Source organism: Pinus tabuliformis, chromosome X, assembly GCF_031772625.1.
Source record: "Pinus tabuliformis cultivar Carrire ecotype Pingquan chromosome X, CPIR1, whole genome shotgun sequence".
NCBI lineage: Eukaryota > Viridiplantae > Streptophyta > Pinopsida > Pinales > Pinaceae > Pinus > Pinus tabuliformis.
This window is the reverse complement of record NC_142308.1, coordinates 1,036,454,072-1,036,526,160: the sequence shown is the minus strand read 5'-3', so window position 1 is coordinate 1,036,526,160 and position 72,089 is coordinate 1,036,454,072. Positions and strand designations below refer to the sequence as shown.

Sequence of the window (72,089 nt, the reverse complement as noted above, 5' to 3'; positions counted from 1 at the left end):
TCGACCGTTGCCTCTAATTTGATCCTTGGAATGATAAAGCACTTCAATCTTTTAAATTTATTTTTCAGACTTCGCACTTTAGGGGACAATCCGTTACACGTCAATTTGTCGCTATGACACTTTATTAGTTTATGGATATTATTACCATCCATGAACATGTTGAAACCATCTCCCTTAGAAGTCCAACAACTCAAAATATGTTAAATTCCATGAGAAATTTGGGTCAAATAGCTCTCACACCTTGTTAAGTTCCACCTGCGCCGATTTCTCTAGTGTTTCCCACACATGCGCTAAAATCTACTATGAGAATAGCGTAGAGTTGCGCTTTGTCTGTAACTATAAACCCACGCAGGTGAATTCTAGAAAGTAAAAATAAAAAGTACATTCTAGAAACATAGTTGGTCGAATATTTCCCAATTGAAAGCTTCCAGGTGATGACTATTCAAACTATAACCCTCATAAGATGCATGTCCATCCCTTTTCTCATGGTAACCTAATCCTTCACTAAAGGAGGTTCATCCTCTTCTTAAGGATTTGAAACTTCCCCCTTTTTGATTTATAAAAGGACTATAGGGTTGAGGGATGAAAGAGGTCAAAATTTAGAGAATATAAACATATGTTGTTAGTTTGATATTGGAGAACTTATTATCTAAGGAGGAGATTGAAGGCATTTGGGAGGGACCTCACAACATCAAGGCAAAGGTTGTAAGGCTACTCTTATCTTCTGATTACAAATGATCACTTTCTCCCATTGATTTTGTATTTTGTGAATGATGAATAGTTTGCAATTGTTTATTATGTTCATTAAGGCAAGTTCAATCCCTAATTTCCTTGATCATTAGGCCACGTTTTTTGAATTACTGTATTATATTTGCTTTTGATTCTTTTTATGGTTTATGTTTGCAGGTTCTACCAAGCATTGAAGAGTTGCATCAAGTCACAACTAGGGATCTTCATCAGGCATTTCAGGAAACCAGTAAGAGGTCTATCCATTAGTTAGATTGCTTGTAATTCGAATAAGTTCAACTTAGGGAAATAGTCAATTCATTTGTCACAATTGTTTATAGTTTCCATGTAGGATCTAAGGAGATCGCTCTTTTCCGCAAGAGGGATTGTCCAATGTAACAAGTATACTCCAAAGAAAAGAGGAACCTATGCTACATCTATGTGTTCATATCAATGAACCAAACAAGAAGAAATATAGATACTATTGCACACATAATCCTTTCTAGTCAGCAAAAGATACACTATTTTGTGGGCAGATGTAGGTATTCTTTTCTTTGATTCATCAAGAGGAAGAATCCATAGGTAGACCTATAATGCATAATCATTACTATCATAATGGTATGTAAGGCTTGTTAAAAAAATATATGTGGCAACTCAGGGAAATACAAACTTGAAAATAATTTTGGTTAAAAGGTGCTTTATTATATTTTTAAGACAATATCAAACAATGTTACAACCTAAAGGCATGCAAAATTTAACATTGCCCAATTCTATATGTTTCTCTAACACAGGAAAAGGATGATGCTTCCTTGAGAGCTTGAGGTGGATACATAATCTAACACATGAAAATGATGTTGATTCCTTGAGAGCTTGATGTGGCTACACTGGATCATAGATTTCATTTTAGAAATAGTGGTAATGATGCGATTTTGGGGTTCTCAAGTTCTCCCAAGAAGAACACTTGTCTCCAAGTTGGAGGAAGATATTACCTACAATATTGTGGGGTAACATTGAGTGGTCCTATAACTACTTCTTGAAGACAATGATTTTCTCTCTATTTTTGGAGCTAGATTTGGAATTGAATCTTATTGAAAGTGTGAGGATATTGAACCACGTGCATGACACAATAAATTCATAAATGAGAAGTTACAAATAACAAAGGGAGCTTGTGTCTCCCATTATCTGAATGGAAAATGGATAAGAAGGTTTCCTACCATAGGCCAAAGTACTACGGTAATTAGGGTATGTTGGATGCAAAATGACCATAAATTTTCAAGAATTTCTTTTAAGAAAAGGGATGGTGTCAGACAGTTTACTCCAAGTTAATCACATGTCTTGGGGTGAAGTTGTGCTTCTAGTTCTACTTGAATCAATTGTTTCAATGAAAATGGTATAAGGTAATGTCAAACCATGCAATGATCGGGTTTTAGAATAGTACACCTCTCCTCAATCCTTAAAATTCTCCATATATAGTCAAAATTATGAGGTATACCATTATTGATCATCAATGAGTAGGTAATATCCTTTTCCAAGGACTCACATGAGGGCTTCTGGTATATTTGCATAAAAATTACTTGCAATTATGTGTAGTCCATGAATGCAAGAATGCATAACACCGATGATGATGCCCAAACTTGGTAATAATTAGATCCTTAGACATGGACACCATGATTACCCCTATATAGTACCCAATGAAATGGTAGGTAATAGGACCAAACCTAGACAAATTTGAATTATTCCTTGAGGTTCATCAACTTTCAACTTCAAGTTTTAGTTTTGATGAACCCTGTGACTTTGGTCTAACCTAATTAGTCAAACAAAGATTTGGCTTCACATCAAGCTAGATTTAGCCTTTTATAATACCAAATAATATTCTTAATGTATTCCATGACACCACAAACAAATTAAGGAAGTGTGGGGACACAAATATGGGATAAACAACTAAGTCCGAACCAATAAACTAAAGATAATGTAAACAAATTTTTTTTTAATTCAATGGGGGACTCCCAAAAACCTTAAGTTTGTAGTTCCAAGTTGAGAGCATAGGTTTAAGGTTATAGGTTGTGTAAGCTTGACATAAATCTATAAAGTTCCCATTAACCATTGGTAAACATAGAAATCTTATATTTCTAGAAGGGTTTGGAATGATTCCACTCCTAATCCTTCCATCAAAATAATTTTATCCACATTGCTTGCTCGAATTAGCCTTTAAGTTCTTTCCAAGACACCGCTATCCTATTTACTTTATTGCAAGGAGTATATAACTCCTTGACTATATTAATCCTTATTTGATTAGGTGAGTGGTGAGAACCAAAGGATGCATGCAAAAAATTTCAACATTTCCTCCAATCATCAATGACCTCCAAAGAGTGTGCATATTGAAACAAAGTCATGTAATGAATTAATAACCTTCCTAGCTTAAGTATGGCTTGACAACTCCTCATATTTCTAATTTTTTTGCATTAAAATGATTCCATTGTCCACACTTCAATCGATGTTGATGCAAGCATTTATTGCTAAAAACTAAGGCCTCTCTAACACTTTTTCTATTTTGCTATATGGTTTTGTTGTGATTACACAATTGCATAGGAGGATCTTTACAACCACTTTTCTCTCTATATATATGAAGATTTATTTAGCATGAAGAGCTAAAATATTCCTCTATAACTCCACCTATCTTCCCTCTATGAGCTTTAGGATAGATAATTCCTAAAATGACCTCTCTTGACAAGAAACGTTTGTTCCAAACAACTCTATGAACAAATTTCTCCCCATCAAGCTTCACCCATAAGAAGGATGGGAGTAGTTTTAGAAGAATTTTATAAGAATTTGTTAGTGGGGAGGCAACATTAACAACAACATGTGTGTTATTTATAGCACTATGGTGCAAGTCTGGTCAGACTTCTAGTTGCATTTGATTGATCAATCACCTGAATTTGTTTTTTCTAGCTCTTTAAAATATCTATTGCTAAAGAACAATGATGGAAGATTGAAAGAGTAAAGATAAAACCTGAGAGAACCCCTTGACCACAAATCTTGCCTTGTGTTTCTCTATTCTTCTGTCTGTTGCATGATTTACCTTGTAAAGCCATCTCGAACCAACCATTAATTTGTTCGTTGGTTTTGGGACCACTTCCCAAACACTATTTCTGACAATGCAATCATATTCCTCTACCATAGCATCAACCCATATTGGTTTCTCTACAACTTCCTTGAATGAGGATGCCCCAATATCTACAAGCTAACTTACTGATCCATGTAGTCAGTGCACCAATCCGGTGACCTCCTTTACATGTGTTGTGATGTGGTTTCTCCCAAATTCTCTCTAGAGTCCTACAATAATATGTCAGCTTCCCTGGTTCACTTCCTTCCTTCTTTGGATGTCTCCACTCTCTACTCCTCTGCTTGTGACTTCTCCACAATTTCCTAAGGTTCTTCCTTTGGAGCCAAAAGCTCCTGATCAGGCTGCAATTGAAGCTCCCTCTTAAGATAACACCTCATTTCCTTCTCCACATCAAATTTCACATCCCTTCTGACCACTGTCATCCCGAGAGATGGCAAGTACACATGATAGTTGTGAGGTGTGCCTGTGTACCACACAAATATGCCCAACTCTGTTGTCATCTCTAGCTTTTTCCTTTCTACCTTGGAAACACGACAATATATTGATTATCTAAAGATATTGAAGTGTGACACATCTGGTTTCTTCCCTAGAAAAAGCTTCCTCTGGTGTACTAATTCCAAGAATTTTGTGAGGACTCTTGTTCTGCAAATAGACTATTGTGTTGCATGCTTCAGCCCACAACTGCAGATGTAGGCTTTGATAATTCAACATTACTCTTGCCTCTCCCACAATAATTTTGTTCTTCCTCTTAGCCACCCCATTTTGTAGTGGGTTATGGGGTGTTGTCAACTCCCATCAAATACCTTCCTTTGCACATTTTTTTTTAAACTCATTCAACACATACTCACTATCGTTATCACTCCTAAGAGCCTTCACTTTAATTCCAATTTATTTCTCAACAAGTGCTTTAAACTCAAAAAAATTGGAAAATGTTTGGTCTTTCTTCTGCATGAAGTAGATCCAGCACTTTCGTGAGAAATCATTTATGAATATAACATAATACCTGTGTTTCTAAATGGAGGTTGTCGATAAAGGTCCATAAACATCATAGTGGATCCTTTCAAGGACTACGTTGACTCTGTTGTCCTGATCATTGAAGGTGGATTTTGTGTACTTCCCCAACGTACACCCTTTTCATGCATCTCATTTCTCTAGTGCTCCTTTGCAGAGGCCTATAGAAATATGCTACATGATCTTCAAAGTGCCATGAAAAAAATGACCTAGTCTTCTATGCCATAATTCATTGACATCTCGGCATTGCACCTTCTGTGCTTTTATGCTCAATGTTGCACAGTCTTCCACATCTAATTTGTAGAGGTTCTTCACTTGAACCCTGATCTGTTTCACTTGTCCCGTGGTGATGTCTCTCAGGAAAGCCTTCCCTTTGCTTAATATCGCATCATAGCCACGGTCTTCCAACACAGCTACAAAAATTAGATTCTTCTTCAGACCCAGTACAAACATCACATCCTTGAGCCTGAGAGGGGATCCAAACTCCATTTGAAAATTAATTGTACCAATATTGGTTGTGTTATACCTTTCATCACTTCCCATCTTAATGTGCATCTGAAGATCCTTCTCCTCTAAGTCACTAAAAAATTTCTTTGTCCCCCGTAATGTGGAATGAGGCACCGTTGTCTAGATGCCACACACTACCCATCATTGTGCTTGCCATGAATGTAATGAGCGTAAAATTAAGTTCTAACTATGAATTCAAAGCTTCACCCACTGCTCCTCCTATAATCTTCTTTCTTGCCTTCTTGTGTGGACACTTAGTTGCATAGTGCCTGAAAACATGACAGTGAAAGAAATTGATTTTGGACAAGTCTTTCTTCTTTCCCCCTTGACTCGAATCTGCTTTGGATTGGGATTTCTTCCCTTTCCTTTTCTTTGCCTTTCCAGCCAAGGCACATTTCTCCTCATCCTCTCCCTTGGATGAGGTCTCATCTCTGGTGTTCCACCTTATTTCTTCCTGGACTAGATCAGACCATAGCCACTCCCAACTTGGTAGTTTCTCTCTACCATTTACCGAATCTTAATAGCTATGCCAGCTCTTGGGAAGGCCCAAAAGGGATAGAGATACCAATAATTCTTCAGGGAAATAAACACTGACCCCAGTAAGTTCATCATGACTTTGTGTAAACCTTCTCAGGCACTGCAGAATTGTTTCATTCTTTTGCATCTTGATACTTCGAAGCTTGTACTTGAGTTCCAACTTCCTGTGGTCACTATTGTTCTTGAACAATTCGGTCAGTTCTTTCCACATCACGAACGAAGTATCTTTTCCATGGATATTTGAGACAATATGATCCCGAACTCCCTCCAATATGATTCGCCTCACTTTGGCCACATCCTTCTTCCATTGAGCTAGATTTTGGGCATCAGATTCTTGGGGTTTTGCTACATTTTTCTTGATGTATTCAAGCAGCCCATTATCATCCAATATATCCTCCAAGTAGCCCTTCCATGCAACAAATTTTGAGGTGCCTTCCAAGGCATACTCGAGCCTGAGTCTATTGAAAGCCATCTCCTCAGTCCTGAAGAAAACTTGATGATGAGTCCTAGTATTGCAACAATAATGTTGCAACTCCCAAGGCTACCAACTTTAATTATCAACCTGGGGTTCGTACAAACTTAAGAGGTATCGAAACTATAGGTGAAGCATACAATGTGTCCTTCTTTTGTTTATCTGATGTTATGGAGCGAATGTCATGAAATCAAAGCCTAAACTAATTGAAAAAATGGAATTGTTACTCTATTTGCAAGAAATGGAAATGCTACTTGCTCGACTTGTAAATGCTAACTAACCAATTCATGAAAGGAAAAAGGTTAATATATTTGCAGAAAGAAAGCTATTTATCTTTCATAATTCATCAAACTACCAATCATAATTGCATGTACAATCTACCTAGTTCACACTTGCTTGTAAATCAATAACCTACTTGAATCATACTTGTGATAAAGAAACTAAGTTTACTATGTTTTTGCAGTGAATAAAAGAAGGTTGGAGTGGCTTAGAGCTTCCCCTGATCATAAAATCATAGTTGGGTGTTATTATTCATCTAGACTAAGTCATAGTTGCAGTGGGTATCAAAACTGATGAATAAAAGTAGTGTTACAAGTTTGCTACAGGAAGGGACAGATTTGCTACACGAGAAGACAAAATTGCTATAGGAGGAGATAACTCACCGAATGACCAAGTAAATCAAATGAAATTAGGTTGGGACAAATTTTTTTATTGAGTAGGATGACTTAGGTCTCCATTCCAAGTGGAATCACTCCAAAATACCTTTGTTCACATGTGCTAAAAAATAACAGAAAATTACTAGTCTAAATTCTAGAAATTTGAGAACTAGTGAGCTAGTTAACCTATCAAATGCCTAACCTAATCAAGTGAAAATGAAATGGGGTAAATTTTGGTATTAACTTGATTTTTTTTGTGACCTAATAAAAGTGGAATAAAGTCAAATGAAGCTCATTAACACGTTCTAAAAAATAGCAAAAATATTACTACTATTTGCTACAAGGGACTTCCAGAAATTTTAGATTTATGAATAAGTAAACTAATCCAAATAGTTCAATGATGAATATGACCTTCCAAATCTATTCCAAGGATAAAATCATGCTTTTGAATATGTAAATAACCTACAAAATAAATCACTTCAACCATTTAACCCAAAAAAATCATCAATACTAAATGCAGAAATAGGAAAACAAGAACAAGAGATGCGTGTGAATAAGAAGTGAAAAGAAGAAAAATAAATTATACAAAAGGGCTCTGAGGCTCTTAGAATCTCCAAGCCCAAGGATACTCAGAGTCCTATGAAGGTTAAAAATATTTAGAAGCTAAAAATGGCACCAAACTTCATTATTTGAATCAATCCAAGTACATCCCTGCTAGAAATGAAAGTGGATCTGCAAAAATACAAGTTTTATCCACAAGAAGACTAAAAGATACATCCCTCTAGAGGAAAATTCGAATTGGGGCTTATACAAAATGATGAGGAAGAATTCTCCTTGAAGGAGGAAGTTTTCCCCTCCAAAATCCCTCAAATAGTGGATCTAGTTCCCAACACTAGGAATCTGCATTAAATGACAAGGAACACCTTCCTATATTTTCTCAATCACTGGAGCTCCAGAATTTTTCAATGATTGCATGATATTTTGTTTATTTATTATCCAATATTGATCCTCATGTAGTAGGGAGAAAGTCTCTATATTATCTCCTCCTCCAAACTTCATAATCTGCCCAATATTCTCACAGTATTCTACAAAAATAAATAATATTAGGCACAAATATGCAATTATCCATAAACCTTTCTAATGAACATATTAAAGTTAAAAATATGTCATCTAATGAAAAAAGAGAGGTGTAATGTGTTGAAGGATGGTCAGATGGGCCTTAATTTATGTCTAATTTGGAGGCCCATCATACCCCCTGTTGAAAGTGTTGCTCACCCTCTTAGCAACTTAGTGACCTAATTGTGCCTCATTCATCGCCCTGGTGGCCTCCCTGATCTGTCATGTAGTTTTGCAACACTTTTGATCCGAATTTAAATAGGAACGCAAAAAATTAAAGATATAACCATAAACACAAATATGCAACATAAATAACACTTCATTTCATTAATATCAAACACTGAAATATGCTTACAAACTGAATGGAAATAAGACTAGCTCAGGCTATGGTAGCTTATCTCTGAGAAGAGATGTGGCGGCTACATACCTCTAAACCATGTTACAATGAAGCTCAAGGGCCTATTTATTATTGGAAAACATGAGAAAACCCCAAACAACCAAAACCATAACCCAGGATATGTAACACCAAGAGTTTGTGGGCCCCGTTGGGGTTAGTTGGGCAGCCAACTTCCGAGGGTCATAACTTGGTCATATAATCTTTGTTTCACGTGTACAATACCTTGTTGGAAATGTCTCTCCAAGTACTACTGGTTTTGCCATAGGCCCCTTCCTATGGCTATGGGCCTACTGCAGACCTCAAAAAAGTGCCATTTAGGGGGGTCAAAACTGCTTAGGAAGTTCAGGACCAGAAAAACTGCTAAAAATAGTAAATGCTAAAATAAACAAGGAAACAAATGAAAATGACTGGAGGTCTAGGTGGGATAAGTGCATGGCCACCAATATCCACCTGGATCATTCCTCCCCCCTTAGTATGTAATGGTCCCCATTGCGTGCAAAGCCTCCATGAGGTGAGGAAATTTCTGTTGAACCCGGTCCCTGGTGAGCCACTTGCCTTAGTGCAGGAGATGGACAGCTTTGACAACCCGATATATCTGGATCTTCTATTGGCGAATTTTCTTGACCTGTGTGTCCATTATCTGATCAATTGTGTCCTGTTCCATGCAATCTGGATTTAACTATGTTGGTGTGAGTTGTTATGCAATCCCTGATGTGTCCAGTAATGGTGGGAAGTATGGTCAAAGGCAGTCCACATTGAACACTGGGTGCAGAACAAGGAATGGGGGAATGTTGAGCTCAAAAGCATTGTCTCCCACAACCTTGGTAATGGTGTAAGTACCATATCAGAGTGGTCTAAGCTTCTGATGGGCTCCAGTAAGGCGTTCTTTTTGTAAATGCAACCAGACTTTTTCGCCCACCTGAAACTTGTGTGGAACCTGATGTTGATCATGTCACTGCTTGTACTTAGCATTTGACTTCTCCAAGATGTTGTGAACCTACTGGCGGATGTGTTGGATGTGTTCAATAAATCTGGTCGCTTTATCTGCCTCGGACGATACATGTGTGGATTCTGTCTGTGTAGTCGCCTGAGGCATGGCAACATCAATCAGACATAATGGTTGAAATCCTAGACCCACTTGAAAGGGACTATAACCAGTCGAGCTATGGAGAGATCTATTATAAATGTGCTCCACATATGGAAGACTCTCATCCCAGGTTCAAGGATGCTTGGAGTTGTACATGCCGAATATGTGCACTATCATCTTGTTGACGACCTCCATCTGGCCATCAGTCTAGGGATGGAATGCGGTCGAATTGGTGAGCTTGGTGTCCAATAGCGTCCAAAGGCTTGACTAGAATGTGCTCAGGAGCCTGTTATCCTGATTTGATATAATGGTCTGTTGGATCCCAAAATGTACCCATACTTGTTCAAAGAAGAGTTTGGCAATGTCCTCTGTTGTGATACTCTTCTTGCAGGTTGCCAATATAGCTTAGAAAATCTATCCATGACCACAAATACATAGTCATTACCATGATTGGTAGAAGGGAGGCCAGATATATAGTCCATGGAGATGGATTCCCACAGTTGGTTGGGAGTAGGCAGAGGAGTGTACATGCCTTGCTTCTTGATGGATGGCTTGGCGATGGTGTAGGCAGTGCAGGATCTGATATATTTCTCAACATCTAATCAGAGTTTGGGCCAATAGAAGTACTTTTGTAGTATAACCACAATTTTCTCCACCCCAAAGTGTCATGTGATCCGACTGTAGTGCGCCTCCCAAATTAGTTTGGCACGCTCGCTTGAAGGAACACAAATGTGGCCCAAGTAGCATAATAATGCATCCTGGAGGTGGAAATCATGAACTTTCTTCCCATATACTAGCATCCAGTATGTGGAGGTGAACTCTGGATCATTTTTGTATAGTTGCGGCCTTCCAGAGGTCTCGTGACCACAAGAGTTGAGAACAATAGTCAGTGTTGAAACTGGGGGCTGACTAAGGTAGTTTACAACATGATTGGTGCTACCCTTTTTGTATTTAATGTTCAAGTGGAATTGTTGTAGATATGTATACCACTTCTGATGACGATTGTTCTACAACTTCCCCTGTGTCTGTATAAACTGAAGAGGTCGGTGATTGGTGTGGATGATCGTCTCCTTCCCCAGAATGTAGTGCTTCCACTGTCGGCAAGCCTGCATAATGGAATGCATTTCTTTGTCATAGATGGGGTACTACCGAACTATATCAGAAAGTGTCTCACTGTGATAGGCCATTGGATGCTCGTGTTGGGTGAGGACTACCCCAATATCATATTCTGAGGCGTCTGTATCGATTTCAAATGGTTGTTGCAGGTTTGGTAGTGTGAGTACCGGTGCAGAGCAGAGGCATCACTTCAACTCAATGAACACCTTCTGTTGGGACTTGGACCCAGAAAACTTTGCTTTCTCCCTGCCCTTAGTAATATAACTCAAAGGCCAAGTGATATTGGAGAATCCCAACACGAAACTCCGATAAAAATTTGCAAGGCCTAAAAGGTTGTGAAGCTCCGTTAGAATGGTTAAGGCTAGCCAATCCTAAATGAATTGGATCTTGGTCGAGTCCACATGCATTCCACACTCATCTATGATTTACCCCAAGTATTGGACCCGGATCATGCCAAAGGTGTATTTCTCCAAGTTGGCACACATTTTGTGCTGTTGAAGGGTTTGAAGGACCTGCCAAATGTGTTGCAAGTGTTCTTCCCAACTCTTGTTGAAGATGAGGATGGCGTCTAGATAAAACACCACGAACAAGTTGGTGAAGGGATGCAAGTTGTCATCCATTAGTCTCATAAAAGTAGTGGGGGCATTTGTCAACCCGAAGGGCATAACCAACCATTCAAAAAGACCTTCCTTGGATTTAAAGGCAGTCTTCCATACATCTATGGGCTTTATTAGAACTTGGTGATAACCATACTTCATATCGATCTTGGTGAAATAATTGGCCACCTTGAGTTGGTCCAGCAGGACATCAATCTGTGGGATTGGATAGCTGTTCTTGATAGTGATTTTGTTTAATGCTTGATAATCAATGCAGAGCCTCCACGTTCTGTCCTTCTTCTGTACCAGTACAATGGGCTCCCACAAGGTGAGGAACTTGGTCGGATGTGCCCTTTTTCCAGCAACTCCTGTATTTGCCACTTGATATCTTCATTTTCCAGAATGGAGTGATGATATATTATCCCTTTAGGCAGAGGTGCTTCGGGAGTCAAATCGATTGAATGTTTGACCTGACAATGCAAGGGCACCCCTGTAGGTGAGGAGAAGATGTCCCTGTAATCTTCCACGACTGCATCCACCTGCTTTCACTGCTTGCAAGAACCCTTCCCGAGGGCCATGGATGTGGCTACGACCTTCCCCTTACTTTGAGAGTGAATTAAAAAGAAAACAAATTTCAAAGTCTAGGAGATGACCTTATTGCATTGCTTCGCAGAGATCAAAGAGATGGTGTTAGGTGGGGCTACCTACAGTATCTTGTATAACTTAGTACCCAAAGAAATAATAACAGAGCAAGGTCTAGACTCATATATAGCTTGTCGCTTCCATAAGTATGGTTGTCCTAATAATACATCACAAACTTCAAGAGGAGCAACATCACACAATACCTCATCTGTGAAGGGCTTGATGTTGTAGGGAAGGGGGCACTGCTGGCTTATGTGGAGTTCTCATCCTTGGTGGAGCCATCCGATGGTGTACAACTATAGATGTATTGTAGTCAGAAGGCCCAACCACTTCATGACCTCTGCTGAAATGGGGTTCTTTTGGCTCCCACTATCAACAATGAACTGTAGCGAAGAACCCTTCACCCACATCTGTGAGTGGAATAGGCACTCCCCCTCTTCTGGATCTTTAGGCTCAATGTTATGGATCTTGGTGGTGGCCATAGTGGAACTGGGCTCCTGGTTAATGATCTGCTTCCCTTTATCATTCCCCTTGTCGGGTTTCGACTCAGAGTTAGAACATGTGTCAGACTTAGAAGCATTTAGCTCGGCCACTAGTGACTGCTTGGCTTGACACTCGCTTGTGTTGTGAGTGTAGCTCTTATGGAACTCACATCACTTTCCCATGTCCTTCTTTGTCTTCGTGGTGTTTTTTTTGGCTTGCACCTTCGACGGGTTATCCTAGGTTGCCCTGCCTTGGATTTTCCCTTTGCTTAGTGGTTTGGGGATGCCTTTCCCTTGCTTCGAATTCACAGATCCAAAGTCTCTCTTTTTATGTTTAAGCTTCTACTCAATCTTGACAGTGTATCGGTACTTCGTGCCAAGCGAGGAGATGTCCAGGAACTCCATCTCATCCTGGATATACCTATGTAGGTAGTCACAGTACTTGATTATAAAATGTTTCTCAAAATCCTTGATACCCAACTTCTTGCGAAGGGTATGAAAAACATTGGTAAACTCTAGCACGTCTTGATCCCTTCCTTGTCGCAGTGTGGTCCACTTTATGTATTTATCCTCATAGCTCCTTACAGGGTAGTACTGCTCCTTGATGGCATCCCAGAATGAATCCCAAGTGGGTGCAGCTAAAAATAGTGAGGGTATACTTACATCCTTCTTCTCGTAGTAGGTTTCGCACCAATCCTTGACGTGCGGGGCAGCTTTGAGAAGTGAAAAGGTAATCTTTTCCTGGCTGGAAAAATCATGAGCAAAAAAATATCCTTCTAGCATATTAAACCATTTATCTACGACGTCTGCATCTATCTTACTCCCAAATATGGGAATGTCAAAGTTAACTTGTACCTTAAAGGGTGTGGCGCTTCCAGAGTAGCTGTTGGAAGTAGATGTGTTGCCCCTGGGTAGCCGCTGAAGGATTTGGGCAAAGTTTTCCATCATCATGTTCCTTTGTCACTCGAGAGCTTCTTTGAGCGAGATTTTTATAGGATCTCTTTCCCCCTAATCTTTCTTTTCTTCCGCCATGGGAGGCCGTCGAGATTTGTGACGCTGGGCTTGCAAAGGTTTGACCAGTTCAAGTCCTAACTCCTTATATCCTGACCTAGTTGGGGACATACAAAGAAAAACAGAGAACGAGTAGACTTCTCTGATACCACTGATCCGAATTTAAACAAGAACACAACAAATTATAGATATAACCATAAACACACAGATGCAACATAAATAACACTTCATTTCATTAATATCACCTATTTAAATATGCTTACAAACAAAATGGAAATAAGACTAGCTCGGGCGATGGTACCTTATCTCTGAGAAGAGATGTGGTAGCTACATGCCTCTGAACTATGTTACAATGAGGCTTAAGGGCCTATTTATTATTGGAAAATATGAGAAAACCATAAACAACCAAAACCCTAACCCCAAGAGATGTAATTCCAAGGGTTTGTGGGCCATGTTGGGGTTAGTTGGGCAGCCAACTTCCCGGGGTCATAACTTGGTCATATTATCTCTGTTTGGCGCATATGATACCTTGCTGAAAAATTCTCTCCGAGTACTACAATTTTTTCCACAAGCCCTTGCCCATGGCTATGGGCCTATTGGGGACCTCAAAAAAATGTCGTTTAGGGGGTCAAAACTGCTCTGAAAGTTTAGGACCTGAAAAAATACTAAAAATAGTAAATGTTGAAATAAACAAGTAAACAAATGAAACTGACTGGAGGACTAGGTGGGATAGGTGGGTGGCCGCCAATATCCACATGGATCAACTTTCCTGTAGCAACTTTCTGCTTTCCTGTAGAAAATTTATGCCTTCCTGTAACAACTTTCCGTTTTCCTATAACAAATTTCTGCCTTCTTGTGGCAGCTTTCTAGCTTCCTGTAGTAGGGCGTATTCTTCTTTTAGTTGTTTATTCATGGCTCCCCCGATGCTTGGCTTCTTATGAGAGGCTTGGGGCTCCTTTCTTTTGGATTGGAGCGATTTTATCTCTTCAGTTTGCTTCTTATTCTCCCTTTATCCTTTGTTTTGATTTTCCAGGCACTTTTTATTATGTTTCAACCTTTTATTTTTATTTTCCACCCTCTTCTTCTTCAGCAAAGCTATTCTTGATTGTCTCTTCAAGTCCATAAAATATTCTCTATCCATGTCAAAAAAAATTGTCCATGTGTTCTCAAGGTTTGTGTAAGGGAGCCCTGTTGTCGATTATCAATTTCAGGACATTTAGGATTTTAACTTATGGCAAGAGGAGGAGGAGTGCTTCTTGTTGATGAGTGAGGTATTCCAATTTCAAAATAAGTGTATTCTCTTATCATAATTCTCATACTCACAAGAAAACTCCATGATAAATATGTATATATATATATATATATATATATATATATATATATATATAGATATATATATATATATATATATATATATATATATATATATATATATATATATATATATATAGATATATATATATGGTTCTGCTGCAAGATGTTTAGTGGAGGAATTTTGCAAAAATTCAAAAAAAAATTGTTTGCAAGAGGTGATAGATCAAGTACTTACCCCTTCCTTGAAGACTCCTTCAAAGTTATAGGGTTTTGTGGCCAATAATTCTCAAGATAGGGCCCATTTTTTCCTCTTGGGACAATATTGTAGCAGGCAAACTGTCTCTTGTAGCACCTACTCTATCTCCTATAGCAGCCCTGTTTTCTCCTATAGCATGGCAGTTTGTGCTTTGAGATGCTTAGCTGGGGCTGCTCTAGTGGTTGGCCTTCTCATGGATGTCAAAAGTTACTTCCCCTTTGGCTAAAATGTACCCCTATTTCTCCTAATTCTTCTTCTCGGGGTTACTTGGGCATATTTTTAAGTTTTTTATTAGAGCAGTCTTAGTGGTAGAAACATTATTAACTTCCTTTTTATCAGCAAGGGAGAAGGATGCTAGAATTTATATCAAACAAATATTTTTCTTTGCTCCTATATTTCCTTTACACATAGTAATTTCCAAAAAGACCTATTTCTCAATTGTCTATTACAGGCTACCAACTTCAGGCAGAATTTCTCATGCAATTGTATGGAAATCAAGGAGGGAGGAAGCCATTTACTCTTTTTCAAAATAACTATGTATGTGCATGAGGGTTTGAAGACAATTTCGGGTCACTGTGGCCCTCTTTCACCCTTCAATTCCTCTTGTAGCTTCTTCTCGGCCCTCCTGTAGCAATTCAGACCTTCTTGTAGCTTCCTCCTGTAGCACCTGCAAACAAAGTTTGAAACACCTCGGTGGCACCCTAAGTAGTCTATCATCCTTCCTCCAACTATTTTTTAGAAATGAGCGATGGTGAAAATGAAGTCGAGCCTAGTACATAATATTCCCTTTATGGTAAGGGCTCGGAGCACTTTGAACCGTTGTCCCCACTTCTTGCAATCATTACCCTTCTTAATTTGGCTTTTCCATGTTGCATGAGTGAGGGAGTTAGTTGCACTTAACTAGTTGAGGGTGGTCGAGACTGTTGACTCATCCTTAGATTATAAAACCTTATCTCTTATGCATTGACAACAAATTTCTAACCATAACACACTCAAGAGAAGAGGTAAATAATATTTCATACCTGTACCTACCTATGGATCAGATTGTTGGAGGTGATTACATGTTGTTGTTGGGCCATATACATCATGATATCTTGGTGCATGTCTTCAAAACTTGATTATACCTTGACTGATAGCTTTGTTGTGTGTGTGTAGGTACCTCTCTAATGTCTAGGAAGATGTTGGTGGTGGAATTCCTTCCCAAGGATAATTTGTTCATTCTTGATTTCACACATGGCTTCATCATGCTTCTATTGGTGGAAAAAAAAATATCTGTGAGATTTCTATTGTGACTGCACAGGTTGCTACAAGAGGAGTTTTCTTCCTGTAGTGACCTTTTAATCCTCCCTTGAAGTATTTATATTGCATGATGGTGTTGAGTGTAATGATGAAAATCCATGAGGATAGGGTTGGATTCATGAGAGAGTAGAGTAGAAATTGGAAAAATAGAAAACAATGGCTTTTGTGGTTTTTCTTTGTTTTTTTTTAGGTAGGACAAAGTGGAAATTTTGAGAAAGTTTTGGTGAAATGGAATGGATAGGTGATGGATGGGTGATGAGTGAATCATTGGAGGACCTCTTTCAACCTTCCTTAAAGAACACATGACCTTTTGACCTCTTTCTTCAATCAGATCTGCCTCCTGTAGCAATTATGGTCCCTCCTGTAGCATTTCAGGACAACCTCCTGTAGCAGAATTGTTTTATCCATATCTATCAAATGGTATAACAGATTGACTTGAAAGTTTTTGAGCATGTATCCATCATCCTTATGCACTTCCCCATAAAAAATCTCGGCAAATGGATGCACGAATATTGAGAAAATTTAAAAATGGTTGTACGTGATGGACGTCAATTTCTCGAAAAGTGTGCACTAGAATTTGTTAAAATTTCTTGAGAATGTTACCATCATCCATATGCATATCCTCATGAAATAAATCATAAAATGGATGTATGGTTTTCAAGATATGATAAAAACAAATTTCTTCTATGTGTAATTTGGTCTCCTGTAGAAAAACAGAGCCCTTCTGTAGCATTTTAGGACATCGAGGAAAATGAATGGGAAAAGCTTGGAAATGATGGGTGGATGTTGGAAATGGATGAGGGTGATGGATTGGCATGGCCTTGGTCCTATTGTAGCATCTGAGCAAAGGAGGAGAAAGTCCAAGTTTGACTTCCTTTGACTAGATTTTTGACCAACTTTTTTTTTTGGTGCTAACTTGTTTTTGTTGCTTGCAAAGGTTGGAGAGCATTTGCATTCATTAAATAAAGATACATGGAGCAAATAATTTTTTTCATTTTTTTCATGTCTTTTCTTTTAGACCTACTAGCTGCCTCAATGAGTTTTTCAACTAGTAGGTCTGCTTAAGCGCCTCAAAGGAGGTTTTCACCTAGGATCTTCTTCTTCTTCTTTTCTTTTTTTTCTCTTTTTCCAACCCATTGACCGCCTTATGGAGGTTTTTAATCAATGAGCCAATCTCAGGCGCCTCAAAGGAGGTTTTCACCTGATATTTTATTTTTCCTCTTATTTTTTATTTTTTTTAATTTTTTTATCCTACTCTACTTGAAAAAACAAAACCATTTTCAAGTGTAGAAATACTTCCAATGGAACCACTTGCATAACGAGATGACAAATAAAATCATGTGTAGGCTCAAAACATATGCCTTGACATGTACCTGAATGTGAGATACCAACTTCTTTGACTGAGATGAGATCAAAAATTGTTGAAGAAGAGTGCGTTGTTGCAACTTAACAATTTTCTGGAACCATATTTCAATATAGTTGTGATGTCCCTGGTCCACTTATTGATTTGGATAATCTTGGATGTCTTCTTCTTCCATGAAATTCAGATCTTCTTCTTTTTGTTGATTATTCTCTTGAACACATAGAGGATCTAATGGTGAATATGATGTAACTTCCTCAATCTTTGACTCTGATATTTGTTCTTCATCAAGTGCATCCCATGATTATTTGGTATTCTCATTTGAATCTTCTTTTTATGAATGTTGTCCTTCAATGACATCAAGAGAATCACTTTTTTGCAATAGTCTTCCTAAGCTAAGATGAATACCATTTAGATCAAGAGAATATATTTGGAAGTGTTGTACCTCAACATTGTAAGTGGGCTAAGCTACTTCCTTGTGTGGGTTTGAGAATGGTGGTACAAGTAGTTGAGTGGGAGTGGATCTTTGAGATGGATGTGGTTGGGGTTATGGTTGTGGTGGAGGTGGATGGTAGGGATAACATGGAGTTGGGTATGGAGGATATTGAGGAAAATATTCAGGATATTGTGTATTTCTCTGATAAGGTCCTTGACAACCTTGTTTCCAAGATTAGTTTTGGGCTTAAAATGGCCAAGGTTGCCAAGGGAAGGGTGTAGTCAAACTACTTTGAGATGGATGTGCATAACCTTGAAATTATGAATTAGGTTCTTGCATCATACTAGGTTGACAATGCTGCCATGGTCCTCTTGGAGCTACATAACATAGTTGCTTTGGTGATTGACTTGCTCCATTATCCTCTTGGTAAACTTCCTTCAACCTTCGTAATGATGGGTAATATTTAACATCATGTGATTTTGCATGGACGACAATAATATCATCATATTCTTTTTCCTCATCTTGCATTCTTAACATTTCTACTTGGTTGGTTAGAATGCTAATAACTTTTTTTTTAAAGTCATCAAACAAATTTCCAAGTTTAGTTTGACATATCGATCTTGATGATGATTTACTTACTCTTTCCCTTACTCTTGATATGTGTTTGCATGTTTTAAATTTTTTTACAAATGATAATTGGCATACATCACCTCTACTCATGAGATCAAGGAGATCAATCCACTCATCCCTAATTGTTCTAAGTAAGAGGGTTTTTAGTGTGTCAGATCCTAAATGATGTATTTTAACCCTCTTAACATTATACATGAACCTCTCTATTAAATCCTCAAGGCTCTAATCTTCTTTTTTATTCATTCTAAATAATTCTTATTTAATATCATGATTTTTATATTTTTTTCTAGAAATATCTTTTGCATATCATTCCATGATCTTATTGAATTAGTCCCTAAACTTGTGAACCATTTAAGACCTCCATCCTTCAATGTTGTCGAAAGCAATTTCAATTTTTGAGTGTTTAATAAGTAACCATAAGATCTACAAACAATTTCAAATTCAAAGAGAAAGGTTTGTGGATCCTTTGACCTCATACCATTGATCCGGATTTAAACAGGAATGCAACAAATTACAGAGATAACCATATACACAAAGATGCAGCGGAAATAATACTTCATTTCATTAATGGAAAATACTGAAATATGCTTACAAACAGAAATGGAAATAAACTAGCTAGGGCGATGGTAGCTTATCTCTGAGAAGAGATGTGATGGCTACATGCCTCTGAACTGTGTTACAATGAGGCTCGAAGGCCTATTTATTGTTGAGAAACAATGGAAAAACCCTTAACATTCCAAAACCTAACCCTAGGAGATGAAACGCCAAACTGTGGGCCCCGTTTGGGGGTAAGTTGGTACATCAACTTCCCGGGGTCGTAACTTTGGCATATGATCTCCGTTTGACACGTACAATAGCTCATTAGAAAGATCTATCCGAGCACTATCATTGTTGGAATGGACTGGTGTTGCCCCCAGATTCCCCAAAAAACGTCGTTTAGGGCCTCAAAACGGCTCCGGAAGTTCAGGACCCGAAAAACTGCTAAAAATAGTAAGTTGTGCTACAATTAAGGAAACTAAAAATGCTGAGAAAGACAATGGTGGGGGTCCAGGTGGACTTGGTAGGTGGCCACCAATATCCACCTGGATCATTCCTCCCCGCTTGGGAAGCAATGGTCCCCATTGCGTTGAGCTCCTCCATGAGATGAGGAAACTTCTGCTGAACTTGTTCCCTGGTGAGCCACTTGCCCTGCTAAAGGAGTTGGCCCGCTTTGACAACTCGATACAGTTGGATATTCTGTTGGTGAGTGTTCTTGATCTGTGTGTCCATGATCCGATCAGTTGCAGCTTGTTCCATGCAATCTGGATTTAATTCTGTGGGTTTGAGCCGTTCTGCAATGTCGGATGTGTCTAGCAATGGTGGAAAGTATGGCCGAAGGCGGTCCACATTAAATACTGGGTGCAGGCCAAGGAATGGGGGAATGCTGAGCTCAAATGCATTGTCTCCCATAGCCTTAGTAATGGTGTAAGGACCATATCGGAGTGGTCTCAATTTCCGATAGGCTCCAGTAAGGCGTTCCTTTTGCAAATGCAACCAGACTTTGTCGCCCACCTGAAACTTGTGTGGCACTCGATGTTGATCATGTCGCTGCTTGTACTTGGCATTTGATTTCTCAAGAATGTCATGAACCTGCTGGCAAATATGTTGGATGCGCTCAATGAAGCTGGTGGCCTTATCTGTTTCGGACTGGACATGAGCTGAATTCATGTGAGTAGTTGTAAGTGGCATGGCCACATCAATGGGGCATAGTGGCTGGAATCCCAAACCCACCTGAAAAGGGCTATGGCCAGTGGAGCTGTGAAGAGCTCGGTTGTAGCTGTGCTGAACGTAGGGGAGGCTCTCGTCCCATGTGCGTGGATGCTTTGAGTTATACATGCGCAGAATGTGCACAATCATCCTATTGACAACCTCTGTCTGGCCATCAGTTTGAGGATGGAAGGCTGTGGACTTCGTGAGTTTGGTGTCCAGCATTGACCAGAGACTGGACCAAAAGGTGCTGAGAAACCGACTGTCCCGATCTGAGATGATAGACTGTGGGATCCCAAAGTGCACCCACACTCGTTCAAAGAAGAGTTTAGCAGTGGCTTCTGCTGTGATATTCTTCTTGCAGGCCATCATAATGGCCATCTTTGAGAACCTGTCGACGACCACAAAAACACAGTCATTTCCATGCTTAGTGGAAGGAAGGCCTGACATGTAATCCATGGAGATGGATTCCCAAGGTCGACTAGGGGTAGGCAACGGGGTATAGAAGCCTTGCTTCTTAATGGTCGGTTTGGCAATGGCACAGGCAGTACATGATCGGATGTACTTCCCAACATCCTGTCGAAGATTCGGCCAATAGAAATAGTTTTGCAGTACTGCCACTGTTTTCTCGACCCCGAAATGCCCAGCAGCCCGACTGTAGTGTGTTTCCCAAATCATCTTGGCACGCTCGCTTGAAGGAACACAGAGGTGACCGAGGTGGCATAATAGGGCATCCTGGAGGTGAAAATCTGCAACCTGCCGACCCTCCAAGAGTGTCTGGTATGTGTGGCCGAATTCTGGGTCGCTTTTGTAGAGAAGTGGCCAATCAGAAGTCTCGTGCCCGCAAGAGTTGAGCACGGTGGTTATCGCCATGATCGGTGGTCGACTGAGGCAATCTGCAACATTATTGGTGCTGCCCTTTTTATACTTGATATTCAAGTGAAACTGTTGCAGGTATGTAGACCACTTCTGATGGCGATCATTCTGCAATTTCCCTTGGGTCTGTATGAACTGCAGAGGTCGGTGGTCTGTGTGGATGACCGTTTCCTTCCCCAAAATGTAATGCTTCCATTGTCGGCAGGCTTGTACAATGGAATACATCTCTTTATCATAAGTGGGGTACTTCCGGACTGTGTCTGAAAGTGTTTCACTGTGATATGCCACTGGATGTCCATGTTGAGTAAGGACTGCCCCAATAGCATAGTCAGAGGCATCTGTCTCAACCTCAAATGGTTGTTGTAAATCTGGTAACGCGAGCACTGGTGTCGTGCAGAGGCGATCCTTCAACTCCCTGAATGCCTTCTGTTGAGATTCAGACCAAAAGAATTTTGCTTTCGCCCCGCCCTTGGTGACTTGACTCAAGGGCCAAGAAATATGAGAAAATCCCAACACAAACCTGCGGTAGAAGTTGGCAAGACCTAGAAAGTTGTGGAGCTCTGTTAGAGTGGTTGGAGAGGGCCAATCCCGAATGACTTAGACCTTGGCTGGATCGACATGCACCCCCTGTTCATCAATGATATATCCCAGATACTGAACCTCGGTCATGCCAAAAGTGCATTTCTCCAAATTGGCACATAGCTTGTGTTGCCGCAGTGTTTGGAGAACTTGTCGGATGTGGTGGAGGTGCTCTTCCCAACTCTAGCTGAAGATCAGAATGTCACCCAAGTATACTACTACAAAGGAGTTGGTGAATCGCCACAAGATGTCATCCATTAGCCTCATAAAGGTTGCAGGAGCATTCGTCAATCCGAAAGGCATGACCAACCATTCGAAGAGGCCCTCCTTGGATTTGAAGGCGGTCTTCCACACATCTGAGGGTTCAATTGGTACCTGGTGATATCCTGACTTCAGATCGATCTTGCTGAAATATTTCGCCCCCTTTAGTTGGTCTAGGAGGTCATCAATCCGCGGGATTGGGTACCTATTACGGACAGTGATCTTGTTCAGCGCCCGATAGTCAATACAAAGTCTCCACGTCCCATCCTTCTTCTGTACCAACACTATCGGGCTCCCACAGGGCGAAGAACTCGGACGGATGTGACCTTTCTGCAGGAGCTCCTGAATCTGACTCTTGATTTCATTGTTCTCCAGAACAGAGCGCCGATAAATTGGTCCATTGGGTAGCGGCGCACCTGGGGTCAGATCGATGGAGTGCTTGACTTGACAGTGCAGAGGAACCCCTACTGGGGAGGTGAAGATGTCTTCGTACTCCTCCACAATCTTGTCCATCTGTAGCTGCCGTGCAGAGGGACCCCGTTTGGAGGCTGCGGCCACTCTCTTCTTCTTCCCTTGAGGGCATATCATCAGGAAAACAAATTTCCTGGTTTTGGAAATGATCTTACTGCATTGTTTTGCAGTAATCAAAGAGATGGCGGCAGGTGGTGCTACCTCTGGTATCCTGAACAACTTATTTCCCAATGTAATAATAACAACACGGGGCCTTGATTCATACACAGCATGTCGCTTCCACAAGTATGGTTGTCCTAGTAATACATCACAAACTTCAAGGGGAGCAATGTCACACAATACCTCATCCGTGAAGGGCTTGATGTTGTATGGAAGGCTACACTACTGGCTCACGCGAAGATCTCGGCCTTGGTGAAGCCACCCAATGGTGTATGGTTGTGGATGTGCTGTGGTCGATAAGCCCAACCGCTTCATGACCTCTGCCGAAATGAGGTTCTTTTGACTCCCGCTATCAACAATGAACTGTATCGGGGAGCCCTTTACCCACCTCTGGGAGTGGAAGAGACGCTCCTCCTCCTCTGGATCTTCGGGTTCATTTTTCTGGATCTTTGCGGTAGCAACAGTGGCGCTGGGATCCGCATCAATGATCTGCTTCCCTTTTTCATACCCCTTATCGGGTTCTGACTCAGAGTCAGAACATGCATCTGATTCTGAAACCTTTAGCTCAGCCACTAGTGACTGCTTGGCCCGACACTCACTTGTGTTGTGAGTGGAGCTCTTATGGAACTCACACCATTTTCCAGTGTCCTTTCTCGGCTTCGCGGCGTTGCTCTTTGCTTGCAGCTTCGGCTGGTTGTCTTGGGTTGTCCCGCCTTGGTTTTGTCCTTTGTTCTGTGGTTTAGGGGCACCTTTCCCCTGCTTTGGATTCGCAGATCCAAAGTCTCGCTTCTTTTGTTTAAACTTCTGCTCGACCTTAACGGCATACCGGTATGCTGCGCCAAGCGAGGGGATGTTTAGGAACTGTATTTCTTCCTGGATGTACTTGTGCAGGCAGCCACGGTATTTGAGTATCAAATGTTGCTCCGAATCCTTGATACCCAACTTTGTGCGAAGGGTATGGAAAAGATTGGTGAACTCCGGCACGTCTTGGTCCCTTCCCTGCCGCAGCGTGGTCCACTTTATGTATTCATCCTCATAGCTTCCGACAGGGTAGTACTGCTCCTTGATGGCATCCCGGAACGAATCCCAGGTGGGTGCGGCTGAAAATAGTGAGCCAGTACTTTCATCCTTCTGCTCGCAGTAGGTTTCCCACCAATCCTTGACGTGGGGGGCTGCTTTGAGAAGAGCAAAAACAATCTTTTCCCGACTCGAAAATTCATGAACAGAAAAATAACCCTCTAGCAGATTTAACCATTTACCTATGGCATCGGCGTCTATCTGACCCTCGAATATGGGGATTTCAAAATTAACTTGTACCTTAAAGGGTGTGGCATTTCCAGAGGAGCTGCTGGAAGCCGATGCGCCGCTTCTGGGTAGCCGCTGAAGGATCTGCGCAAAGCTGTCCATCATCGCGTTCCGTTGTCGCTCGAGCGCTTCTTCGAGCAAGATAGTGATGGGATCTCCTGCCCCCTCATCTTTCTTCTCGTCCGCCATGGGAGGCCGTTGGGATTTGCGAGGCTGGTCTTGCAAAGGTTCAACCAGTTCAAGCCCTAACTCCTTATATCCCGACCTTGTTGGGGACATGCAAAGAAAAACAGAGAAAAAGCAGACCGCTCTGATACCACTGATCCGGATTTAAACAGGAACGCAACAAATTACAGAGATAACCATATACACAAAGATGCAGCGGAAATAATACTTCATTTCATTAATGGAAAATACTGAAATATGCTTACAAACAGAAATGGCAATAAACTAGCTAGGGCGATGGTAGCTTATCTCTGAGAAGAGATGTGATGGCTACATGCCTCTGAACTGTGTTACAATGAGGCTCGAAGGCCTATTTATTGTTGAGAAACAAAGGAAAAACCCTTAACATTCCAAAACCTAACCCTAGGAGATGAAACGCCAAACTGTGGGCCCCGTTTGGGGGTAAGTTGGTACATCAACTTCCCGGGGTCGTAACTTTGGCATATGATCTCCGTTTGACGCGTACAATAGCTCATTAGAAAGATCTATCCGAGCACTATCATTGTTGGAACAGGCAACACCAGTCCATTCCATGGACTCGTGTTGCCCCCGGATTCCCCAAAAAACGTCGTTTAGGGCCTCATAACGGCTCCGGAAGTTCAGGACCCGAAAAACTGCTAAAAATAGTAAGTTGTGCTACAATTAAGGAAACTGAAAATGCTGAGAAAGACAATGGTGGGGGTCCAGGTGGACTTGGCAGGTGGCCACCAATATCCACCTGGATCAACCATGGAATTCGGGAAGGAAATATGAAGGGATGTTCTTCATATGCACACTGACATCAGTGTCTTGAATGGGAAATCCAATAAGATCTTCTTCATTGTCATCATATCCATCTATTTCTTCTACCTTCTCTATCACCTCCTCTTCTTCTACCTACAAAAGTGGATGGTGATGTGGCTCTTACTGCACCATGTGATCAAATGGGGGGAGTTGGTGTTGGAGAATTTTTTTTTTGAATAAGAATGCTAATGCAATGCAATTTTCTGTTTTTGAAATGAAATATGCCTAATGCAATTTTTTTTTTGCAGAAAGTAAAATAAATGAATCAACTAGGGAAGAAAAAACTGCATACTTTGACACCTCCTCGGCAATGGTGCCAAAAAGTGATGAGCCCCAGTATTGCAACAAGAATGTTGCAACTCCCAAGGCTACCAACTTTAGTTATCAATCTGGGGTTCGTAAAAACTTAAGAGGTATCAAAACTATATGTGCAACATGCAATGTGTCTTTCTTTTGTTGATATGATGTAATGGAGTGAATGTCATGAAATCAAAGCCTAAACGGATATGCATAAATGGAATTGTTACTCTATTTGAAAGAAATGGAAATGTTATTTTCTCAACTTGTAACTGCTAACTAACCAATTCATGAAAGGACAAGGTTAATCTACTTGCAGAAAGAAAGTTATTTATCTTTCATAATTCATCAAACTACCAATCATAATTGCATGTACAATCTACCTAGTCCACACTTACTTGTATATGAATAACCTACTTGCATCATACTTGTGATAAAGAAACTAATCCTACTATGTTTTTGCAGTGAATAAAAGGAAGGTTTGGAGTGGCTTAGGAGCTTCCCCTAATCATAAAAGCATAGTTGAAGGTAATTATTCATCTATACTAATTTATAGTTGCATTGGGGATCAAAACTAATGAATGGAACTAGTGTTACAGGTTTTCTACATGAAGGGACAAATTTGCTATAGGAGAAGACAAAATTTCTATAGGAGGAGATAACTCACCGAATGACCAAGTAAATCAAATGAAAATGGGAAATTCGAGAACTAGTGAGCTAGTTAACCTATCAAATGCATAACCTAATCAAGTGAAAATACAATGGGGTAGTTTTTTTATTATCTTGAATGTTTTTATGACCTAATCCAAGTTGAATCAATTCAAATGAATCTCATTAACACATTCTAAAAAATAGCAGAAAATTAATACTATTTGCTACAAGGGACTTCCAGAAATTTTAGATTTGTGAATAAGTAAACTAATCCAAGTAGCTCAATGATGACTATGACCTTAAAAAGATGTTCCAATGATTAAATCATGCTTGTGAATTTGTAATTAATCTACAAAAGAACTCACTTCAACCATTTAACCTAAAATAAATCATCAATACTAAATGCAGAAATAGGAAAAACAAGAACAAGAGATGCATGTGAATAAGAAGTGAAAAGAAGAAAAGTAAATTATACAAAAGGGCTCTGAGGCTCTTGGGATGGCCAAGCCCAAGGATACTCAGAGTCCTATGAAGGATACAAATCTTTAGAAGCTAAAAATGGCACCAAACTTCATTATTTGAATCAATCCAAGTACATCCCTGCTAGAAATGAAAGTGGAGCTGCAAAAATACAAGTTTTCTCCACAAGAAGACTAAAAAATACATCCCTTTAGAGGAAAATTCGAATTGGTACTTATACAAAATTATGAGGAAGAATTCTCCTTGAAAGGAGGAAGTTTTCCCCTCCAAAATCCCTCAAATAGTGGATCTGGTTCCTAACACTAGGAATCTGCATTAAATGATAGGGAACACCTTCCTAGATTTTCTCAGTCATTGGAGCTCCAAAATTTGTCAATGATTTCATGATATTTTGTTTATTTACTATCCAATCTTGATCCTCCTGTAGTAGGGAGCATGTCCCTAGATTATCTCCTCCAAATCTTCATAATCTACCCAATATTCTCACAATATTCTACAAAAATAAATCATATTAGGCACAAATATGCATATATCCATAAACCTTCCTAATGAACATATTAAAGTAAAAAATATTTCATCTAATGTAAACAAAGAGGCTTAATGCGCTGAAGTATGGTCAGATGGGCCTTAATTTATCTCTAATTTTGAGACCCATCACTTGGAACACCGATATTCAAATTTGAAGCTCCCACAATGACAACTTCAAAATCACTTCTCTAGAATGATTCCAGCTCTTATGCCATGTAGAAATTAATGTGTAGATTCCATACTGCTCATGAAATTTGCTAAATCACAAGATATGAAGCTACTCTATTGATTTGTGGAAGTTAATTCACCATCTAAAATAAGAATCATAGACATGCAAAAGGAAACATCACACATACACATAGATTTATCTAGGGGAAATCAACTGCTCAAAACCCCTTACTATCTATATTGCAATAATCAGAGAATAGAGAATAAATATCATTGTCACTCCTAGAGACAGCTTCTCGGTTGATAGGAAACCAATTCCTAGGACATCTTAATTAGTGTTGTCAAATTTATCTTAAAGACTTAAAGCACCATAGTTTTTACATGTAATTCAAATAAAGTTGATTCATAATCATTCATAAAGATACAATGTATGAACCAACGTACACGCAAGAATACACAGGGAATTATCCTCGATCAGTGGTGGCCAAATGAGATTGAGATCTTGCAGCAAATTATTTGTTAAGACGAGTGTAATGGTAGAAGATAGTAGAGGATAAATCCATCATACAAATCTTAAACTTTAAGAATTCTATATATTTGGATTTAGAGAGAAACGAGAGAAAGGGAATGTTTATGGAATGCTAAGATACATGGAGCACTTTTTAAAGACTTAATTTCCACATCAATACACGCATTATCCATCAATAACTTGATTGAAATGAATCATATACATGCATTTTCCATCAATAACTTGTTGGTTCAAAATGCGTCGGCCAAAAATTTCTCTTATGTGATTTCTACCAAAAGACTTTGCTTAAATCAATAACTTGATCGAAATGAATCTGTATCTAATGAGAAATATGTCTACCAGCTATGTGACATGAAATTTGAGAAGAATATTTAACATATATGAAAACACAAAGGGAAATGAACATACTGCAATTCAATAAGTTAGAACGACCAGAAATCTCGTATTAATCTTTTGAGAAACATATATAAATCGAGATTCATAACATTGTCTTCATGAAAATAGGAAAAGGCCCTTTCTAAGATTTCTTTCCAAAAATTATGAATCGGGTTTAAGTGTTTCTTCCCTCTATTTATAAGGAGAGGGGAGATTTGAACAATAGTTACAAAATATCTCAGATGAGCTCCAGCTATTTGATCGACTAACGGTCTCAGCGTGTGATGGCTCTGCTTCCCAAAATGTTTACAACAAATTTGATTGCTTCTTTAAAATGCAACAAAGTAAAAAATAACAAAACATGGGAAAACTGAATGACGGCCATAGAAAAATATATCCATGCCAATTCGTGTGATTGCCTCTGATAAGGCCATATTATTTCCATGATGTTCCTCCTCTGTTACTCAACAAGTTCACCTATCATTTTCGCCTTAACTACTTGAATTACCCACTTTCTAGAGTTGGGAGTGATCAACTGTCAGTTTCTTGTCATAGTGCAAAAATAGAGATCGACCTGACAATCTTTCATTGCATAACTACGTATAGCTCCATGAAGAAAAATTAATTCTTAGGTGACTTGCACACCACTTCCTAAGTCCCATACCTCCATTTATCTCACTGAAGACATGTGTTGGAGCACAGAGATGGCTTGTATCACTTCAAGGCAGACCCAACACTCTTTCCTGCAGATCATGGTCCTTGCTTCCTTGACCCAACGATCTTTGATAGTCACCATTACTCTTGAGACCAACTCCTATGTTCCCGCATTCAATCTTGCAGTTGTCGACCCATACACCTTTAACTCTTTGTACCATGCTTATCGGAGAAATTCCATATTGCAATCTTCACAGTGGTGTAGTATTTTAATCTTCCGATTGTCGACCTCCGATATGACGAGCTCCTTCCACTTAGCCCTTCTCGCATTTCTCACCATAGGACTAAGGGTTGTGACCTTCCACTTATCCTTGAGGTGCTAGAGCGTTTTTTATCCTATCAAGGGCTATTTTTCATTTTTTAAGTGCTTAATGCCTTGGTTCTTTCAGTCTTTGTGACCCTGGTGCCAACCCAATATCAGAGCCCCCTTATCGGAACTTTTTCAAGTAGCAAGTGCTACAAAGTGCCGACATCCTCAACCTCTGATACATCGACCTCTGATATGACATCATCGTTCCACGTGGCACCTCATGAGTGGTGACACATGTCACCCATATTTGTCCCCTTAGGCCCCCTCAAAACGCCAAAAATTCCTGCCATGTGTCCTTCCGTCCGTACTGTAGTTTATAGGGACCAATCATATGCCACCACGTGTCTTGCTAGAGGAGAGAGAAAAGGGCCTGTCCACCTTTGGTTTTACGATGAAATCCCTTGTTAATCCTTTATCGGCGTTCCCCACAGTTTTTAACACTACCGACGGTTCACCCATATTGCAACTTTTTAAAAGGTTCTCATGTTCAGAAGTTCTGATTCTCTGATCGGCGATTGCCTGACTGCGATGTTGCAATGCACCAATATCTCTGAACCTTCAATATGTCATCGTCAATATCTTTGGAATTTCGAGCGCTGATATGTCTGATACTTTGATGTTGCAACCGTTGATATTCTAGACCTCTGATATTCTTTCCTTCTTGAGGCTTTAATCCTTGAAACTTCAACATACCATATCTTTTGATCCATGAGTCCATTTTTGGACTTCCACATGTCGTTGGAAAGCTTGTTCAGAGAAATTTCTAATAGAGAGAGTCTGATGTAGGTGTTGAGCCCTTATGTGGCTTGGAATATGACTGCAATCTTCTCTGCTATTTTGCATTCTTTTGACATCATTTGGCACCATTCAAACAATTTTGCAGTAAGCGATAACATTGGCTCCAATTGGGGACAATGCCTTTCTGGCAAGATGTTGAGAACCTGCAGACTAGTAGCCTTCACCATTGGGCATGGAGTCAAAAATATATTGAACCTATAAAACTAGAAAATCTCCATGGAACTTTATTTGTTGGGAGTCCTTTCCTCATAAAACTGAAATGCATAACTACAAACTCTAAAAACTGGAAATTAAACACTCACATAGTGAGCTTATTTATATACAATTGCAGCTTATGCATAGGGCTCAATTCACCCATGTGAGGTCAAACTTCCAATGATACCATCCCAACATCTGATTACTAGACCTTATGCCATTATTCTCTTGAAAGTCAACAACTAAAACATGCATGCACCATTTTAAATCTTGAGGTAAAACATTTAATACTGATGCAGGAGCATACAGCTCAGCAATTTCATTTTATTCTAGTTAACTTAGGGGGTCTTGTGTTTTCAAGGAAGTTGGATTCCTATGTATGTAATTATTAATGTTTTGAGTGGTTGGAATAGGAATTAATTAGATATTGTGAGGATATTTGTAAATGCTCTTGAATGTAGGAGAACATGAGTGATTAGTGGGGATTGAGAGAGTTGGAAATCAATTGTAAGTCTTAGACTAGAAAGTGGTTTCATGATTCGTGGAACTAGAGAGGATTCTTAGGGATCAGTGGAGTCAAAGTGGACATAGAGGATATTCGGGATTTAGTTCTGTAGATTAAGTATCTGAACCTGAATTGGTTAATAGAACCTTTTGTATAAATGTAAGCCAAAAAGGCTTAGAGTCAGGCAGTCAGGAGCCAGGGTCAGTCAATCAATCAATTAGTTAGAGTTAGAATTAGACTGTAAACCTACGAGCAGAAAAGAAAGGCCACTGATATTGAAAATCAGGCTGAGGAAGAAATTCCTGTGTAAATGTTTGTTTATTAATACAGATAACTCGATTTTTGAGTTCATGTGATGTGAATTATAGTTTGTGTGTAAATTAGAGTAATTTTGTGTAACATAGGTTGTAGGTGTGCAGAACTAGAGAAGAAATGCAGAGAAGGGTGTCACAGTTTTACACACAGATAGAGAAGCGATAAGACTATTTCATGGTGATCACAGAAGAATGTAATAGCAAAGCACAACTGTTGGATCAATTAGATCAATGAACGAGGGTGAGGGAGATAAATGGCCACGATTAAGTCACGCAAAATAAAGTCAAGAAGATGAATTGCGGAGATTAAAGTCACGTGTCGACAGAAAAATAGAAAACGTGCAGAATGATGGAGCAGCCTTGAAAGGGTGGTAAGCATTTTCTCATGCGCCCTAAAGGTGGTAAGCAGTCTTTCAAAATTTCACGCGATTACCTTTAGTAGTTGACACATAGCATACGATGGAGAGAGAAAACCACTTTTCTCGTATGCTCTCGATCAGATAACGGTCGTGCAAGATTTCACGCGAGATTGCGTGATCACCATTGGATCGAGTGGGATCAATCAACGGTGGAGATTGTTTGGGCTAGTTGGCAAGCAGATGACGCGATAGCCATTGGATCGGATGAGACAGATCAACAGTGGAGATTGACTAAGCTAGTTAGCGATCATGTGACGCGATAACTATCGGATTAAAGAACGATATCGACGGAGGGATTTAACACGCTAAGGAGAGCCTCCATATATGTACAAAGGTTTGAATAATGGTGGAAAGGTAAGGTTTTAAGTTTGGATTATGAAATATTTCTATTATATAGAAATTATAATAGAAATAAGTGGGATTAATGTATTATGGGTTAAGTTTGAGTTTTAACCAAAGTCTAAAGACCAGGGTATGGTTGATAAGCGCCAGAGGTGAGAATAACCCAAAATTGAAACCTGTGGATAGTTAAATGAATGTTTCCACATAAAGTTTATTTAAGGAGACTTAAACCTTGACTTATGGAAGGTTTCCTAAGTATGGAATTTTGGAATTCCTGGGACACATGTATGTGATATGCAATTTTATATGCATATTGTGGGTATATGCGGCTTAGGCTGCATCATTGGGGTATATGTGGCTTAGGCTGGCATCATTTGGTATCAAAGCAGAACAAGGAAATTCTGTGAGGTAAGTGGTAGCAGGGAGGACTTGCTGTTGCAGAGGCTTTAATGCAGCTCATAGTAAGTGAGTGAGGAACTCATGAAGATAGAGAATAATATGACTATTGATAGTCATAACAGAGATAACAGAGGTTCCAAGGAAGACCACAACAGAAGAAAAGTGAAGAAGAAGGATGCCAAGGAAAATGGCAAGAGAATGTGTGAAGAGGAGCATGACAAGGAGATTGTGGAGTTAAAAGAACAACTCAATGTATTAAGGATGATACTAGAGGAAAACCAAAGACAAGGTTGGGTCTTGAGGAAAAATGCAGTGAAGTGGTCTAAGTTACAGAGAAGGCTACAACAAAAGCAAGTGAAGTGGTTGGTGGAAGAACTCAGAGAAGCTGAGTTGGAAATGGAAGTTTCCATTTGTGAAGCAGAACAGGGTGAAGTTCTGGGTGAAGATGAAGACTGGAGATATGTGGAAGATCTTATGAATAATTCAAGACAACAAGGAGATATGATGACTGAAGCATCAAGTGAGACCACAAGGTCTTATGTTTTTAAAACTGATAATTTGTGTATGATTGCAGGTATTGCAGGAGAAAAGCAACTTTGTAAAGATGTCTTCAGAATGGATGAAGATCTTGAAGTAAAAGGTGACAAAGGAAATTTCCTAGAAGAGGAAGAATTTGACTGGTTATAGTAGAAATATTCTATGGATGAGTTACTTAATAAGAGAAGACAGTGATTTGAAACTGTCATAGAGATGGAAGATCAGGATCTTATTCTAATGAAGAATGAAGGAATATTGTCTCAGAGAGGTAATCTAATGAATTTGATTAATGTTATTGACGAAGGACAAATGCAGGAGAATATTAATGCAGATGATGAGGCAAGGATAACTCTTGAAGAAGGTTTATAGAGAGACACCAAGGAAAAATGTATTGAAGAAGAAGGACATCTACTGAAAGATGTTAAGAAAGAAGAAGACTATACAACAGATTTAGCAAAGGGAGAAAGGACATCTGATGATTGGTCAATAAAAAGAGAAGGTTTTGCAGAGGATGAGCAGTCTTTGGAAGTTGTCAAAAGTATAGAAGAGTATCTTTCAGAAGATGAATACTCTGAAGTATAGAAAGATGGAGAATGTCTCTTAAATGGGAAAAACAATGAATTATTGCAGCAGAAAGAGTTTAGTAATACATTAATGTTTGAAGCTGTTACAACACAGAAACAATTTCTTGTGAAAGAAGGAGATGAGATTCAGTCTGAAGAGCTGATATGTGAAGCAACAGTTGAGACAGTTGAACCTTGTAATTTTCAAACTAAAAATTTGTGTATAAATGCAGGAATTATAAGTGATGATGAAGTACTTATGAAGTGTCAAAGAGAAATTGAATTGTTGGAAAACTCAGAGTATGACATAGTGATTGCAGATGAAGGAGTTCACTATATTGGACAAGAGCAGAAAGACATCATTGAAACAGATGGTGTGGCAGAGAGATTTGCTAACAGTTTCGAGAGTCCTTTAGAGAATTCTTTAGAGAAGTTGAATCAGCGTATTGATGTGCTGATAGAGGAGGAAAATCAGAGCAGCATACTGAGATGTTGTCAGAGAAGGAAAAGGTAATGAGTCCTTATATTTTTAATTCTAATAATCGTTTTATGATTACAGGATTTGATGAAAATGAGACAGACATGTTTCAAGTTGAAGAGTCAGTTTTAAAACTTAAGAATACTGGAAGTTGCCGGGACAGACATGCTGATGAGGAAGATGAAAAACATGAATATACCATCCTTGAAGAAGTTAAATTGATTGTCAGAATCAGTCAAGGAAGTGAAGGACAATTACTGAGGGTTGTCAAAGAAGAGGAAGGAAAATATGTTGGAATTGATGAACAACATAGTGATGTATTTGAGGGGAATCAAGTACAAAGGAAATTGGAGGACAATTTACATTTTGAAAGTAAATTTAAAGATATTGAACAGAGGTTGTTTGGACAGTAATAAGAGGGTAAGGATGAAAGGCGGTAGTAAGAATCCAACAACTTCAAAAAGAAGACAGTAAACAATAGTTTGAAGGTGAGTGGATAGAGTACAACAACAAATGGCAAAGTAATTATCAGCCAGAAGATAAATTGGACATAGAGATTGAAAGAATGGTAAGATTGATGATGAAGTTGCCTCAGAAGAAAGCAACAGTAAGAAGGCCAAGAAGCAGCAACAAGAGAAAGGCAGCAATAGAGTGTGAAAGCATGGCTAGTGGGGCAAAGCAACATAAAGTGTGGAAACCTGGAGAACAACAACCAAAGAAGAATTACATAACAAAGTATGGGATCCAGGGAGACAAAGGTCGGAAGCACATGATCAAGAGATCATGATTATTTTAACCTTGGGAGTCTGATGCAGGACCATACAGCTCAACAATTTCATTTTATTCTATTTCACTTAGGGGGTCTTGTGTTTTCAAAGAAGTTGGATTCCTATGTATGTAATTATTAATGTTTTGAGTGGTTGGAACAGGAATTAATTAGATCTTGTGAGGATATTTGTAAATGCTCTCGAATGTAGGAGAACATGAGCGATTAGTGGGGATTGAGAGATTTGGAAATCAATTGTAAGTCTTAGACTAGAAAGTGGTGTCATGATTTGTGGAACTAGAGAGGATTATTAGGGATTAGTGGAGTCAAAAGTGGACTTAGAGGATATTTGGGATTTTGTTCCGCATATTAAGGATCTGAACCCAAATTGGTTAACAAAACCTTTTGTATAAATGTAAGCCAAAAAGGCTTAGAGTCAGGCAGTCAGGAGCCAGAGTCAGCCAGTCAGTCAATTAGTTAGAGTTAGAATTAGATTATAAGCCTACGGGCAGAAAGGAAAGGCCACTAATATTGAAAATCATGCATAGGAAGAAATTCATGTGTAGATGTTTGTTTATTAATACAAATAACTCGATTTCTAAGTTCATGTGATGTGAATTATAGTTTGTGTATGAATTAGAGTAATTTTGTGTAACATTTGTTGCAGGTGTGCATAATCATAGAATAAGTACAGAGAAGGGTGTCACAGTTTTACACACAGACAGAGAAGCGAGAAGACTATTTCACAGTGATCACAAAAGAATGTAATAGCAAAGCACAACCGTTGGATCAGTCATATCAACGAATGAGAGCGAGGAATATAGAAAACCAAGATTAAGTTGCGCAAAATAAAGTCAAGAAGATGAATGGCAGAGATTAAAGTCACCTGTCGACAGAAGAATAGAAAACGTTCAGAATGATGGAGCGGTCTTGAAAGGGTGGTAAGCACTTTCTCGCGCACCCTAAAGGTGGTAAGCGGTCTTTCAAAATTTCACGCGATTACCTTTACCGGTTGACACGTAGCATACGACGGAGAGAGAAAACCACTTTTCTCGCGTGCTCTCGATCAGATAACGGTCGTGCAAGATTTCATGTGAGATTGTGCGATAGCCGTTGGATCGAGCAGGATCGATCAACGGTGGAGATTGCCCGTGCTAGTTGGCAAGCGAACAACGCGATAGTCGTTGGATCGGATGAGACAAACCAATGGTGGAGATTGACTAAGCCAATTAGCGATTAGATGACGCGATAACCGTCGGATTGAAGGACGAGATCAACGACAGAGATTTAACGCGCTAAGGAGAGCCTTGATATATGTACAAAGGTTTGAAGAATGGCAAAAAGGTAAGGTTTTAAGTGTGGATTATGAAATATTTCTATTATATAGAAATTATAATAGAAATAAGTGGGATTAATGTATTATGGGTTAAGTTTGAGTTTTAACCAAAGTCTAAAGACCAGGGTATGGTTGATAAGCACCGGAGGTGAGAATAACCCAAAATCGAAACCTGTGGATAGTTAAATGAATGTTTCCGCATAGAGTTTATTTAAGGAGCCTTAAACCTTGATTTATGGAAGGTTTCCTAAGTATGGAATTTTGGAATTCTTGGGACACATGTATATGATATGCAATTTTATATGCATACTGTGGGTATATGCGGCTTAGGCTGCATCATTGGGGTATATGTGGCTTATGCTGGCATAAAATACATACCCCATAATTGAGATCGACTGCTGACCAAAGAAATATGCCATATAGTCAGCTACTGGATCATGGAACTGATGAGCAAATTTTATGGTTGTCTCCCTTTCTTGAACAATTTCCATGGATGAATCTTTTTATAACAGGCAACTACCGACATTGCTTGGCTCTTCAACTATGGGTTGCTCTCGAAGGAGCTGTTGTTGGTAATCATCTCCCCACTTGTTTGTAAGCAGATCTCTTTGAAAGTTTGCAACAATATCATCCTCCTCTAAATCTACCTGAATCATAGATCAAAGAATCTTTATCGAATTTAGTATCATCTTCTTGAACTTGTTCTCCATTTGAACGATGTGGATCATAAACTGGAGCCTCTTTATTAACCTCTTGGTGGGCCTCCTCTTTTTGTGCAGCTTCCCATGATTGGGATTGTTGTATTCCTGCATTGCTCAACATCCCATTGGAGTCATATGAATCATAAGAAGGAGAATCATCAAATTCGGTAGAATAAGATCTCTGAGGGTCTATTTGTAGCTTGATAATGTCTCCCTCTTCCATTTCTTGATCGTTCGGTGATGCTTCTTGATGCAAGTATATGTTTTCTTGGAGTTAAGCCCCACAAACATCTTCAACAGGATTATTAACCTCAGAAATATTTTCAACATTAAAATGTGCACAACAATATTCAAACAGAGCACTCGGTGGATATAATATTTTGCAAAAAAGATTAAACTCTATGTGAAATCTCTTTAAGGAAGATATGCTACCATGAGGTACTATTCAGTACCAAACTCTAGCATCTTCATCTAAAGAATACATTTTCACATCTTCAAAAACAATACCCAATTGTTACATGCATCCATGAAAATACTTGAGGTGTCGGTCCGACGTTCTATCTGTGTTTCCACTAAATCTAGGAAACTAGGTATACCATTCATGAACTAAAGGGACATGATGGGGATAACCAACAACAGAAGAAAAATCCAGCGGGGCAAAATTGTTGGCCAAGAATGCAGGAATGGCCATTTTGAAAACCACTTTAGGTGAGTGATCTCAAGTTCAGATGTAGGGGAAGTTTTCTATTATTTAGCATTAGAGCGAGTATGAGGCCTCTTGAAAGCCAGGATGACCGAATAAGGATATAGGCAATGGAGTCGCCAAGGTGTTTATAGTAAGATTCAAAAAGTGGAGTCATCAAGGTGAGAGATCTTTAACCCACACTTCCCTTTCTCACCCGATAGATGGAATGTAAAAAATGTCATGCTCAGGGGAAAATATTATGATTCATTCCCCAACAAAGGTGTCAGAAAGATGTTGTCACTCCTGGAGACAACCTCTAGGTTGATAGGATACCAATGCCTACGACATCTTAATTAGTGTTGTCAAATTTATCTTAAAGACTTATAGCACCATAGTTTTCTACATGTAATTTAAATAAGGTTGATTAAGAACCATTCATAAAAATACAATGTATGAACCAACGTACACGAAGGAATACACAAGAAATGATCCTCGATTAGTGGTGGCCAAATAAAATTGAGATCTTGCAACAAATCAGTTGTCAAGATAGGTGTAATAGTAGAAGACAATAGAGGAGAAATCCATCATACAAATATTAAACTTTAAGAATTATATATCTGGATTCACAGAGAAACGAGAGAAAGGGAATGTTTATGGAATGCTAAGATACATGGAGCGCTTTTTAAAGACTTAATTTACACATCAATACACGCATTATCCATTAATAACTTGATAAAATTGAATCTTTTACAAGCATTTTCCATCAATAACTTGATTGAAATGAATCTACATATAGTGAGAAATATGTCTAGTAGCTATGTGACATGAAATTTGAGAAGAATATTTAACAAATATGAAAACAAAGGGAAATGAACATATTGCAATCCAATAAGTTGGAATCACCAGAAATCTTGCATTAATCTTCTGAGAAACATACATACATCGAGATTCATAACATTATCTTCATGAAAATAGGAAAATGCCCTTTCCATGAGCTCTTTCCAAAAATTTTGAACCCGGTTTAAGTGTTTCTTCCCTCTATTTATATGGATGGGGGAGCTTTGAACAATAGTTACAAAATATCTCAATCATGCTCCAGCTGTCTGATTGACTAGTTGTCTCGGCGTGCAATGGCTCTGCTGCCCAAAATGATTACAACAGATTTGATTGCTTCTTTAAAATGCAACAAAGTAAAAAATAAAAAAACATGGGAAAACTAAATGATGACCATAGAAAAATATCTCTATGCTAATTCTTGTGATCACCTCTGATTAGGACACGCCTTTACCATATTGTTCCTCCTCTGTTACTCGACAGTTTCACCTGTAATTTTTGCCTTAACTACTTGAATTCCCCACTTTCTGGAGCTGAGAGCGATCAATTGTCGATTTCTTGTCATAGTGCAAAAACATAGATCGACCTGGAAATATTTCATTGCCTGACTGCATGGAGCTCCATGCTGAGAAATTAATTCTTAGGTGACTTGCACACTAATTCCTAAGTCCCATACCTCCCTTTATCTCATTGAAGACGTGCGTAAGAGCATAGAGATGGCTTGTATCACTTCAAGGCAAACCCAACACTCTTTCTGGCAGATCATGGTCCTTGCTGCCTTGACACAACGATCTTTTACAGTCGCCATTACTTCTGAGACCAACTCTTTTGTTCCCTCATTCAATCTTGCAACCGTTGACCCATATGCCTTTAACTCTCTATACCGTGCTTATCATAGAAATTCCATATTGCAATCTTCATAGTGGTGCGGTATTCTAATCTTCTGTTTGTTGACCTCCGATATGACGAGCTTCTTCCGCTTAGCCCTTCCTGCATTTCTCACCATAAGGTCGAGGGTTGTGACCTTCCACATAGCCTTGAGGTGCTAGAGCATTTTTTTATCCTTCCGGGGGCTATTTTTCCTTGTTAAGTTCTTAACGCCCTTGGTTCTTTGAGTCTTTGCAACCGTGGTGCCAGCCCAATATCGGAGCCCCCGTATCGAAACTTTTTCAAGTATCAAGTGTTACAAAATGTCGACATTCTCAACCTCCGATATGATGTCATGTTTCCATGTGTCACCTCATGAGTGGTGACATGTGTCACCCAGATTTGTCCCCTTAGCCCCCCTCAAAACGCCAAAACTACCTGCCACGTGTCCTTTACTACGCCATGTCATGCTGACGTAAGATGACACTGTAGCTTATAGGGACCAATCATATGGCACCACATATATTGTTAGAGGAGAGAGAAAAGGGCCCGCCCACCTTTGGGTTTACAATGAAATCCTTTGTTAATCCTTTACCGACGTTCCCAATGGTTTTTAACACTATCGACACTTCACCCATATCGCTTATTTTTAAAAGTTTCTCATGTTTAGAAGTTTTGATTCTTCGATCGCTGATATGCCTGACTACGATGTTGCAATGAACCGATATCTCCAAACGTCTGCTATGCGATCGCTGATATCTCTGGACCTCCGATATGCGATGCATCGATATGCCTAATGCTCTGATGTTGTGATCACCGATATTCTAGACCTATGATATGCGATCGCCAATATACTTTCCTTTCTGAGGCTTTAACCCTTGAAACTTTAGCATGTCATATCTTTTGATCGAGGAGTCCATTTTTGGACTTCCACTTGTCATTGGAAATCTTGTTCAGAGTACTTTCTACTAGAGAGGGTCTGATGTATGCGTTGAGTCCTTCTGTGGTTTAGAAGGTGACTGCAATATTCTCTGCTATTTTGTATTCTTTTGATATCATTTGGCACCATTCGAACAATTTTGCAGTAAGTGATAACAAATACAATGCTTGCTCAAGCCTGCTCACACCCTGCAAGTGTATAGATTATCTCTCTGCCTGATTGACTGAACCTGGCCCAACACTCAACCAATTTCAAGCCTTCCCAAGCTCATATTCCTTGCATTGTTTCCTTGGTAAATTGCCCCTATTTTATAGGAATTTCACACCAAGGAATTGTGCAATAACCTTAGCTCAATCTCCGACTGCATGCACGACCTGTCCACATGGGAATATGCTACAAATGATAGTACACTGCCTTGGAATCTCCATCTCAACTGGGTAACTTGAATTCTCTGCATGCAACAATTATTTTGGGTTGATTGATCAGTTAACTGGTTGATCACTGAGTGTGGTTGAATTTCCACTTCCACAACTTGACCTCCACTAGTTCTTCTAATAGTTATAACTAGTTAAACTGACAATAACTCAAATTAACTGAAATAGATTGCTACAAATTAGAAATCAATCATGTAGAACTGAAATCAAGTATCTCCAATTCGAATTTACTGATTTAATTGAGTGACAAGAGCCATGCCACCTCAGTTAATTACCTCCAAGTATTCCGTTGAAATAGAAATTCAAATTTTAATCTAGTTTGACCAAGGCAAATCAAAACTAGATTTTCTTGCCGCGTTTTCAACAAAAAGCTATAACATATGTTGTGACAAAATATTAGTGTGAAATATCCACAATAATTTACAAAAAATTGAGAATTAATTTAAAATACCTATTTTTTAATTAACATTATATTTTCTTGATTGATCATGATGTATAATGAATTATCCTAAAGGAATTCAATGTGGACTTTGACCAAAGCATAGCTAATAGAGTCCCACATAGCTTTATAAAAATGCTAAAGAAGTGACCATAAACACCAACAACGTTACCATAAACTATCCTAGGTACTAATAAACTCCTATAAATAAAGGTTGACTTTACAGACATTCCTTTCTTTAAAGGAGAGCTTAGATTTATGCAACTTTACCAATGCATAGCTAATAAAGTCTTACATAGCTTTATAAAAATGATAAAGAACTGACCATAGATAACCATAAACTATCCAAGGTAATAATGAACTCTATAAATAGAGGTCGACTTTATAAGTATTCCTTTCTTTAAAGGAGAGCTCCGATTTAGGAAACTTTTAAGTGATTTAAAGGTAAGCAATGAACAATTCTTTGTAAGAGGAGAAAAAGCCTTAATATTTCTCAATTTATGGTTAATTGACTAACTTTGGAGAACAAAAATGCTTTCATCCTAATACTTTTAGGATGGTTTGAAAGAATAATATAATGTTATTATCACCTTGTTTAACCTAATGGATTCTAGATCTAAGCCATGGTCCTTTTAACCTTCCTAGCCTAAGAAACTCCATTAACTTTCTTACCTTGCAAAACTTTTAGTGTATCCCTAACTTGGTTAGCTTGCAATTGTAAGTTAATGTTAAGAATGGCTGAAAGCACTCATATATTTCACACAAAGGTGTATGCACTCTAACACACACACACTTTACATTCAGAGATTACTCTAATATATAGAGTTTCTCAGATCTAATTTATTCCTAACTTAGAAGGAGAGGTTGAGAGAATTTCTCAACCATCTCAAACCAACATCTCAAATATAGGATGTAAGCATTAACTCCAACATCCCCTCTTAATGCTTACATTACATAAATTTATTGAAATCATCCACAAACAACAAAATACACAATCATTCTTTAACTGGTTTACAACTTATTAGTATAGACTCCATCAAGTTGCCTCATAACCCTCGTAAAGGTGTAGTCAACAAGTTGGATTCCCAAGTTCAACTCTTGAACTCCTGAATCAAGGACCTCCTAAAGTCAATTACTGAACATTGTCCCAAGTCGTCGCATAACCTCATTAGAAGACCACTCCCATGTCTTCAATGAATGAGGGATTCTTCCCAAGATCTGCAACTACCGTACTATCTAGACAACCATCCATGTTGAGCCTTTTCACTGAGTTGTTCTAAAAAAGTTTAAGAGGTTCAAATTATTCATTGAATTCATCATCAAAATTCAATGGATATTCATCTGTGGCTATATTTGTTGATTCTTTCCCTTTTAACAGATCATTGGCACGACTTCTACAATTCCACGCTGTATGCCCAATTTTCCTGCAATAGTAGCATTCAATTTCACTTTTGTTTGCATTTTTCTTTTTCATCCTTGTCTTTGTAAACAATGCATTTTCTATTGGAGAGTTCTCTTCCGTATCCTCCGGTTTTAGTCTCTTTTCTTCTACGAGAAGTGTTGCAATTGTCTCATGCAATTTTTGTGAAGACATTTGACTCAAAGTGAAGACAACATTACTATAACTTGAAGGAAGACTATTTAGTAATATTTCTTTAGCATCTTCATCCTCCACCTTGGCACCTGCTTCAGCTAATTGTCTTATAAGAGACATTAAATTGTTTACATGAGTGGACATAGATGTCTCTTCATTCATTTTCAGGCTAAATAATTGCAATAGTATGGAAAATTTTGCATTTGTAGCTTTTACACCAAATAGCCGAGTCAAATGTTCCCACATTTCCTTAGATGGTTTAGTGAGATCTACAAGATGTAATTGCGAATCTGAAAGAGCAAGTCCAATAATGGACTTAGCTTTGTCATCTCTATTTTGCCATTCAATTAACTGTTTAGCATCTGTAGGTGCTACTTCTGAACCATTCACTATGCCCCACAAATTTTTCTTCATTAATTGCATTTGAATTTTTACTTTCCATGAAGGGAAATTTGCACCACTGAATTTTTCTAAAACCATAAACTCCATGATCAAAGAAGACTATTAAAAAAATACCTGTTTAAACTTCAACATCGAGGTACCTTTCTGCAATTAAAAAAATGCTTCGGTTGCTTTGTGAAAGTGGCATGCCTGGAGGATATTTGAACAAGACAAAACAAAATAGCGTTGTACAATGAACTCGTGGAAAGAAAACATTCAACGCTCCACGACTTATTCTAACTCACGATGACGACAATGAACCTCCAACGCACCAGTCTCCAACATAGCCTCCAATCTCCTATAGCTGACAACAAGCTCCTCCAATCCCATTTTAAATGATAGTTCATTTAAAACAAGGGAGAAACGACTTCCAGAAGGAGACTATGAAATCCCTACGTTGTCTAGCATAATAGTTGCGATGTCGTCTCTGAGTCCTTCAACAAGACAGTGCACAAAGAATGGATTTCCATGCATATGGTGGCCCTTCGTTACTTCTCATGGAGGGACCAGTTGTTTGAATCGACAGATCTACTTCACACATAGGCAGCAGTTGTTTGAATCAATAGATCCATTCACTCTCTGTCACTTCACCCACATTCTTCATAATTGATCCAGCTACGCTACAGAAAGGGCCTTGCTTTTCCTTCAACACAATGGATTCTTGTGTCCATGGCTCTCATCAGATCTCAATCTTGCAGCATGTTCAATGACAAATTTTCACTCAAAAACCTCAGCCACGTTTCAGGGAAACTCAACTCCAACCTTGAGCTCTGATACCATGTTAAGAATGGCTGAAAGCACTCATATATTTCACACAAAGGTGTATGCGCTCAACATACACTTTATATTTAGAGATTACCCTAATTACGCCGTAAGGCGTTTCCCTCTGAGATCCATCCCCCATTTTGCCTATGTGTCCTCCTCTGACGCCGTACGATGAGATGTTAGACGATTACAAACAGCAGAACCGTCGATCAAAAATGTCACTGAGGCGATGCGGTCCGGGTAATGAAGAGCGCGGAGTGCCAATCGCCATTCCACATACCGATATTTCTTCCTCTGTTACTCCGGTTTATTGTGTAAATAATATATTCTTCCACATTCTGCGCTGAAAATGGTGTCAAACGACAAGGCCTCCGTCACGAAGGAGCTCAACGATAAGCACAGAAAGGTAAAGCTTCAAGGTCTCATGTTTTTTCTTTGAATAGTTCCGAAAATGTAGTGTGGATTTTGATTTATCTGTAAATGGGCCGAAAGCCCTGGAATTTGTTTTCTTTGTATATTTTGTAGTCCGAGCTCTATTTTTACTAGGGTCAGCTATTTTTTGTTTTGCCATTCATTCCTGAAATTATGCAGGGTCTCGGTACAAGTACTTCTAAAGAGGGGAAAGAATATTTTAAAAATTTGCAAAAACATAAAAAAGACTTCATGTGGATTAACGATGACGATGGAGATGCAATTGAATTAGCCTTCAGCAAGAAGAAAATAGAGGCCAGAAAGAACTGGCTAAGACATTTTTGAGGTAATGAAATTAGTTTCCATAATGAGTAAATGTTGTTGAATGGAAGACTGCTAATTTGCTCACAATTCTAACATTAATGAATCTAATGGCAGCCGGGGACATATTTGGACCAGACTGACAAGCTTATCAAGTACAACGACTTTGTAAACAAGGAACTGATCCTATTTTCCATGGCTGATTTGCAAAGATCCATCCCATCCATGGTTGATGGTTTGAAACCAGGGCAAAGAAAAATATTGTTTTGTTCTTTCAAGAGAAATTTTGTTACGCAAGCAAAGGTTGTCTCATCTTACCATGAAATTATTTACTCCCTTATCGGCAGTGCTTATCGGACTCTTGGAATTTACAATAATAATGTTGTTTCCTTAAACAGGTGGCTCAATTCTCGGGTTATGTCTCAGAGCATTCTGCTTACCATCACGGTGAGCAGAGTCTTGCTAGCACAATTATTGGAATGGCACAAGATTTTGTTGGAAGTAACAACATTAACCTTCTTGCCCCGCTTGGACAATTTGGTACCAGAGCCCAGGTGAGAAATTCAGGGAGGTAGTTGCTTTTGAATCTTAATGATCTTTACCACTGCTATTTATTCTTACATCTAAATGAAACCTCCTGCCTATGTGGGTCGTTTATGACGGTGGAAAAGACCATGCAAGCGCTCGATATGTTTTCACATGCCTGTCACCAATAACACGCTTCTTGTTCCCAAAAGACGATGATGTACTCTTGGATTACTTGAATGAAGATGGCCAGAAAATTGAGCCAACGTGGTAAGTAGTTCGGTATAGAAGAGTGATAAATTGTTGTATTCAGAATTGTGTATAAGTTGATAGGCAGGTACAGAAGGATGGCGAATTGTGGGATTCAGAAATTTCGTATAACCCTGGGGAGTCTTGTACACCAGGAATTTGTGTTATATATATGTTTTATTGCAAGCATGGGTTTTCATTGGTTTTCTGTATGTGGCTTAGATATGTGCCAATTATTCTGATGGTCCTTGTGAATGGAAGTGAAGGAATTGGAACTGGTTGGAGTTCCTTTGTACCTAACTACAACCCAAGGGATATTGCCGCAAATATAAAGCGCATGCTTAATGATGAACCCTTGCAGCCAATGACACCTTGGTACAAGGGTTTTAAGGTAATATTCTGTCCATTATTCAATATAGAGATTTGCAGAATATTTTACAAATTTGATTCAACCGTTGTTTTCACTCTTAATCTTGGGTGTGTTCAGGGTACAATTGAACAAACAGCTGTAAAGGATAATTGTGTGAGTTACACGATTAGTGGCATCATAGAAGAAATTAATGAGACCACACTGAGAATTACAGAGTTGCCCGTTCGCAAGTGGACTCAGGATTACAAGGAATTTTTGGAAGCGTTGATGACTGGGAATGATAAGATTAAAGATCCATTCATAAGGGTGGGTTGCTGTCATTCATACAAATAGGTTACACGTAAGAATTTTTAAATATCGTGAAATGATTTTTAATGAAAATATTTGTCTTCCAGGACTACAAGGAATACAATACTGATACCAGGGTCCATTTTGAGGTGTCACTTTCTGAAGAGAATATGAAGATTGCACTTCAAGAGGGTCTTTTAAAGAAATTCACACTGACTACTACAGTCAATACAAGTAACATGCATCTTTTTGACTCAAAGGGAATCATTCATAAATATGAGACCCCTGAGCAAGGTACATTCCTTAAATTCATCATTATTTGGTTGTCTGGTAGGCTTCAATCTTGTATTTAAATGCATGAGTTGAAGAACGGTTCTAAATGGGATTACCTCATAAACTTGCAGTTCTGGAGGACTTCTATCATATCCGACTGGAATTCTATGAAAAGAGAAAGGTAGGGTTTTTCTGTGCTATCCTCTTTAGCCAGAGCCTTCTTTCTGGCTTAGCATTACCAACACATTTGTTTTCTGCCATTTCTGTGCCTGCCCTCTTTGTCTTACTTTGTCTCCAAGAACTTGTTTTGGCAATGCCTCGTCAAAAGATGCCATGGATTGAAATTTTGAAAGCCCAACAAATTGTGTTTTTGTTTCATATAATGAACAACAAAATTTTGGAATGAACGCTTTTAACATTGAATTGAAATTGTGAATCCAGAAAGTCCAATTGGACAACCTTCAGCTTGATTTGCTGAAATTGGACAATAAAGTTAGATTCATACTGGGGGTTGTAAATGGAGAAATCATAGTGAGCAACAAGAAACGTGCAGAGTTGCTGCTTGAATTGAAGAACGAAGGCTTCACCCCATTCCCCAAGAAGGGAAAACCTGTTGAGGCAGCTATTGCTGGGGCAATAGAAGATGCTGAAGAGTCTCCTGAAGACAACATTGAGACAGTAAAGGGTGTTCGTGCTGGAGATTATGAGTATCTTCTATCCTTGGCAATAGGAACATTGACTTTAGAAAAGGTGCAGCAATTATGTGCTGAACGAGACAAGCTTGAGGATGACGTTGAGGAGCTTAAAAAGGCAACACCCAAATCTCTATGGTGGAAAGACTTGGATGCCTTTACAAAGGAGTTGGATGTATGTTCCTCATCTTTTGACACCTTTGGTAGATCGAGATTTGTGTGATTCATCCTGTCTGATAAACGAGTTGCTTCATCCACTCTTATGGCTTTTGGTATATTTGGTTTCTCACTTGTCTGTAATTTTTGTAGGCTCAAGAACTACAGGAGCCCAAGGATGATGAATATGAATTGAGCAACATGGGAAATGATTCTGCCAGAATCTTCAGACAAGTAGGCAAAAACCAGAGAAAAAAATACCAAAAAAACTGTAACTGCTGAAAAAACTGATTCTCAATCAACCACCAACAATCAGGCATCGACTGCCTCTCTTACTACAACTAATGCACAGAATGGTAATGCTGTTTTTAATCAACTGCGATTGAAATTCACTGTTATAAATGTCATCCCTGTGGTTGTAAAAGCTTTGACGTATGCCTGGCATCTATCTGCAGAAATTGCGAAACCCAAGCGTGGAGGCGGCAAGAAAGGGGCTGCGAAAAAACAAATGGTTTGTTTAAGTTGCTTTCTATTTATTTCCGTAGGATCCAATTTATGTTGTTGTTTAACATGGATGATGTGAATTGGATCTTTTCAGGAAGTGGAAAGCGATGAGGACGATGAATTAGATACCAGCCTGCAGGATCGGTTGGCATCTTATAACAATGGCTTATCAACAGATCAATCAGGTTCCTCATCATATTTTTTCTGCAGCAATTGATATTTACTCAAGAGATGAGATAAGATGAGATAATTATATCTATGTCCAACTAATGACCACAAAGTAGGTCAAAGGGACTATTGAGTACAATGATGTCCATAAATTGTGGGAGAACCAAACAGTCTCCTATAAAAAATACAATGCATGAATATAAAACTTTTGTTATTTGGGCACTTCAGTCTCTTCTAATATAAATTTGCATTCTGTAATCTGAGTACTTGTATTTTTTTCAATTTGCAGTTGTTGAGGATCAGGGAAGCAAACAAAATTCACCAACTGAAGATTTTAAACCAAACCAGAAAGAGACCACTAGACGGGCAAAAAAGGCTGCCCCTGTCTACGTTGAGATGTCAGATGAAGATGGTACAATGGAAACCATTCCAGAAGAAGAAGAAAATGAAGAGGGAGAGAAACAACCAAGGAAGGCTGGTGCAAAAGGGAAGGCTGCCAATGGGAGAACAAAGAAGGCCACTATTGCCAGTGATGGTGATTCTGATTTTGGAATTGATGAAGATGACGACACTGATTATGAGGAAGCCATTCCTAGGAAGGGGTCAAAGAAGCGTGCTGTTGCTAAGGCCTCCAAACCCTCGAAAACAAACCCTAACAAGTCTAATTCTACAACTACTGCCCCTGTACCTAGAAAGAGAGGACCCAAAAGGCCAACCCAGGGACAAAAGCTGATTGATGAAATGCTAAAGCCTACTTCTGTTGATGCTGCTGTTGATGCTGTACAACCATCACCTTACAAGAAATCCCCTGAGAAAAAAGTGAGAAAAATGAGACCATCTCCTTTCAACAAGAAAAGTGGATCAGTAATGTCAAAGCTGATGCAGGAGAGTGATACAAGTCCTCCTAGTGCAAATGGCTCTGCTGGATCTTCGTCCAATAGTCCTGAAGAAGTCAACGAAGCTCCAAAGCCAGTTGGGCGAAGCAGGCCACAGAGAGCGACTCGAGCTCCTGTGCAGTATGCCTTGAGTGAGAGCAGTGATGAAGATGAAGTTGAGATCAGTGATTCAGATTTTGTAGAAGATGATGACTAAAGTAGGAAAGGTTCTCAATGAAGAATGTGCATCTTTTACTTGGTATTCTGGTGGTTCTGATTTCAAAACAGTTGTATCATTAGTGCCTTTTACGGCAAACTTCAGAACGGCTTTTCTTTTAGCATCAATGAATAGAAGATTATGACCAATCTAGGAAAGCTATTCAGCACAATGTACATATTTTACCAAGTATTCTTCTGGTTCTGATTTTATATCAGTTATGGGTTCTTTGGATGGCATAAGTATCTTCTTGCAAGCTTCAAAAATGCTTTTCTTTAGCATCAATGATAGTTGACATAGACTACAATGTTTGTACAACTTTTTGACATCACATCCACATAGAAGCAATGTGGTTGTCACTTAACTGCACTTGTTGGCCTGGTCAGATAAAGTCACAGAGAATATCTAGAAATATCTTGTGGTTCCTTCTACAATTTAATCTTGCTGCTTATGTATCTTTATGGCATGGTCTATCTACAGCACGCAGGCCTCATTTGTTGATGCATTCCATCATTCAACTGCAAATATATTTTTGGTATTGTAGATTGCAAAGTGCAGGCCTCTTAGCATCTTGTCATTAAGTCAGTTCTGTTTCTCCTACGTCAATTGGGACATCAGGTGCAGGCCTCTTAACATCTTGTCATTAAGTCAGTTCTGTTTCTGCTACGCCAATTGGGATATCAGGTGTGCATTTTGGATCTCATATGTGAGAAAAAACTAGTCATTTTTGAATCGCAAATCTCTTGCATAAGATCCAGAAAATGGTATATCACTGTTTACACATCACATCTGCATAGAAGCAATGTGCTTTCCATGTATCCGTGATTCTACACTTATTTGCCTGGTCAGATAAAGTAGCAGGAATAGTTTGCGGAAATATCTTGTTTTATTCCAGAATTTACCATCGCTGCATTTATATTGTTATGGTGTGGGGTATGTAGAGTATGCAGGTCTCATGTGGCTGTGCATTTCATCATTTAATTGATCCTTTTAGCACTCTCTTTTTGGTATTGGAGAGAGTGCTGGCCTCTCATCGGAGAAAGCACTTCTGTAGGAGTGCATGAACTGGCCTTATGAGCGGCATTGTAGTAAGGATTATCTAGTTCGAGGTGTGTATCTCATATGTTAATAGAGATAAGGCATTACGTTATGGAATGGTCTCATGATGTCTTTCACTTGGTGATTCAAGTAATTAACATTAACTTTCAGAGGATGCTTCAGTAAATATTTTTCTTTTGCTTTACTTTAGGAAGGTCACCGCTGTCTTCATTATACTGTAGAAAGCAGGATATAAAACATATTTTATACTGAGTTAGTTTGATTGTGCTAAATTAGATCTTATGGTCCTGCTCTCGTGGAGCTGGAATGATCTCCACAATGTATTTATTTGTGTTTTGATTTAATAAAAGACAGTCGAGCGAGAGGAATTTGTGTATGAATGAAAATATTGCAGAGCAATCTGTGTTACTTCTGTGATTCCTGTGTAGTGTATTCTTAATTTGTTATCAGTTGCGTGCTTTATCTGTTGTGGTTGAATTCGATCAAGCTGCGGAGTCACAGGGGCGCTCTGTGTATGTATGCAAAACTTCGTATACTTCCTGTATCCATATTTACGCCGTAAGGCGTTTCCCTCTGAAGTGAACTCCCCCAAATGCCTTTCTATCCTAATCGTAGCCGTTAGATTTTTTGTTAGACGATTGAACAAAAATCAACCGTCTGATTAGCTGTGTGATTTAATAAATAAAAAATGTTTTAAAATATTAAAAACCTTGAAAAAACGTTTCACCTTTCACTTGACATCTGTGGGCTCACGGCTGAGCTTAAGGAAGAAGTTGCAACTTCCTGAGAGCATGCGAAAAGCCCCCCTGATTTTACAGTGTCGTCTGGACTGTATATTCTTGCAAGAATTACTCCTGCCTCATTCAGAGAAAATACCAGAAGGGCTTCGATGACTGCAAAGACTGCTTCGATCTTCAAGGCCGGGAGAAAACCAGGTGGGTAAATGGCGGTGGCTCCATGGATTACTCTGTCGACGAGGTATTGAATCTGAAGAAGAAGACAATTCGAATTGGGTTGGACATCGGAGGAGGAATAGGAACTTTCGCCGTGAGAATGAGGGAGGAATAGGAACTTTCGTCATGTATATCACTATAACACAGACGCTGCTATTCTTTGAAAATACTTTGGACATTGTTCATTCTATGCATGTCTTGAGCAATTGGATTCCCACACAGCTGCTGGAATTTGTACTCTATGATTAGGTGAGGGTTCTGAGAAGAAACTGCAGAAACATGTGAGAGATCTGAAATTGATACACTTTTGATTTTGTTTATCAGGAAACTTTTCAAAGATGCTCAGAAGGTAAAGTTTAGCTTGGTGGCTTTTACAGTACTTCTATTTGAGAAATTTTTAATTTTCAATCATGGGAATATATATGATGCCCTTGCCTGTTTTTAATATATTTGCCACTTTCAGTGTATGGTTCATGTATCTGGGTTTGATTTAGGGCTCCAAGATTTTCATATTCATATTAATATATAAAACAGATCTGCAATTTGAATTTCTGGATTTTCTACCGTGCCATGGTTTTCATTGATATTTGAAAAAATGTGGATGGTTTGTCTGTAATGGTCAAGGGCTGAAATTCAATGGCCATGTTTAGTAGGTGTCGTGCTCTGCAAATTCTCCCAGACTCAGTTGGGAATCTGGCGGGCCTTCGAAGTCTTGTCCTGGGCGAGTGCCGCGCTCTACGGACGCTGCCAGACTCGGTTGGGAAGTTGACGGTTTTCCAAAGTCTTGACCTGGAAGGGTGCCATGCTCTGCAAATGCTCCCAGACTCAGTTGGGGATCTAAAGGGCTTCCAAATTCTTCAGCTGCGTCCATGTTCCAATTTACAGGTGCTGCCCAAAGTTGAGCATTTGAGATCGTTGGTGAAGCTTGATGTGTCTGGATGTCCCAAACTACAATGTAGTGTGGGAGTATTCGAGCAGCTACGCCAACGACTGGGAGAAGGTTTTAGTGAAGAAAACTTGGGAGAAAGCTTCAGTGAAGAAAGTGAGTAGTAAATATAACAACATTTAATAATCACAATCGTGGTCCAGTGGCCACAGTGTTCACTGCTCGCCGAATACAACCTTCACAGATTTGTAATCTTAACCAAAATGAACAAGGTGGATAGCTGCGAGGCAGTTAGTCCCTGTCTCTGTAGATAATTAAAATATCTTGCTTAATGCGACAAGATTTATGTGTAATGTAATTTTACTGAACAAATAAGTTCATATTTCTGATTTCTGATTTGTCAAAATTTGAAATCACATGGAAAATTTTAGGGTGACGCGTTTCGAACCTTTATCAAGGTTTATCACCATCATATAATAAATCTCCACCATGTCCTATAATGAACCTCGATAGAGATTCGAAACTTATCGACCCTAAAATTTCTATATGATTTTTTCAGAAAATCTTGGCTTAAGTTCATACTTCTCCATTGATCCGTTCTCATTTTTGGTCTAAACATATTATTTGATATTTTTGGTCTAAACATATTATTTGATGAATACAGTAATGGCTTTGCTTCTTTGACGAATGCAGTGATGGATGTGCTTCTGCCTCTCAGAGAACCGTCCATACATGCAGCAGTCACAGATCCGTTGTAGTCTAGCTAGATAGGATATATCTTTTTTCCAATATGTAACCTTGCGTGAGATCTTCTGGGTTAACTATTTGTATAGTCTTCTCGATCTCCCATCAAATCTGTAGGGACTACCCTTGCTTACAATCCAACACCATTATGAATCAGTTTGTAATACATATACCAAGAAATTAATTATTATCACGATTCAGTAAAGGATATACTTTTAACTCTTTGCAAATTGACAAACTCACAGGTTTTCAATGTACTTCACATTTGCCATAGACAAGCTGTTAATTTACAAAAAGCACGTGCACCAAGTTACATAAGACCAAGTTGCTTCATACAAGGTTGTCTCTAATTTTATTTTTCAGTATGGAAAAAGTGATATATTCATCAAAAAGAAATTTTACAAACACGTGATATGAGATCAACATATAGATGTAATAAAATACATCAAATATCATCTTTCTCAAAACTATTCTGGCAAATCCAGAAGTATAGACTATCATAACCAGTATTGTGCAGGCATAATGATGACAAGTGAATCAGCAAACCAAGCATAGGAAAAGTAATATGTACAAATAAAAAACACAAAATGGGTTGATAGGATGTCCAGCATGTTGTATCCCGGCAAAGTTCATCTTGTACATATGAGAATTCCTGCAAAGAAATAGTTCTATTCAGAGAAAGTCATCACCCCGGCGTCTAGAATTTGTCCTTCCATCTTAATCTCAATGTGCCGTACGTTCGCTTCAGCATGAAGTCCTTTTTTCGAGAGTCTGCCTCTAAAATGGTTATGCTCTCTTTCTATGTGTTCAATAGATGAACCCGGATAATAAGTCCAGAGTTGTTGTACTTGGAAGAGCCAACCTTGAAGAGTGTAAAATGGTTATGCTCTCTTCCTATGTATGCAATAGATGAACCCAGATAATAAGTCCAAAGTTGTTGTACTTGGAAGAGCCAGCCTTGAAGAGTGGTTTGATAGATATGTGCCCGTCCAAGTCCTCATATATGTGTAATATTGGGATGTTCAAAAATTTTGTGAACCAAAGTAAACCTTAGAGTGACATTACTTCAGCTTAAGTGTTCGTGCCATGGCCAGCACCCCAATGTATCCAGAATCCCTGATCCAGCTAGAAGGCAATCCAGAAACCACATCCGCAAATATGTCTTTGCGATGCTCCATCAAAATAGGCAGCCGGGAAAACCACTGTAGGGGTGGATTTGCAAGAAGAAACCTTCGGCCCGGTATGCAGATATGAACCAGTAGTGTGGGCCGGGCCAGTTTGATGTTTTCCAAAACCCGCAGTTCAGAAATCTGGTGGTTGTTGAAGATGATTTTATTTCTCCATTTCCAGACCTCCCAGAAAAAATATAATGGTAATAACAATATAATGGTATATTGCGCCATGCATATTGCGCTTGCTCTTTGCTCCGCCAGATAAGACATTCTGACAAGGTTGTGAAATGTATCAACAATAAGAGCTCAACAGTCCCAACATCCTAGGTCATATTATATTGGTAGAATCAATTGTTTGAAGTTAAGTTAGACAGATTCTTATGAAGTTATCCTACTTCAACCCACATTTACGTTTCTCTTTTGTCAATGTGATTGTTCAGAAATCCTCGCCATCAGCATATACAAACGTAATTTAACGATCCTATTTCAACCAAGAACCTAAGAACCTGACAGTTGCACTCATGCAGTTTGTATGGAATTTTTTGACGCTTGTCCTCTGGAAACATGTATGTTGTTGTTGATTACAAGACCATGACATTGTTTGTTGGTAAGTTTGAAACAACACAAATATTATAAGCCCAGACTGAAAGAACTTGTTCCAAAGTAAACATAAACATATACCTGAATGTAAAAGCCTTTTATGATCATGAAGGCAAGCAAAACAATAGATGCTACTAATCCAATCCGTCTGATGTCAGGAACTACAACACCTATCAACACTTCAATTCCCTTCATGTGTGTCAAAACAGTGTGAATGCATTAATCATATGTAGGTATAGGTAGGTAAGATGACTAGGACATAGAGTTAAAACTTACATTAACTGTGATGATTACTAAATATAGCCCAAGCAAGGTGAGCAAAAATGCAAATGCAGTACTTCGAAAATTGGCCATAAAATGCCCAAGAAGTTGTTGGATGAAAATATCTGTTTTAAAAGGCAAGAAATGGAATGGTTTTTTTGTTATTTGGATTACCAAAAGAAATGGCTTAGTTAAGATAGCTTATAAATGGAGGCATAAGCTCTGAGGCTCTCATGGTGTCATTTCAATATATTGGCCCTGTTCAAGTTTTGAATGATTCAGAAATTAGCAGATCTGTTAGATAGTGGAGGTAGGAAATTTGTAATTCTTTTTTGTCAAACGTGGTAGCTGATAAAAGATGAGAAACAACTTAATCACACACATGTTGTTAAAAGCCTAATACTAAGAAGGCTGGTAGAAGTGGATGATTAAGATTGTTTATAGGTTTAGCCAACAGTTTTATTGGTAACATGCATAGTTTGAACTTTTGGTGATATTGTTTCATCACATAGGCTGACTACAGTTTGGTGAATTGTTACTGGAAATATACTTAAATCAAGATAAAATATAGGTGGTAATACCTAGTTGAATGGAGAGTCCTAGTATATTGGCCCTTTTGAGGATTATTATTTGACCAGTTTGTTTCCTTAGTCTGCTGAGTACATTTTTTTTTTGTTGGTTGGTTGTTGTTGTAATTGGTAAATTGTATAGCTGATTTTCATTGCTTCTTGGAATAACTGGCTTCTTGAATAGGGCAGTCATGCATTTGAGTATGTGAGAGGGGTTTGTAGAACACATTATCTAATGAACTCTTATGTAGAGGCAAAAAGTCTCACTCATAGCCTACTCAGGGCTTCAGATGAGAATTTCTTGTATAGAATGATCAACTTACTAGAACTACTGCTGCACTTTCTTCATCCACAGAAGCCACTTGAAAATGCTTGAAAATAAACTCTCTGTAACGGCCATTGTCAACAAAAATATTTGCAGTGGAGGCCCTCAGCCCAACAACCATTTTAGCCAGCCTCAGAAGGCAAATAGTTGAGTTCAAACATGATGAAAATTTAATTCCCTGTATACAAAAGCATGTATTAGGTGTTGATAATGGCTAGAAATATGAACTGAAGATGTATATACCTCCTTCTGTACAAAAATGAACAGAAGAGGCAAAGGTATAGGGTTCACCTCGAATTTTCTTGCAAGTTCAATCCACTGTAGGATGTGAAAGGAAGTGTCATAGTGCTAAGAGCGAAAAAGAGGGGAGGAAGAAACTAATAATTTCAGAAATTTTAGCTTTCTATCCGTACCTTGATTTGTTCTAATAAAATTAATATTAAATGTTTGATGGCATCCAGGGAGCTATCTGGTAATGATAATAATAATATTATTAGTATTATAATAATAATAACAACAATGGAAAGGTGGGGAAGGAAGAAACTAATAATTTCATAAATTTGGACCTTTTATCCTAGCTTTATTTGTTCTTTAGATCCAACTAATATTTTGTAGATCCAACTTATGGTGAACCAGCAGCTTGAAAGCCAATTGCAATTCATTCAGCCAACAACGATCTATAAGCATGCCATAGTATTATGTCTATGCATATTCACAATAGTGATTCCACTGTCATATTATTATTCCCCACTTGGACAGAGCGATGACACAAGGGGTTTCTACATGTTGATCGACCATGTAAATTGTATCTTATAAATTAAAATTCTTGTTTTCTAGCCTTCTATTTCTGTAGATATCAATTGTGTAGTTGATGGCTTACTTTTTATAAATTCTTCCACAACCTATTATTATTTACAAAATATTCATTTTCAAAATACACATAACTAACTATTGCAATTGTAACTCATTATCATCCACCCTTGCTTTCAACAATGTCCATTCACATGTCCCTATTCTTCCCCACTCTATACATGTCTCTATTCTTCCCCACTCTATGCCTTACGGCGTTTCCTTTGCAACATAAGGTGCAAATGCTAGTATATAGAGTTTCTCAAATCCTAACTTAGAAAGAGAAATTGCGAGAATTTCTCAACCATCTCAAACCAACATCTCAAATATAAAATGTAAATATTAACTCCAAGCATTAAAATTGAGGAGGTAAAAAAAAACTCCATTAACTTTCTTACCTTGCAAAACTTTTAGCGTATCCCTAACTTGGTTAGCTTACACTTGCGGGTTAGCTTACACTTGCGGGTAATTGTAGGTTAAAATTGAGGAGCTCAACCGAGTTGACTTTGATGAGATTCTCCGCCATAATGTTTATCTCCCCACCTATCCTAGCATATACCCTAACGACTTTCATGTTCTAAAAGGTATGATTCCTCCCATTAAATATTCAAACAACCTTCTCTTATGTAGGAGGGGGCACAAGGTTCCAAATCTTATAACGTTATCAATAAAGAAAGGAATTTTAAAGTCTAATAATACCAATACCAAAATATATTTTTATGATCAAAGTAATTAAACTTAAATCTTCGCCTTAATTGAGGTACCACTCTAACCACAACCAGACAAAAAAGTATCTCCTATAAATTTGACAAGTAGGCTAATGTAAGAGTGGCATTTAAATTCACATGTGCGGTCTGTAATTTATATTTGTTTAAAAGTAGACCAAGTAAACCATTTTCATGTTGTTTTTCCATTTTGTCACGAACCGACATGAAAAGGTACATCTTTAATTTTCATGGATACTCTCTTTTCATTTTAATGGAAAATTTTGCGGGGTTTTTTTGCCCTTTTGGAAATATTTGGATGAATAATGATAAAAAATAAAACTTTTGCGCGATATTTTATCCTTTTGAAAATATTTGGATGAAGAATGATAATTTATCGGATATTTTTTTATAACTAGAATTTTAGTTTAACCTGGGGGTAATTTCAATAGGGTGAGTTTCTCATTTTTCATCTGGTATTAAAATTAATTACTAAAAATTTAATTAAAAAAAATAAATAATCTGTAAAAACTCAACCAAATTTAAATTTATAATCTCTAACTTCGTAGTCAACAACATATTTCTAATAACTAGCTAGTAAGTGGTTCGTGGGTCTAATAAGCTAGTATGTGAATTTTCCGGAAGAGATTTTGAATTAATTGTAAATTACAAAATTAAACTAATTTTTTAAATTACAAAGATACTATTTAAGTTTCACAATTAGGTACTATTTTAAAATTTATTTATTTTATTAAAACTAATATGTGTCATAAAAAAAATACTTATTAGAAAGTTCAAATCTCTGAACTTGCATTTCTTACATAAATGTAAGTAATATTTAATCGAATCGCATAAATGTAAGTAGTATTTAATCAAGTTGAGAGGCCCTCTCCAGAACAGTGTGATAGAGATATTGTAATGTAATGTTTAACATTAATCGTATAGATATTGTAATGTAATGTTTAACATTTTCACTTAAGTCAAATTACATAAAAATAAAAATAATATAAAATTAAATAAAACAAAACATAAAATTAAATAAAAAGATTAATGTAATGTAATGTAATATAAACATTAATATAATGCAATTTAAACATTCTAATTTGGTCAAAATAAATCAAAAAGTAAAAATAATAAAATAAAAATAAAAATTACCGATAGTATTGATCTTTGTATTCATGTGGAAATGAACTTATTTAAAAATAGAAAGTGAATCAATTTAGGTTTATTTTAATTTCGGATCTACCAATCACAAAACAAAGATCAAATTTCTTGAAATGCAAACTTTTTTTAGAAAAAAAAAATATTTAATCCTTCTTAATACTTAATAAATCCTAAATTAAAATAAATTTATGATAATTTATGATTATTAAAAACAAAACTAGAATTTTTTATAACATACCTATAAATAATAAATTTACCATGTTTAAGGTTAGTTCTCTTCTACCTTTCTCTTATTTTGTGTTTAAAAAACATACTTGCGTTAAACCCTTTCTATACTAATGGTATCTTGAAAGGAGTTCGAACAACAAATTATTTCGAAGGGTTATTGGTGGGGAACCTTGTAGTGAGGAGCCTCCTCATCATTCGTGAGGAATTCCTTTAGGGAACTTGTTTATGTGACGTTGAGAGAGTGTTGGGTCATGGGAGTTAGGGAATTGGGAAGAGAGGAATTTTGTGGGGTTAGTTTGAGTGGGTATTTTGTTTTGTTGATCGTTGGATTTGAGTTTTTATTTTTATTTAAATTTAAGTTAGTAAAAGTACGGGTATTTGAATTTTGTTTTTCACATATTTAATATAGATATTATATTTGGTAAAGGTTAATGGAAATTTGAGAAATTTGGAAAGAAGGAATTTTATGACAGAGATTTTTTAAAACTTCAGTTTAACTTGTTTAATTCATTTATGCATTCAAAAATGCATTTTAAATAACAAAAAACCATATTCTTTGTTGAAATTGTTTTACCAGATTTCCTCAAAAAAGTCTATTTTACTTATAATTTAGACTATGCCAATATTTATATTTAATAAATACTACATATGAGAGTTTTAAATTTGGATTCATTTTAAAAATTAATCAGTTTTTAAATATACATTTAACTATGCTGATAGATGTGTTTATTTTTTTGATAAGGCTTACAAAATTTTAATTTAATTATATATAATTAATAAATGGGTGGTAAGGATTAAACTTTTGAACATCCATGAAATATTTTTAGTAGTTGTCAACATAAAAGATTGAAATTTATTTAAAAAGTAGTTATGTTTATTTTGCTTTTCAATTTAATCAAAACAATGTTATAAAATTTAAATTAAAATAAAGCTATAAAATTTTTTAATTGGAAAACAAGTTATGGATTTTTGCGCATATAGGATTTATGCTATCCATGATATTATAACAAAGCTTATTTACAAGCTAAAAATCTCTATGGTAAAGTGGGGATGAATTTACATGGTTGATAATTTTATTACATGTTTTTTTAAATATATGTATGTTTACTTCATATTTGTTTCATTTTATTTTAATAATAAAATAATAATAATAAAATTATAATTTAGTTAATTTTTCTATCAAATAAATATTTTGATATCTATTTATACTTACCAACCGTTTAATTTTTATAAATATATTAATTATATTACTTTTCAATTATCCATTTGTAAAATCAACATACATGTCTACACTTTAAAAGATATATACGGAGTTGTGTTTAGTGCGACTTTTTGAAAGATTTTCTGGTCTAATTTCTCTAAAATTCAGCAGAAATTTATTGAAATCACAAGTTTGATGGGTAACCCCTGTACAATCGAAGTGCCCTAGAGTTTTTCACACCGAAAAGTCCAAAGGTCACACTAAAAACAACTCCCATATAAACATAATTATTAATAAGCAACTCAGGCTTCTTAAGGATTTCTGCTCTACCATGGGTATGACTGTTAACACTGACAAAACAAAAGTTATGATTATCAAATCCAAGAAGGACACTTACGCTAATTTTATGTATGACAATAATAACTTGGAGGAAGTGTATTCTTACAAGTACCTAGGAATTGATATTCATCACAAGCTCAACTGGAACCATAGCATTGAGAAAAGGATTAATGGGGGGTGGAAAGCTTACTATGGTCTTGAAAATAATTGTAAAATTGCAAACCTTGTAATGTGGGATAAAAAGAAGTTCCTCTTTGAAACTTTAGTTACTCCTGTTATCTTATATGGCTGTGAGGTTTGGGGTTGCAACATCTCCAGAGAATCATGGAGAAAGATTGAGCAAATCCAGAAGCGTTTTATAACTTATAACCTGAAAATTAAAAGTAATACACCCTATCCTATTCTCCTTATAGAAGCAGGTCTTTCCCCTATTGAGAGCCTAGCTATGCTTAGGTTTCTGTTGTACAAGCACAAAATCAGTAACATAAACGATCATAGACTTCCTAAGCTAGCTTTAAATTCTAGCCAAAACCACCTAAGGCTCAATCGAGGGTGGCATAAAGACACAAGGGCCTGGTTAAACTATTGGGAGATCAACGAAAATGATGCATTGCAAAACATAAATAACATTAAAGATATTGTTACTTCTAAGTTCAAAGAAAAAATGTGGTGTGAGAAAGACTTAGCGGCTAAAAGAAAATTAAGTTATTATAAGAAGGTCATCAACCCCACCTTAGAAGATCAAAAGTATCTCTCTATTTTAACTAGCTCAAAGAAGAAAATTAATATAGCAAAGATTAGAACGAATTCTCATGAGCTCCATAGTGAAACAGGTCGTTGGGCAGTTCCTAAAACGCCATGGACGGAAAGGATCTGCCATATATGTAAGAATAGGAACATCGAGGATGAAAACCACTTCCTCTTAGAGTACCCCGCGTATAACCACATTAGATCTCAGTTTCACAATCTTTGTTACAATACTGACCTTCCTAGCCTTTTACAATGTCAAAATTATAGTGAGCTCGGGAGGCTTTTCTCCAAGCTTTTTGAGCATAGGAATAAAATCTTAAATCAAAATAGATAATTTGTTTCTTTAGGTCAGATAGACCATTATTTGGTCTCAGCGGACGTTAACCATCATCATCATCATCATCATTATAAAGCTCATAAACATGCACGTCAAATAAAATTGTAAAGTCAATACACACATATGGCAAGTCAATGCAGCTTATTAAAGTTTTTGACCAATTTTCTTATCTCTTGATTTTGTATCAATAAAATTAAGATATTGCTTAATTGGCTATAAGATAAATATATGTTGTTAAACATTCATTTTTCTTTAAAGTGATGCAAATGTGTATATGTTAAAATAACAAGGGCTACTTAGTGGCTAATACCTACGGTTTAGCTTAAATATAACTTAATTAAACAAAAAAATAACAAAGACAAAAATTTCATCACAAAAATAAAACAAGTAATAAATATTGTATTGTTGAATGCCATCAACAAAGATTAAGAAATATGATTAACTAATATTATTTATTGTTGAATTGAGGCTTCTGTGATCCATAATAGTTATAAGTAGAACTTCGGCGTAAATCACATATAGAAAGACCTTTGTCGACGCGTTTCGAACCAACCAATGTGGTTCATGGTCCATGAACCACACTGGTTGGTTGGAAACGCATCGACAAAGGTCTTTCTATATGTGATTTACGCCGAAATTCTACTTATAACTAATATTATTTATATTAACACATATATCTATGTGCATGTGTTTTATTTTTATTAATATATATAATGGTTTATAATTAATTCTATTAAAATATATTTTTAACATAATAATAAGTCATTTAAAATTGAAAATATTGTGAAAAAATTATAATTCATGAAAATAAAAATAATAGAAAAAAGAAAAAAGAAAATAAAAAATTTAAATAAAAAAGATATAAAACTAAAAACCAAAAATTATAGAAATGGAAGTTACTAAACAACACATAATAAGACTTCAATCAACACCCTTATACATGAATAATTTTAAATAATAATAATAATAATAATAAAAATTGAATTCCTAATGTTAAACGTCATAAATTTTTGGTCTAAAACAAAATAATAACCAGTCAAAACAAAATTAAATAAATTATACCATACATACTACAAGTATAATAATTAAAATTAAATTTAAAAATTTAAAATATTTTTTATTAATAATAAATATAAATTAGTAAAAAATAATATAAATAAATATATATTAAAATAAGAATTAAAAATAATTATATAATTTTCAAACATTTTTTTTCGTTGAGGAAAAATATGAATTTTAGAATATTACTTGAATTTCTTATTTCCTAATTTATATTAATAAAAATAATATTTAGAAGGTGATGGATGCTGTCACAAAAATAATATAATATTACAATTTAGAGAGAATAATGTTTTAACTACAAATTCTTTAAAATTTAAATTATAAAACTATATAAAAAAGTTTAAAATAATAAACTTTTATACTTATATTTAAATTCCTAATTTGACGTGGTCAATAATTTTACGCGGTCAATAGATCGAAATCTCGAAATCTTTCTATTATATAAACATAACTTAACTTCACCATCTTATTATTTCAAAATAAAAGTTTACTAAAAAAAATATAATTAAAAATATTAATACACATATTTCAAAAATAAAAATCCATAAAAACAGATAATTAAAGATGTTAATATAAAAGTGAAAGAGACATTCATGTTAATTCGCAAAAAGAATGTCAGATGATGTTGCAGAGATACCCTGTTCTCTTTGGGTCAGCGTGATTTTTGAGATTTTAAATCCAAACATAATTTTTTTTAGCGAATCTTATTTATTCTTTACAGTTTTTTTTTTAAGAAAGATTGTATGTTAAAATGCAGAGGTAGAGAGGTAGAGTATGTATTAGAGTATATTTAGTAGTCAAACTATTATGTGTAGATTTAGCGGATAGCGGAATAAAAATTGTAAATTTAGTTGTCAAATTATTATTTGTAAATTTAGCGAAGTAGAAATTGTAAATTTAGTTGTCAAATTACTGCGTTAAAAATCCTTGCCAAATCCCTTATCCTATCATCAAAATAATCTCATGCGCAATCCTTTTCCCACACATAAATCTTATTTATCCCACAAACAAAATAATCTCATGTCAATAACTTATCCCACAAACAAAAAAATCTTATAGGCCTATCTTGCCAATTTGATATCTGACTTAGCCTAATCTTAAAATTAAATTTCCTATCATAATTTTGTTTTACCATTCAATTTCCACCCTCAACAATTTATGTCGTCGGTTATGCTGTGTCCCTCCCAACACATTGGTAGTTAAAAACCATGAAAAAAACCTGATATGCAGGCCAGGAGGAAGAGCAATCGAAATCGAAATCTAGTGAAACGCAGATCGGAGAAATTTGCGGCAATTCTATAGGGTACTTAGTGCGTTTGACGCTGGATTTTTTTCTCCGCGTGTGACCGGATGTGACGGTGCCAACTACTGGCCACTTCATTCATTATATTCATCCATACCTTCCACGCTACTCAAAGGAGAAGATCCACTATGGCTTTCTGGATTCACATTGTGAAAATTGAACAAAGATGAAGTGCTTTCAGATGCAATGCAGGTTAGTAGCCCTGAACATTTTTTAGCTGCTCTTCTGACAGACCAGGTTAGCTGGTTTTGGGCTCTTGACACTTATTTATGTGATTGGTAATTTCTCTAGGCAGACAGTGAGATCTCAAACAAATTTGATATGCCTCAGCTGTTTGTGTATGTATTAATTTCTCCATTCCCTTTTAAGCTAAAAATGGAAAAGGTTGCTTGAAAATCACGAGTGTTGCTTCCAAAAAGGTTGCTTTATTTCACAGATCTGGATCTTCAATTTTAATAGCAAGCCCCAAAATCTGAGCCCACTGGGAGGGCAAAGCTAATTTGGACTGTAATAAACATGGGAATGTGTTTGCAAGCTCTGTTTGGGGTTTGGGTATTGGCTGCCATTTCCTTCTTGTCTTGTTCTCGACTGGCCAGTTCATCCCCTTACAAATTACCGGCATTCGATGCTCCATCTACCTTCAAAACTAACAACAATTATAATCCCACTCCCACTTACAGTCGTTTTAATGAAGTGAAGGAAAAATGCCGCTCTTTTTTATCAGAGGCTTCAGCTCTGCCTTCCGATCCGAACCTAAGATATATCATTCAGAATGAGCTTTCTTTTGTAAACGGGGATTGGAAGCAAGACAAGGGTTCTGCTCCTGTTATGCCATTTATTAATTCCAATAACACCCTCCCCCAAAACCTTTCGGCTATCAGTTTGTCGTCTTTCTGGATCACAGATGTAGATCCAAACACGGCTTCTGGCAAAATGGTGAATGTGAGTGGGGTTTTAAAGTTGGCCATGTGCCCAGATAGAAGTATCTCTTTTATGGGTAGCAACCCTGAGGGCTTTGAGATTTATCCTGGATTCTCTTCTCTCAGCATTCGTTTTGAAGGAGTCTACTTACAATTGAAAAACCCACAAAAAGAGCGGTTGCTATGTATGCTGGGCAGTACGTATTTACCCTCCCGTGGGGAGAATGCTGCAAATCCTTGGGACTGGTCAGAGTCGCTGTCGCCAAATCTGCTAGAAGATGATAACATTTTGCTACTATTGCACTATCCAAGCAAACTTTCTCTGACTACCAGAGAAATTTGGGGAAAGCTGACAAGCTTCAACCGGCACTCCAATCCCAGGTACTTTGATGGAATTGACATCTATTCACAATTGGCTGCTTATTCGAATTATGGATTTGATTCCGGGAGCCTGGTGGCAAAGGCTTGTGATCCTTACCCATATGCCGACAATTTCCGGTCAAAATGTATTGAAATATACAGAGGGGAACAATTATGTTCAACTCTACTGCAACTAACGTCTGGCCAGATTTTGGATGTGGTTCCCAATTGGCAGTGTAATGGCACAGATGACTTTTGTAGCAAGTTGGGTCCATTCATGAGGGATGACAAAGTTCAGCGCACCGATGGCAGCTTTAATAATACAAAGCTTATTGTGCAGGATGTAAGATGTGTAGATCCATCTGATTCTAGTGCTGCTAAATCAGGTATTACAAATGTTAGTGCTGTTTTTCGAATTGTTCCTCCTTCTCAGAGTCAGACAGTGGCTGTAGAACGATCTGGCCTTAATGGTCTAACATTGCCCGCTGAGGGAAAATGGAGCTCATCTGCTGGTCAGCTTTGCATGATCGGATGCCTCGGATCCATCAAGACTGAGGATAGTGCTTGTAATTCTCGAATCTGCATTTACATCCCACTTACACTTTCAATAAAACAAAGGAGTGTAGTTATTGGCAGCATTTTCAGCATTAAGAACGATACAAATTCCTTCTATCCTCTCTCATTTGAGCTTCTGCTGCATCCTCCACAGTTGCCATGGGATGTGTTAAACAAAATGTCATACAAATACAGCAAGACCAAATTAGCAGGATCTATGTTAGAGAGAGATGAGCCTGTAGGTTTTGGTGAGCAGATCATGAAATCATTCTTGAAGTACCCCCTGAAAGAACTTGGGAAGACAAGAGAGAGTTTCTCTCTTCTAAGCGAGGATCTCTCCGTTCATTCATTGGCCATCTTCGAACCATTCTCTAAAGGGCATTTTGTCAAGAGCTTCATAGACGTGGATATTATAGCCATTGAGGAATATGTGGGAGTTGATTGGGTGCAGGCCGCAAACACTAAAGTCATACCTGAGGATGTTCGGGAACCACCTCAGTCAGAAGGACCAGAGGAGGAGAAGTATTTCTTGAAAGTTGCTGCACAGTTGAAAGTGGAAGGAAATTTTACAAATCTTTTCGTTGAGGGTCTTTATGATCCAAGAGTGGGCAGAATGTACCTTATAGGATGCAGGGATGTTCGAGCTCCATGGAATGTTTTGCATGACAGTGGGGATCTGGAGGATGGTTTGGATTGCCTAGTTGAAGTAAAATTGGAGTATCCACCTACAAATGCCAGGTGGTTTGTAAATCCAACTATGAAGCTTTCAGTCACGAGCAAGCGAACTGAAGATGACCCATTCTTTTTTAGGCAGATTAAGGTCCAGACGCTTCCCATTTTATATAGGAGACAGAGAGAAGATATCATATCTCGCAAGAGTGTAGAAGGCATGTTGCGCATATTGACACTATCAGTGATGATTGGGTGCATTCTCAGCGAATTATACTACATTCGAGGTAAGGCAGAAGTTGCTCCATACATCTCTCTTGTCATGCTGGGACTTCAGGCCATTGGATATAGTATTCCTCTCATAACAGGTGCAGAGGCCTTGTTCGAAAGGTTGACATCAGATTCTGAGGATAATGAATATTCTGCTCTCAGTCAGAGCCGATGGTCTGAGGTCATTGATTACATTGTTAAACTGCTAGTGTTGGTTGCATTTCTATTGACTCTTAGACTGTGCCAAAAGGTTTGGAAATCACGTATTCGGTTGCTGACAAGGAGTCCTCTAGAGCCATGGAGAGTCCCAAGTGATAAACGAGTTCTTGCCATTTGTTCCGCTATACATGCTATGGGGTTTTTAGTTGTGCTAATTGTTCATACTGTGAGGACCAGTACTCGTCCAATTCAGTCCTCAACGTATCTTGATTGGAAAGGCAATGTGCACAAGCAACATGAATGGGAGACTCAGCTTAAAGAGTATGTAGGTCTGGTGCAGGATTTTTTCCTTCTTCCTCAAATTGTTGGTAATATTCTTTGGCATATTGAATGTAAGCCACTTAGGAAACTATATTACATTGGTGTCACTGTTCTGCGGCTCCTTCCTCACATCTACGACTACTTGAGATCTCCAGTTTTCAATCCTTATTTTGCAAATGAATATGAATTTGCAAATCCTAGCTCAGATTTTTATTCCAAGTTTGGAGATATTGCTATTCCAGTCATTGCCGTGATGCTTGCAATTGTGATTTTCATCCAGCAGAGATGGAATAAGCTTACAGTTGGTCAGGCATTGAAATTGACCTCAAGTAAACTCACACGGCTTGGATCAAGGATGTATGAGAGGCTGCCATCACAGACATTTGAAGCTGAGCTTGTTTCTGGTGTAAACTCACAAGAAAATGGCAATGCACATGCAAATGGAGAAGTGAGCTAATGTTAATGTGGCTCATCATGGCCATACCCAAAGGAAAATTGCTAATGTTTCTTGTTTGATTCTGTAGGTTACTGGATCACAGCCCAGAGCAGTATAAAATTGTGATTGAGGGTTTTACAATTGCTGGCGTAATGGCATGTAAGAATCTGCAAATGCAGTATGCGCACTGCTCTTGGAGAGTAAATATTTCTTCTATAACAGTTAGATCAGTGAAAGTTCCAAATTATGTCTGATTTGATGATGCTTATGAGAGGCAATGAAAAAGATGATAACAGCCTATTTCCGGGTGTTTTGATGTCAAAGATTGAAATTTATGTTGTTCTCGGGAATATTCTATTTTCTCTTTTTGATTAGACTTAGGTAAATATATGCATCCACTGCACGGGTATTACCTCTATTGCCATGAACCATGGTCTTTGATAAGATGGTAACTCGTCTTTAGCTGATCGGAAGAGACTCTTCGAAGCTAATTTCATACTTTAAGCAAGAATGTGTATAATTATCAACTGACGAAAGGGTAATTTTTGTTTGTCTTTCCTCCAGTTTTGCTCAGCTTGTTTGAAATTCACAACTAATGAGTACAGCATCTTCTGAAGGTTCTTTACGTTTTAAATTCAGAATTTATCATATCATAGTATATTGTTGGCGTTTTGTCTTTTTGGGCACTGTGTAATTACTAATAGTTCAATTTTATTCATTGAAATTTACATCTGTTAGATATGTTCTTTGGTTCTCAGTTTCTGAATATAGATGCTGTATTATTCAATGACCTACTTTTACATCTGTTAGATATGTTCTTTGGTTCTCAATTTCTGAATATAGATGCAGTATTATTCAATGACCTACTTTTGCATTAGTTTTCAGCCTATATGTAGGCAACTGATTGATATATGTTTGTTTGAATGATAATTTATTTTGTGTCCATTGAGGTCATGTTCGTAAAGTACCCAATGATCGTAATATAAAATATTTTTTCTTTTGGCTAACCTTATTATCATTTTAAACTAGACCTTTCTGGTAGCTTATCTCAGGAAGGTCTAGTTTGAAGGGCCAGAAAGGTTAATATATGAAGGGCCATTGTACCTTATAACCTGAAGCTTTCAGGCGCCGCAACTTGGTTTAAACCTTTAGGTCACTTCAGCAGAGACTTAAAGTACTTTGTACAAGTTGTCGATTATATCCATTGGCCCTTGCATGTGCCAGTGCTTGACACGTTAGAGACAACTGAATTGGTTCATAGCAGCACAAAATAATAATAGAGTACATCTCTGTTTTTCACTGGTGCTGCTTGCTTACCTTATTTGAGAGGTCGCTAGAACTATTTAAATGTCATATCTAGGATACAATGAATCTCTTTCTGATTTTCCTGAGTTTAGTAATGCATAATCACGATTCCTAACAATGGATTTGATCAAGAGAAGGGATTGAAGCTATACTTGGGGACTGGAACCATTATTGTCTATTATAAATCTACTGATATTTTCACTTATGAACTACAAAGAATCCTTTTTTTGGAACAAAAAATGAGTTTGAAGACATCAGACTTGTAGTTGATTGCTTGTTCATAGTGCAAGCCTATCATCTGAATTCTATAATTTGATTTCATGATTTGCTTTTTTTCTCACTTACAGACAATACTTATTTTTATTTTTTTATATATCATAAGCCTAATTACTAAATTGATCTGGCTATTCAACCCACTGATGACCTTACCAATCATTATTGCTCTAAACTTCTAGTAAATATGAATTTTGGACTGAGCTGGTGTTACTACAGATTCGTCTCAGTGAAAATACAAAATTGTATGGATGCAACTTTAAACAGAAAATGGGGACAAACCAGAATCCATCCCACTAGAAAGCTGAAAACCAAACCCTAACAATCTGTCCTATCACTCACCACCACTTCCCACCAGTGTGCCTGGCCGTGGAATTGTATCAGAGCTGCGAAAGGCCTTGACTTGTTGCCCTCTTTTCTTTTTTCAGAGATTTAAATCTTTAAAGGTGCACTAACCAACCCCTTTGCATCGATCTCCACTTCTAACACCTTCGTCCAAGACTTCTGAACATGAACTCTGCTTGTTATGCTGACTGTGACACAGTGCTGATATCGTCCAAGAGACACTGGTCCTCTGCCAGATCTCTAATGTCTGTTCCCAAACTCCCTGGACTCCTCAAAAGATTGACATTGCGAATTAGCTTATCTTTTTGAGAGTTACTTTTTTTGTACCACGTTGCTTAAAAATGGTCGAAAACAAATCGCTGATACTTCCCTCTAAATATTTCTTGTATATGTTTTCCACTGTCAAATAACGGGAACTCAAGGATTTCAGTGAGAAAGACTCTACATGAGAGGAAAAGTGTAGTAGATTATGTAAAGCAACGAAGTTGAGTCAATGGTTATGCATGTTTATTTTGTTTACTACTTCTTTTGAATAATCTTCTAATGAGAACTTGAGAATCTAGGGGAATAACCATAGGTATTTCCTTAGTGTTCTTGTGATTTAAGGGATAGCATGTTTTCTATGGGATTTCAACAATCCACAATGAGAATCCAAACTGGGTAAATATATCATTTGGTGGGCTTTCAAAAGAACTGGGGATGAGCTTTGATACATTTATGTGTGTACATTCTTTCCTCTAAACATTTTTTTGCTTTGATACATTTATGTGTATACATTCTTTCCAGTTTATGCTTTTCTACTGACAAATATCATGGAGTCAAGGATTTCAATCAAAGAAAATATGCCTGAGAGGAAATGATTATGCCTATTTATTTTGCTTACCCATTGCTTTGCAGGAAAATGAACCGAATTTTGTAATAATCAGCCACCTTATGCAGTCATCGACTAGATTCCCCAGGGTCTGAAGCAGGCATCATGTCCCAGACAAATCCTAATGGCATAGTGTTACTTATGTCATTGTTGATATTATGGTTCTAGAGCTAGTGTATCTCTATAAGATTCAATTCTTGAACATGGTTGTGGGTTTTAATCCATTTATGTTAATGTAGGTATTGCTGTATGTGCCACACATTCTAGATTACTTTTTTGAATGGTCAATGGTATTCAGTGGAGTGATTTGACTGTTAAAGTTTATGGAGGTGTCCATACTCTACTCGGATTTTGAACCTGTAACATTTTTGAGAGAAAATACATGATTTTACTTTTTTGAATGATGAATGGTACTCAGTGGAGTGATTTGACTGTTAAAGTTTATGGATGTGTCTATACCCTACTTCTCTGATTTTGAACACCTTTTTGGGAGAAAATATCAGAGAACCTGTAACCCTTTTGGGAGAAAATACATGATTTTAACCATTAGTCATACTCAAGTTGCTAAAATGAAACTATCAGTCCCTTTAACATTCAATACCTTTCATCCAAGCACCGATGGTATATGTCCATTAGTTATGTATAACAACCATTTTCAATCTCTTTCCACTTAACCAAACAAGAGCCATGGATAATAAATTCCTGTATTCTGAAGATAGAAACATGAGAAAGTTTAAAATGAACTGCCTTTGCGCATAGGACTGTTGTAGGATCCCACCTTCCATTTCAAACTCTTCCCTTCCCGACAGGCACGAGATTTGTTTATTGGCAAAGTACAGAGTTTACCAGGTGCATATCTCAATTCCATCTTAGTGACAGCAACAATCTTGCGGTCGCTGATAACAACGCCAGCCAACCTTTGGATCTCAGTGCTTCGTGGGAGCTGCGTATGGTCATCTACTCATCTACAGGGTACTGTGGTAATTGCATCTGCTACTGGATACTTTTGTAATGATAACTAGTGGTGCCAAGAGAGAAATTAATACTAACTTCACATGAACTTTTTCGCTGAACTCCATGACTGCCCGAAATATGAAAGAACGATAACCTCCTCTCGTTCAAAATTTGTGATTTTAGCTGAAGTGGTTTGAAAGCAGTAATGTTTATTAGGTTCCATTGAAATGATCCAAAATATTCCATTCCTCTTTTATCTTTTTTATGTGCAGCAATGATTGAAACCTTTTTTGTTCTGCAAAGTTCAACAGCTGCTCTTCGATGAAGATCTAGTTCCATTTGTACAATTTCTTTAGAATTTGCGGTTTTCCTATGGGTTAATTTGTCTAATGCCATGGCCGAAATTTGTATTTTCACGTGACAGAGGCTGAGGTTCTGACAGTCATCTTAATGTTTCTTCCTCCGGTAGTATTCTAGTCTTGCGTATCTTCCTGTCTTTGTCTGTATCAGATCATCTTCTTCCTTATTTCTTTACTTTCTTAAGCATTTGAGCCAAAAACATTTATTAACATGAGATCATTGTTATCAAATCCATACGGCAAATCGAAAATACGGTTCGGTTAGTGCGATTTGGTTCGCATTATGCAGGATTTGGCGGCAAAGAAAATGAGTTTCACAGTCACAGCATTTTCTTCAGTGACTGTTTGATTCCGCAGTCGCCACATTCTTTGCATCGTGGTTTACATCTTCCCCCGCGACTGGAAGCCACTCCAACGCATTACTCACTTTAACGGGTCAAGACTCGATACATCCGCCACTGATAATGGAATAACATCATCATCTGTTCAGGAAGCTAGGGCACATTTCTTCTGTTCATCCGTTTCTGAAGCTCAGGGTTTCGACAACGCGCGGGGTTCGAACCATCGAACCATCGCACGTGTTTTAACTTTTCTTACACGACTAATTAATACTTTTCTCTAAACCACAGTGCCAGGGTTACGTTGAGAACTTGTCTCGAACATTAAAGCGATGGATTTTTATGTCTGCACATGTGGAAGGCAGATTTTTATGTCTGGACGTACGAAAGGACATGGATATAGAATTTGTAACTTCAATCTATGATATTAGATATTTAAAATTCAATAATTAATATATATAATTTTAATGTATTTAGTGTTTAATTTTTGTAATCATAATGTTATTATAGGTTTTTACAAATTTTATGAAAGTGGAATATAATTTTTTCCAATTTTAAATTCTTGTGGATGATTTCACTTTGAAATTGGATAGAAATATGTTTTTGTTTTTATTTTTTTTAATTGCAATATAAAAGATTTATATCAGTTTAGCAATACTATTGTTTCTAGATTGCCGCTTTGGAAATTAGATTAGAGATAAATAGAGAGTTAAGGATTTGCAAAATTGGAGAATAGAACAAAATAAATAGAGACCAAAATTATATGTTTTCCTACTCAGAAAGAGAGACCAACAACATAAGACAAAAATAATAGT

At 37.6% G+C, this 72,089-nt stretch overlaps 2 protein-coding genes and 1 pseudogene across 3 annotated transcripts; all 3 read left to right on the top strand.

Moving 5' to 3' along the window:
* Nucleotides 1-43,689: 43,689 nt before the first annotated feature.
* Nucleotides 43,690-45,428, top strand: LOC149143306 (uncharacterized). 2 transcript variants are annotated; one of them, XM_089447281.1, is made up of 5 exons: nucleotides 43,690-43,990; nucleotides 44,176-44,341; nucleotides 44,434-44,544; nucleotides 44,715-44,870; nucleotides 44,988-45,428. In XM_089447281.1, the coding sequence occupies exons 3-5, from the start codon at nucleotides 44,512-44,514 to the stop codon at nucleotides 45,030-45,032; spliced, it is 234 nt and encodes a 77-aa protein (XP_089303407.1). In that variant the 5' UTR covers nucleotides 43,690-43,990; nucleotides 44,176-44,341; nucleotides 44,434-44,511; the 3' UTR covers nucleotides 45,033-45,428. The 2 variants fall into 2 exon arrangements, with proteins under 2 accessions (XP_089303407.1, XP_089303406.1); XM_089447280.1 differs by having other exon boundaries at nucleotides 43,699-43,990; nucleotides 44,434-44,619.
* LOC149143305 (DNA topoisomerase 2-like) lies at nucleotides 44,990-49,762 on the top strand (annotated as a pseudogene).
* A 13,774-nt stretch (nucleotides 49,763-63,536) lies between these two features.
* LOC149143304 (uncharacterized) lies at nucleotides 63,537-67,487 on the top strand. Its single transcript, XM_089447313.1, has one exon. The coding sequence runs from the start codon at nucleotides 63,656-63,658 to the stop codon at nucleotides 66,848-66,850; it is 3,195 nt and encodes a 1,064-aa protein (XP_089303439.1). The 5' UTR covers nucleotides 63,537-63,655; the 3' UTR covers nucleotides 66,851-67,487.
* Nucleotides 67,488-72,089: the final 4,602 nt, after the last annotated feature.

What these genes read in the sequence shown, in the direction of transcription:
- LOC149143306 (XM_089447280.1), top strand. Translation starts at nt 44,512, where the DNA reads ATGGCTGATTTGCAAAGATCCATCCCATCCATGGTTGATGGTTTGAAA. An exon ending in ATTTTGTTACGCAAGCAAAG is followed by an intron (nt 44,620 to 44,714) that starts GTTGTCTCATCT and finishes TTCCTTAAACAG; the next exon opens with GTGGCTCAATTCTCGGGTTA. An exon ending in AATTTGGTACCAGAGCCCAG is followed by an intron (nt 44,871 to 44,987) that starts GTGAGAAATTCA and finishes ACGGTGGAAAAG; the next exon opens with ACCATGCAAGCGCTCGATAT.
- LOC149143304 (XM_089447313.1), top strand. Translation starts at nt 63,656, where the DNA reads ATGGGAATGTGTTTGCAAGCTCTGTTTGGGGTTTGGGTATTGGCTGCC.